Below are 72,089 nucleotides of genomic sequence, written 5' to 3'. Positions count from 1 at the left end.
GAGTAAACAGATGCTGATTGGGCAGGTTTAGCTACAGATAGGTGTTCGACATCTGGGTATTTTATGTTTGTTGGTGGCAATCTTGTTACGTGGAGGATCAAGAAACAAAAGGTGGTGTCTCGATCTAGTGCTGAGGCCGAGTATCAGGGAATGGTCCATGGTGTATCTGAGTTATTATGGTTGAGGAGATTGTTGAGAGACCTTGGTTTTGAGCCTAATAAACCCATGGATTTATATTGTGACAATACGGCTGCGATTGCAATTGCTCATAACCCTGTACAACATGACCGTACAAAGCATGTGGAGGTTGATCAAAATTTCATTAAAGAAAAGTTGGATGCAGAGATCGTGTCCTTCCCCTTCATCCGTTTTGAGTATCAGTTAGCTGATGTTCTTACGAAAGCTGTTTCTACAAGTATCTTTCTCAACTCGCTTGACAAGTTGGGCATGCGTGACGTCTTTGCTCCAACTTGAGGGGCAGTGTTAGCGAGATATCCCTATTCTATTAGGATATTGTTTTATTTATTTCCTTTTATATAGATATTATGTAATTAGGATACCACTTATTTTCCTAGTTTAACCCTATTAGAGTTTGCAACCTGTATTATAAATACCTCCTTTCGGAGAATGAAATACATCTGAAAATATTTTACCATATTATTTGACCTACTGGGGGATGGCTGGCTCTTACTTCAGTGTTATCAGCTTTTTTCCATTTTTCTTGAGTTAAGGTTTTTAGTCCTTTTTTATAATAATTTTCAACGAAGTCGAGGAAGAATATTTCTGATTTGGTTTGTAGCATGAAGGATTTCCAATCATTAAAGATTTGCTGTCTTTGCTCCTTACTTGGGTAAGTTGCCCTATATTGATTTTGTCTATTAATATTTTCTTCTGACTCTAAGTGTTTGTCAAGGATTTTCCAGTGTATTTTGAATTCTTTATCGAGTGTTCTTAATTGATTATCGACTGGGACTGCTTCGGCTTCGAAGTCCGTTTGAGTAGGCGAGTTTGAACCTTCATTTTCTACGATTGGCTTTTTACTATTATTGTAGCAGGGATGACTAATTTGCGAGCTTTTTCTAAGAGATTCTAATTTAAAGTCAATTAGTGTTTTTTCTATTTCTAAGTCTCTTTCTAAAGTAGAGGAAGACCCCGTGTGCCTAAGGGATTGACTAGGAGTTGGGAGTTGTTTTAACTGCACTGAGGATTTAGGAGGCTGATTTCCAAAATTAATTTTGACTCTGCCGTCAGGGTATTGTTGGATGTAATCTAAATTGTTTAAGTTATTCTGAATAGGAGTGGGTTGACTCTCGGTTGCTAAAGTCCAATCTGAGGATAGAGTTATTTTTTACCATTTAATTGCTTGAGGGACTCTTATATTAGCATTTGCGCTGCTTTGATTTAGCAAGGTCTGGTCTTTGGGGCTTTTATTAAGGGCTTGGAAGTTCATGTTGGTTCCTGTGACTTTGTAATAGATTCTATAGACTAAGGCCAGAGGCTAGGTGCCTGGTAAGACCTCATAACTTGAAGTGATGTTTAGTGTTAGGGTTTTTAATATGTGTGAATCACTAAGACTTACTGTAAAATCTGGGTAACAATCAAAGTGAATTGGGCCATTAAACAGGCTTGACTCTATTATGCCTAATGTGCTGTCACTGAAATTGGTAAATCTTCCATCACGTAAGCAAAGCAGAATGGAAGCATTGAGTCCTATTCTTGTTAAAGGTTTGACTGCGACTTGAACTAGACCAATATGTAAGAAATTGTTTCCATCTCTTCTGTGTTTTCTAATTGACTCGATATTAAGTAATTGGCAGGTTTCATGTTCTTTACTCAGGGCATAGACTTGTTCAACTGTCTTAATATGGGCTGTACTTTTGAAAGAGGAGAGTGACCATCTTTTCTTATATGTTTCAGTCGTAGGGACTCTGGGGATATTCCAATCCTTGAAATCTATGTCATTGTTTGTTTCGTATTCTATTTGTTCTTCATTTACTATATCTGGGACTTTACTAAGGCTGGCTCTAGAATTGTTACTGTTATAGGAGTTTGATCTAAAAAGGCGACTCATAGAATTGTGCATCTACTATATAGGAGCCAGGAAACAATTTGCTACAGGACTCATAGATAAACCTGTTATAGGAGTTTCGAATCTAGGACTTATATATTCATATAATTCTGTCATATGTGCACAAAACCAACTACCATTCAATCTTTAATCTTCACGGTACGTGCACACAATAAAAACATTCATATAATACGGCATGCATAAATAGAATTGCAAGTTTTACATCTTGGAAAAACTCTCTAAGCTTTTTATTCATAAAACAACTAAAAGTAAGAAATAAAGTCCCACTATTCAATTGCATCTAAGAAATCAAAATTATATGCGACCCTTAGTATAATTTTGATCCACATAAACTTTTAATTAAGGCAAACCTTATAAAGAATGAACCACTGGGTGCAGGGTCTTGCAAAGTGATTCTGTATTGTGGACTGGAATATATAGAAATAAATATCTCAAAACTGGAAATGTTTGGTTGCTAAAGAAAGTAAAATGAGTGTTGCTTCCCAATTTGAAACTTTGAAGGAAGGGTTGCAATTGAAAGTACATGATGGAACCAATGCATGCTCAAGTTTCCTGATGAGTTGGAGGACTACATTTGGGGCTTTTGCGGAACCTCAAAATTAGACCAAGGGTTGAAACTTTTCTCTGGATTGGTGTTCAAGATAAACACTCCTTACAAATGAGCGGCGGTGAGGAGGCATATGACTGATGATGCGTCTTGTGGGGTATGTAATGCTTGCAGTGGAGAGACTCATGCTCATGCTCAAGATTGGTCTCCTGCCCCTCCTGATGTGTGGAGCCAGGAAGTGCTCTTGGTGCTGGAGGGCTTATCAGCGTTTATGGCTTAAAGCTTGCTTGGGACCAAGGTATTTCCTGGCTAATGGTATAAGCTGATTTTGCTCTTCCGTCTCTCATTCAAGGGGAGTATTGTCCAACTCATCCCTCGCTAGGCCTTACCTCTGAATGCAAGAATCTGATTCTTGTTAGTTGGGATTGCTCAGTAGTTCATATACATGGAGAATGGAATGACGCCGCGGACAGGTTAGCCAAACATGACACGGGAAGTAATTTAGGATATTAGATTCTCCCTCTAATTGCCTAGCATAGCACCGGCTCTTCAGGATGACAAGTCTGACAGAACTAGACAGACTTGACCATGTAACTGAAGAAAAAAAAACAATAAAACAATAAAACAAAAAAACAAAGTTCAAGGTTTTTGTTAGTTTAAGGATTTTGTGGCATGCTTTAACTTGACCAAGAAAAAATAAATCCAAATAACATGACAGTTAATTAAACCACAAACACGAGTTGGGTTTGTGACAAGAATATTGAACAATGAAGGAGAAACAAACAGTAGAAACTTTACTTTCAAGAGTAGTGAACAATGAAGAAGAAATAAATGTTGGAAAACTTACTTTGAATAAAACATTAGTATTGCTAACGATGAACAGAATCCGTCAATAAGACTGTAAAGCAATCACTGGGCTCCAACTGACTGAGCATGTTTCTCAAATCTGTTGAGGGACTTACTACTTCTACATTTTTCAGGCTTGTGAGGCGACACAAATCATCAGAAGACATCGTTAAGTCAGTGCACCCTTTGATGAGCAAACACTGAAGACTGCACATTGCACCACTCCCAACTCTACAATATTTGGCATCCAATTTCACCATATGCAGGACTCGGAGCTTAGGGAAACCACCATTGAAACAAAGATGCTGTCCAGTGACAGAATGTTGTTGTAGTTTAAGTATCACAAGGTTTGGAAGCTTTTCCAGGGTTTGGATATCAACAGATTGGAGCTCAGTTTTTTGCAAAGTAACCTTGGTGAGGGTCAATGGGAATACAATTGAATCTGGAAGATCAACAGGTGACACTACCTTCAATGTCTGAAGGTGGTTCAGATGGTCAAGACTTCGCAAAAATTCTGATGTTACCTCTCTGGAAGGGCCACCGAATCCTATTTTCTTAACATTACCAAATTTGGCCTTCACCATAAAACGCCTGGCTGCTCTGTCGGCATATAAACCTGACAATGATTTGAGAGGGCAGAGAGTACTATTCCTACTACCTGGGCCAGGTTTAATTCTCAGTTCTTTGAAGTGAAGATGTCGAAGCCATTGCATCTTCCAAACCCCACCTGGTAGCTGGTGTATACAAGATTCTCTCATGTCTAACGTTTGCAAATTATAAAGCCCACATATGGAGAACGGAATGTGTTGGAGTTTTGGAGCGTTAATCCGCAAGTACCTCAGATTATGAAGCTCCCAAAGTGCACGAGGAAGTTGGAGCACTACAAGAGAACCTAGATTTAACACCATCAGCATCTTTAACTTCCGGATAATTAAGTGCTGCTGCGTCGTGGATAGAGAACTTCTAGTGCCATACAATTGAAAAGAGCGAATGGTAGAAGAAACATGATCTAGGTAGTCAGAAAAATTCTCGGGAACCGTTTCGCTGATGGCAAGTCTTCGTGTCTGCCTCCAAAACATATGTTCTCTGTTGAAGGTGGTCTTAAAAAAGTTATAAATCTCATCACCCTGCCAAATGCAGAATTCTCGCAAAAGACCCAGTACACAGCATGTTTTCACTCCATCATCTGTCCTCCTCGCAACCACCTGGACCAAGCCCAAATTGATGAGCTCCTCCAAGTAACTTTCCCCAACATTCTCTATGTCTACACTGTCCGTTTCATGAACAAATCCCTCGGCAATCCACAACTGAATTAATTGCTTGGCAGAGATCTCATAATGTTCTGGGAACATTCCGAAATAAAGAAAGCATAATCTCAACTCACGGGGCAAGGAATTGAAGGTCGAAGTCATAAATGTTCTCTCACTACCCTCAATTACACATTTAGGTGTATTATTATACACCCAGCTGTAACGTGCGCAAGTCTCTTCACCTGCCAATAAATTCCCTACGATCACAATTGCAAGGGGTACTCCATGGCAATTTCTTGCAATTTGTGATCCAATTTCCTCTAGTGTCGAAGGACATTCTGATCCTCTAAAGGCCAGATCAGATAGAAGTTTCCAGCTATCTGCATTACTGAGAGGATGCAGAAAATACAGAGGACCCTTGCTTACATAAGAAGCTACTTGTTGAAGACGTGTCGTGACCAATATTCTGCTCCCATTCATATTGTCTGGAATAACGCGTTTTACGTAATCCCATGCTTCCACTGAATATAAATCATCCATGACTATCAGATACCTCTGCTTTTGTAACTGTTCATACAGCGTCTTCGTGAGCTCATCCTCGGGCATTCTAAGCAATTCCTGGTTATTGCCTGGCATGATACATTTTGCTATGCATTCCAACAGATACTGATCAGAGCTGATTTCCCGCGATACATCAACCCAAGCACTCACATCGAAATTCTTTTTAATAGATTGATCATTGTAAATTTTCCAGGCAAGAGTAGTCTTGCCTATGCCTTCCATTCCAACAATTGAAATCAAATCCAGCTGTGAATTTCCGGATGTGAGCTGCTTTACTAGTTTACTAGCCTCATTGTCCAAGCCCACAATATTAATATCATCCATATGAGACTGATCAAGCAAAGGTCTACGGATTTCCGCAATTTCATCCTCCAATCTGCCCATATAATTCTTGTAGTTGTCTATTCTCCCATTAATCTCATTTATAATGCTATTTATTTTTCTGAAGGCCTGATTCAGCATTGCTGCACATTGACGTTGATGGATATACTTTAATTTCCCCAGTCCCGTCGATTGCTTCTTAATATTCTTGAACAAGGAGTTAACTTCAATCTTTTCCTTGAAAATTAAGTCCATAATTTGGATAAAAAATATAATCCTGACTTCACTTTTGTTCTCTGGCTCGTTAGAGATTTCAAGAAAAGCATAAATCCTTTCGAGCTCAGAGATATATGAGTCTAATATATCTGCCTTTTCGAGAACTTCTTTTTCTCCTAAAAGATTCTTCAAAATCAGCACGTGGCTTTTCAAGTCCTGCATCACAAGTTGGTAAAACCTCTCCCAATCAGGTCCCCCACTCTTGGATGAACCTTGGCCTTCAGTATAGTTTTTGAACCATATCCCTGAAAGCATTTCCTCGCTTTCATCAATGTCATACTGAATAATGGATGAATCTCCACCATAGTTCTCACTAATTTCAAAAGGAGTTACAAATTCACGAGCCTTCCTTTTACCCTTATAGAGCTTATCTGTCCCAATTAATTTGCTAATCTCAGTTTCAAATTTCTTCTTCCTTGGACTTAGGCGAAGAAAATACTTGACTTTCTGAACGTTAATTTCGACCTCATTCTTGATGTGCTTTAACTTGATAGAGGCTTCACGAAGCACCGCATCATGGTAAGTACGATGCAGAAGCTTGCTTACCCCACTGCTCATCTGTACCTTTATTTTACTAATGACAACCTTGTCAATTGTATCCTCTGCATCATTCATTAATTTTGTGATATTGAAAATGACAAACTTGGTCGATGTCTTGTCTTCCTTGCTAACTTCACGATCCCTGAACCAGGAATCTAACAGTCTGACATCAGCATGAAACAATCTCACTCTTTCCTCAACTCCAACAAGTAGATTTGTATTTTGTGCAAAAATCTGGTTCACGTGCTCACAAAACAAAGAAATAACATAAAAATCCATTCCACTGCTTCTCTTATATTTTGAAACCCTGCTGCAAATGCTTAAATTGGAAGAGGCACCGATCTGTAGCAACTTTATGACAAGGAGAAGCTGTTCCCTACCGCTCTGAGTTAAGTGAGGCATGGGATGAATGGTACTCAAGATTTTTATATTGAAATTTAGGTTTCTGCATAGCCACAAGTGAGTGAGTTAGCATGGTAAAAGGGTTAATTTTAGTTTGGTACCCTAAACTCTCACCCTTAAGGCGTGTTTGTCCCAGCACTCTCAATTTTAACAATAAAGTACCCTATGTTTGTAAATTTGTTGCAATGTGGTTCTGCAATGGTTGTTAAAGAATCTGTTAAGTGATGACGTGGCAAACGTGGGACCCCCTTCTTTAAACATGCCTCCCCAAGAACCCAGAACCCCAGCCCGCAACCACCCAGACCCCTCCCCCCTTCTGTTTTCTTTCCTTCAATTTCATAATATTTTTTGTTTTTTTTATATTTTTTAATAGGTTTTTCATAAATCGGGTCCCATGTTTGCCACATCATCACTTAACAGATTCTTTAACAGCCATCGTAATTTCTATGCTGAACCACATTGCAACAATTTTACAAAAATATAGGGTACTTTATTGTTAAAATTGAGAGTGCACGGACAAACACGCCTTAAGAGTGCGAGTTCAGGGTACCAAACTGAAATTTACTAGAAAAAGATCAGAGTTTCAACGTGCTAGAGAAACTTGGGAAATCCAGAAGGCAGTCCAACAAATTATGAGTTCTTTATACGTCATTGTAAGTCTAGCACATAAACTCTCTCTTGAGTACAATATTTCACAATGAAACATTTTTATCGTTTAGTACAGACACGTTAAAGAAATTCAGAAATGAAAGAAAAACAAACAAACAACCCATCACCACCCCCAACCCCCAAAACAACACAGAAATAAAAATGAAACCCAAATAATCAAAAGCCAATGGCCAGTAGTCCAGCAGCAATCAGTTTCTACTTTGTTGGAGGAGATCATGAATTTAAATTGCATGAACGACAATTGTTGAATATAAAGTAATCAAAGAAAGCTGTGTAATCAAAGGTCTAGTACAAGAATAGAAAATATATACGTTAAATTGTATTCTGGAAAAGGATGGGATTTGATGTTCGAAACACAAACAACCAAATAAGTTAACAAGGCAAACAAAAAGAAGAAATACATAAATTTCAAATAATTTATTTAATTTAGTTATTCAACGTCAACAATAATTACAGAGTTATTCAAATATATTATATCAAAGTGTTTTTCTATTTCTATCAGTTAATCTACTCATATTGCCAAAACCCGGATTCTCTGTAAATCTTTCTGTTCATCTGAAACCTACAAATCATGTTGCTGGACAGAAAAAAGTACACTTTAAAACAGTTTATCGCATGTCATATCTGTACATCTACCTTAACTAAAGAAATAGTAGAACAGACAATTGTGCATCAAAGAAAGCTTGTGAAAATTACCCGGATCTGGGAGAATTGCCGAAGTGATATCCTCATGCCTGCGCAAAGGTGGAAGAAGCGCCAATATTTCGAGCATTTATCACAGATCTAAATTAAGTGGAGCAGAGACTTTGATGATTAGAGTAGTGACGAAGGAGAAAGAGGCCCATTCAGAATGGTTGTGTGATGTGGGATTGAAGGACTTGCCTTTCCTAAATCGACCACAGCGCTCACCGTATTGGATGAGAAAGACTTTCATGTCAGCCAATATTGTATTATTTGTTGGATAATAAAACAGTGTTAATTTATCTTTATTTTTATTTATTTTATTAATTTAATAATTTATCTTTATTTTTATGTTCTACTCCGCTTTAATTTCTGTTGAAACTAATTGATAGGAAGAAGAGAGGGTGTTTGTTGAGCAGTGGGTGGGGCAGGCTGCCACGGGACTTGAGTGTGGGGTTGTTTTTGTTTTTAATTTCTTTTATTTTTTAAAGTGCATTGTAATTGACAAAATTGCCCTTACGTAACTTACTTTAACAGAGATTTTCTGTTAAATCTAACCGAGGTGAAAGATTTGCACTAAAGTTGAAGTCTAGGTGGTAATCAGTCAAATTTTATTCTTTGGGTGGTAAATACGCACACCTTTATTAGTTGAGGTGGTATTTATACAAATTTCCCTTACTTTAAATAAACAAGGATCCATGTTTTTGTTTATTGAGAGGTTTTTTAGTTAAACCTTAGAAGATCGTTATTGTTCTCGAGTAAAAACGCTAATATCCAATTTTAAACTCAAAGCTGACTTCGCCACTGATGGAAAGTCAAACAGTGGAAGAGAGCAAGACAATTGCATTAAATGTGATTTGAACCATGAAGATCGGGCGCTTCAACCTGTCTAGGCCAGCTAAAAGCGCAAAAACTGAGGGAGATCCAAGGAACCGCCAGACTTAGCTACAAAGAAGAGACCGGTAATTAAGATATTCCCTTTTACCACGAGGACAAAACCCAGAAACCAAAAGGGCTATAAATAAGATGAAAATGTTTTGATTCGAGGATGCCAACTTCTCTCAAGAAAAAAACCATCTTATTTGAACTTACTTTAGATACCCTCAACTCAAACAAATTGCCAAACACATCTCATAGCAGATCAATGGCTAAGATTTGAATCAAACCTCTCTCAGTCTTTTGAGTCCCCAATTGACAACTCCTGATTGGAACTCTCTTCTTTTCCCAAACACATACTCTGATTAATTCCCAGTAGACTACTCCTGATTGGAATTATTGGTTATTGTTTGTAATCTAAAATGTTCTGCCAACATCAGTGCTTGGTATGATTTTTGTAAGCTAGTTGTGTTTTCTAGTTTATCTAAGATCAAACTCGTATATGTAAGCTTTCCTAAGCATTGTGAATACTGGTGGCACCTCAATCGGACTCTCTGTACTGTCTCAAGTAGATTATAGTGGTGTCCGAGGAGTTCTGTTTCTATCCGATAATCACTTCCTTATCTTCTGTTAGGTTGCTTTTGCTTTTAATCAAATGTATTTGGTCTAAATAGATTCACATTTGCTTTCTTGCAACAATATAATACCAATCTAACACAACAACTTAAAACTCTTATTTTGTTCTCTGTCCGATATCAATTTAAAGTTGTTACTTCTTCCAAGTTTTATTCTGCAACAAGTGAAATATTGAAGTTCTATTAACTGAGGCATAGAAAAGAACTTATCCAAGCCAGATTCCCCACTTGGAGCACAATGGCTTTGGTTAGAGGTTAAGATCCACGAGTGCAACACCATTTTCCCATCATTCGATTAATCATTCTCTCTTTCTACTAGAAGAGTAAAACACTAGTAGTGGCACACCTAACACATCCAAGGAAAAGGAGCAACATCAAGCCTAAATTATGGGTCCAGACGAGCCTTTCTTAATCAACAAGTAACACATCGCAGCTGAACATGAGCTTGCAAAAGGACTAGGGCATCACAGTGTTCTCCAATAGCACTCAAGCGCTTTTGGCACGTACATTGGTATTGGATAGACTTCAGTCCAACTTAGTCATTCCTTAAGTCTCTATTTATCTAGCCAAACATAAAAAGTCTATATATCTTCTACATTTATTTATATTTTATTGAAAGTCCAATTGGGTAAGGCAGTGTACCATCCTCTCTTACACTATTGTTAAGAATATTATTTAGAGAAAAATAAAAAATTAGCCATCTCTTTGTTTTTTGTTTTTCTAATTCAAATGATAGTCTAAATTATTAGTGAAGAAACTATCAAATGTCACGAGTATCAACTCGACTAAATCAGTGAAAATTCTTTTTCTTTCTAAAAACAAGTGATAGTTTAGGACCTGTTTGGTATTCAACTTGAATACAACCTTTTTAACTCAAAAACAAAATTTGAGTCCAAAAAAAAAAAAAAACTTGTTTGGTAGCCCTATTTTTAAAAACTCAAATTCAAGAACAACTAAAAAACACCCCAATTATTAAAAACAAAAATTATCTGTTTTTTCAGTTTTTTCTAACAACCCACAAGTTCTCAAATTTTTAAGATTTGAAAACAGTTTTCAAGTTGCATACCGAACAAGTTTTTGAATCTTAAAAATAGATTTAAGAACTCTTTGTTTTTAAGAAAAATCAAAGTTTTTGAGTTCCCTATTTGAATAGGATACTAAACGCTCCCTTAACTATTAGTGAGGAATCTACCAAGCGTCACGGGGTATCAACTGGACTAGACTGAAAATATACTCTTAACCAAACAGGAGCGTAAAGTATTTGTGAAATTGCCATTTTTTAATTTTGGTTAGGTGAAATCACCATTTTCTCATTTTGGTAAAGGGAAATCGCCATTTTTTAAGAGATTTTCTATTTAAACCGTACACTTCTCTTTGTTCACCCCAACTTCTAATTTCAATTTTCACAATTTCTAAGAAAACCCCACTATCTTCCCAAACTATCCTTAAATACACCCCAAGCTGAAAAAATAAGAAATAAAAGAGATTTTCTATTTAAACCCCACAATTTTCTTTGTTCACCCCAATACTTAAATCATTAAACAATATTTGTAGTATACATGAGATTTTGTTGTTTTCACAAGCTGTTTTTATCATGTGATTAGTGTTAGAAATGTGCCCTAAGAGCCAATACATTTGATGTAATCTCCTTAGAATACATTTCGTATATGATATATAAAGGGCAAACTTATTTGTTATCTTTTACATCGTGTAAAGAAACAAATGTCCCGGGTATGCTAAATAAGAGATAAAGTAATCTAAAAAAGATTAGATTCGGGAGACCTTTAATCTCTAACTGTAGCATCCCAAAATGTTCCTAATCATAGGTTATCAAATGGGCATTGATAAACCGTCAAGATTAGCGCATATTATGTATGCTCAATTGGGAGGATGGTTAGTCTCAAACCATTTGTGTAGTTGACACTAATATAAGTATGTGGGTGCTCATTAGTGAATGAGTACACTGAACGCGATCAACCGTAGTTCTCATATGGAGTATTTATCTACATGTCAAATGAGAACTCATAGTTGCAATAATGCAAATTAGTCCTTAGACCTGAGGCATCATGGTTGTCTTGTGATGCGTTATTGATCTTTGATAGCTCTTAAAGGCAAGCCGTAAAAGATTTGTCTTAAGTGTTGTTGGGATCTCTTAATTCATCATAGGGGCATGTGAATGTACAATAAGGAATCTCTACTTTCGATAAAGAAGGAGAATGTTTCAAGATGTGATTCAGCAAATCTTTGGCCAAAGTATTTTGAGCTTGATTTAGAAAATTGTTCTTAATCATGTTCTTTTGAATCACATGAGGTTATAAATCATATTAGGGGTTTGACATAAACAATCCGTACCCTAATAATATGATTTGAAACATTGTATAAGAGAAGGACCGTATTGCATTGCAATTCCAACTGAATAGGTTCTTCATCTATTCTGGTTAGCTTGGGTAGCCTTGATATATTGCTAGATGTCACTCTTGGCTTGTGGAAGTCCTAGGATTGATTGTGATCGATCCAAATAAAGGAAGAATTAAAAAGGGGTTTTAATTCCAGTTGGTTAGAAAGAGTTCTAATATTTTCCCACTGCCTTGCTAATTAGAACCTAATGGATCGCACACCTTAAATGGTTAACTTTGAGTAATACAAATGAGAATGAGGAAATCAATTTGATTGATTTGATGTGGATGATTTACTACGTGTAAAGTCATATTTGGGCCTCGGTAATAGTTAACGGGAAGCCCAAATGGTTGGGTATTAAGCCCAAGGGCTTAAGACAACTAAATATTATGGTTTAAGTGTCATAAGGCCCAATTTTGGAAGCCCAATGGGTTTTGGCCGAAAATGCTTAAGTGAATGTGTATGGGAATTGTTTCTATAAGCTCATTAACACAAAAACACAATCCAACATCAACCAAATAGGTTTGGGAGATCGAAGAGAGAAAAAGGAGAGTTTTCAAGAGTGAAATACTTTCATTTTTCAAAGTGGTTTAGATTGAAACCAATCTTGAGAATCTTGCACTAGCATCCAAGTATTCTCAAGATACTTCTTCTCATCTCAAGGTTCCATTGGTGTGGAGACTTAGAGGCCATATACTTTTGTGGCTCACATGGAGGAGAAAGATTAAGGAGCAAAGATCAAAGAGGAGATCAACAAAGAGGAAATCATCAAGAGAAGACCAAACACAAATTGGTTCATATAATTGCTTCAAGGGTAATTAGATCTTATCCTTTCTCTTGAATTTTCATTTATGAAAAACATATCAATGTTCATGGCTTAAGATACTTGGAAGAAGTTTTGTTTTTGAATTTAAACAACCACCTTAGACTTCCGTTGCGATTAATTTGATTAAATGCATGTTTAATATTCAAATGAACTTTGGAAAAATGTTTTGAAAATCCTGTGATTAGATCATATGGGAAATTGTAGTTTGTTTGGTTTCGTTTTATGATGATAGTCAAGGTCTTAAATATCGATAGTTTCGGAAATATCGGTGGTTCAAAAACACGGAAATATCGATGGAAATATCGGGAAAATATCGATATCGATAAAAATTGAATAAAAACCATGGAAATTATGATAAATACATGGAAATTTTTAATGAAACTTTAGAAGAAGTTTATTTAGTCAATCATCTATTATTTTGACACAAAAAATTGGAAGGAAATGCATTGCATAGTGGGTTTGAGTGATTTAAGTTGATTATATTGCGAGCTGACAAACTTGGTGACTTAGAAAATCTGGAGTAATTAATGAAAGATAATTAAACAACCCCTAGTAATTTATTTATCATTATTTAGTACAATATTTTACACTTTATAAATTGCATGGTAAGATACATGAGTAAGCTTATTTCACTGGACATGGTACACATTCTTATATTTGATATTTATAAAAAATTGAAAAATAATTAAAGATGTAAACCAACTTGGGGTCATCTCCCATGGCTGCCAAGAGAAACCAAGGACCTCCAAGCCATTTCCTGGGCTGCCTCGCCATGCCTTGCAAGTCTCCGATCGAATTGCTCGCCTCGTAGCTAGCAATCTGGTAATTAGTTCTCATTTGATTTGTTTAATTGAATTCTTTAATTTTTGAAAGTTCATATCGCGATATTATTGATAATATCGATAATATTGCAATATATTAACCATTTGTAGCTGCCATTTGAACGAAAATATCATTACCGAAATATCGGCGAAATTATCGAGGACATTATCAATAAATTGACGAAACCTATATGGAAATGTACTAAATTATCACTGCCCCAAAATAACGATAATTTCGCCGAAGTATCGGTGAAATTATCAATATTTTATTCATTGATGATAGTGAAAACCAATGACCACAACATCTTATTTTATTTTTTTACCCAACGGAAAAAGGTCAATTATCAAACATTGTTAAACCAACCCTTGTATCAAATACTTACAATCTCAAATTATCTTCTTTGCATACTGTGGCTTATTTTAATTGCTTATTAAAAAGGTTAACTAATCAGACAAAGAGCTGTGTGGTAGGGTTCGAATCTCAGACCCCTGACATGCAATCTGGTAATGGGATGTAGAGAAGTTTGTATTTTTCTAAAACTTAATATGAAGAGTGGTGAGGTGTGTGCATAGATATACTAGGGTTAAGTATTAAGTTGGATGACCTTTTTGGTCTTTTTACACAATAATGAAACTTACAGCTTAATGATTTAAGTATTGTGGTGAACAAATAGAAGTGCGAGGTTTAAATAGAAAATCTCTTTTTTAATATATTTAAGAGCATCTCCACCCATATAGGCTAAGGCAAGGCTAAGGCAAGGCAAGGGCTGGTACTATTCATGTGAATAGTGCCAGCCTTGCCTTAGTTGGTTCCACCCTTGGAAGGCTTGCCCGGGCAAATACGATTCATTGTACTTTATTTTCTATTTTTTTATACTTACCATTAATTTTGATAAGCTTTTAAGATAATATTTTCGGTTGCCACGTGTCACTATTTATTATAAAATTATCACCTCAAATTTCATATAATATTTTCGGATAAAATTTTCGGATAAGATATTTGGTTGCCACATGTCCATGTCAGATAAGATTTTCATATTTTTTAAAAAAATTATAATCTCAGATTTCAGATAAGATTTTCACCCTCTAAAATTGCGCCACGTGTCCCATGTCAGATAAGATTTTCATATTTTTAAAAAAAATTATAATCTCAGATTTCAGATAAGATTTTCACCCTCTAAAATTGCACCACGTGTCATCTCTATCTTCTCAATCCCTCTATAAAACTACACCATCAACTCATACATCTCACACCACATCTTATCTATTCCTTCAATTCTCAGATTTTACAAAACATATTTTACTCTCAATGTCAAACTTGAGGAGGGTGTTGGAGATGCAAGAGAGAGAAGAGGAAGAAATCCGGAGGAGACGTGCTGAGGAAGATCGGGAGGCCGATGAAGAAGAGGAGGAAATGCTTGTAGGCTTTGCTATGCTTAATGAATCAAGGCAACACCACCGTCGTCGTGCCCAGAATGTGGATAGACGTAGGCAGTCTCGTGGTAAGAATCTCATGGAAGATTACTTTATCCCAAATTCCTTATATCTAGTTTCTAAGTTTCGAGAGAGATATAGAATGCAGCCACATTTGTTCCAAAAAATCATGCATGATATTTGTAATTACGACACATACTTCATTCAGAAGTATGATGCTTGTGGAGTTTTGGGTCTTCTCCCAGAGCAAAAACTTACAGCTGCTTTGCGGATGCTTGCTTATGGGGCATCTGCAGAGCAGGTGGATGAGATTGCAAGGATGGAAAAATCAACTATCCTAGAATGCTTGATGAGATTTTGTGATGCCGTAGAAAATCTCTACACGAGGGAGTACCTTCGCAGACCTTCTCCTGCGGACCTACAAATGCTTCTAAAAAAAGCTGATACTCGAGGTTTCCCAGGAATGATTGGAAGTATCGATTGCATGCACTGGCAGTGGAAGAATTGCCCAACTGCCAGGCAAGGAGACTATGGGAATCGAAAGGGCCAAAAAAGTATAATTCTGGAGGCCGTAGCTTCATTCGACACTTGGGTTTGGCATGCATTCTTCGGAGTTGCCAGATCTCAGAATGACCTCAATGTGCTTGGTCAATCCCCAGTATTCAACGATGTATTGCGAGGTCATTCCCCCCAGATCACGTACCAAATCAACAACACTGTATACTCTGGTGCGTACTACCTTGCCGATGAAATTTATCCTAGGTGGACGACATTCGTGAAAACAATTCCGAATCCTGAATCCCAGAAGGAAAAAAGCTTTGCTGCCTTTCAAGAAGGTTATAGGAAAGACGTGGAAAGGTGTTTCAGTATCTTGCAAGCTCGTTGGGCTATTATTAGGGGCGCTGCTCGGATGTTAGATGAGGAGGTGCTGCGGAGCATTATGATGACTTGCATCATCCTCCATAACATGATTGTGGAGGATGAGTATGATTATAAAGCTACAGAGGAGTTTGAACCGGATCCCATGAACACGTCATTGACAAGAATTTATGAAAGGCCGATGGGACCAAATGGACATCCATTGGAGCATGAACCATTAGTTCGAGATGGTCGATTCAACAACCCCACGATTGATCGTTACCAGGAAATGCAATCTTCGTATGTTCATGAGAGGCGTCAAATTGACTTGATCGAGCACTTGTGGGAGATGAAAGGCAATCACAATGGATGAAGACAAGATTAATGCTTTGTTTTTAAGATTGCTTTATTTTGTGTGTGGTGTGTTTGGAATTATGTTTTGTTTTTAATTATGTTTTGTTCTTAATTATGCTTTATTTGTGTGTTGTTTGCAATAAAATAAGGTTTGTTTTTAATTAAACTTTGTTTTCATTTGCAAACAGTTGAGCTAGAAAAAGGATGTAACCGGAATTTGCAGATTTGTCGTCTGAGCTCCGATTAGGATGCAAAATACCATTTCGGAAAGGGAACAACGCCACGAGTCAAACACACAGCTTTGCTGTGATGTATGATGGATTTTGGCATTCTGAGGTCGTTTGGCCTTCCAAAACTGCATTCAAAGTTTCGTAGTTAATTTTCGGAATAAATTCTGTTTTTCAGTTTTAATGTAATAACTTCCCTAGCAGCTCAAGGGTTGAGAGATGTGTATTTAGACAGATTTTGTGAACGTTTTTCATCATCTCAGATTTTAATAAAAAATTATCCCAAGAGAATTCCTCTTAATGCTTTCTTTATTGAATAAAAGGGAAATAATACAACAATTCTTAATACATGACAAATATTTTAATCCAACCTAATGGTTTCCATCATTTAACCAATCCGTATTGCTAGGTCCGTCATCATGAAAAAGTTTTCTTCTCATCACATCCCTTCGTTTCATTTTCCAGTATGACTTTGTGTCAGGAGACATATGGGTGGTATCCATGGCCATGATTTTCATCTCTCTATCCTCCATGTCTTGTTCTTCTGCCTTCGCCCTTTGAATTGAAAATGCTTCTTGTCGTGCCTTGTCCACTTCTTCTCTTTTCAACTCTCTCTCAAGTCTCAGTGCACTATTCTTAGCCATTTGCTCCAAAAATTGTGCACATTCATTTTTCGAAGTGCTCCCTTTCTTTGCCTTTGCCGCCTTTCTCCCAATAGGTCTTGGCGCACGTGGGAGTGGTGAGTCTTGATCCATTGGGGAGTCCAATGGCGAATCGGTTGTCGACGAATCGTGGAGCGGCGTCTCATTCAACACAACCTCCGGAACAGTGCAAATGATTTTGAATCTCGAACAATTCTTCACAATTTCCCAACATTGGTGACTTTGGAAACTTTTTTTGCCTCGTCCCGTGGCACCGAACCACATTTGTGCTTGTATGATCTATTCAAAATAAATAATTGGAAATGCAACCAAAAAATGAATATGGAAGAAAATATAAATAATTTGGAATTGCAAGAAAAAAATTGATTATGCAACAAAATATAAACAATTTAGAAATGCAAGAACTAAAATGATTATACAACAAAAAAAAAAATATGTAAGACAATATAAACAATTTACAAATGCATAAAAAAAAAAATTATTATGCAACAAAATATAAATAAATTAGAAATGCAAGAAAATATAAATATAAATATTTTACCTCATCGGTAAGATTTTGACCGCTTCTCATGTTGTCCTTCGCTTTTTTCAAGGCATCCCTCCATTTCCCTAACTCTTTATGCAAATTCTACATGAATTTTTCTCCACATATGAGAAAACTTCATCTCATTGCCTGTTATAGGACAATGACTAACTTTCACCCAAGACTCACACAACACAATATCTTCCACAGTAGTCCAAGAGCCTCCGACTTCGACAGAAGAGGCCATTTGTTTTTTGATACAAATGGAAACTAGTAGAAAAATGTGAGTGAAATGTAAAAAATATTTGAAGGAGAAGAGAGAAGAGTGTGTATGAATATTTGGTGTGGAAAGTGAGTGAAATGTAAAAAATATTTGAAGGAGAGTGAGTGGAAAGTGAGTGAAATTGATAGGTATTTATAGGGAAAAAATTCAGTATTTTATGGTTTTTTTAAAAAAAAATTTCGACTTTTTTTGGAATTTTTTTGGCCAAAAAAAAGAGGCCCGTCAGATTTCTGAGAAAAAAGCCATCGCAGCGCCCAGGAAGCGCCACGTGGCATTTTTCCGTTGGGCCCTGTCTGGCGCTGACGTCAGCGAACGAAAGTCAAATTTTTTTACCGTTGGCGCGTGAATTTCACACGCCAACAGTAAAAAAATTTGAACTTACCGCTCGCTGACGTCAGCGTGACGTCACGCCTGACGTCAACGCCTTCCGTGGGACCCATGCCTTGCCCGGGCCATTTTTCTTCCACTGGAGCATCTTTGGGCTGCCTTGGGGGGCCTTTTGCCCAGTCTTGTGCCAAGGCTGGAGATGCTCTAAGGCCATCCCCAATGGGGGCTCTATATGGGGCTCAACCACCACAAGGCTCCAATATATACAAACCCTCTTTAAAAAGGCATCCCCAATAGTGCAAATTTGGGGCTCTAAAACTTAAAGCCCAACTGGAGTAGTAGCTAAATGTATGACCTTGGTTGAAGCTAGGGCTCGTCAATGGGCCGGGCCGGGCTAGCCCGGCCCAAATTTAATGGGCTTGGGCCGGGCCGGGCTGGGCCAGGTTTTTTTAGAAAATTCAAAGCCCAAGCCCATCTTATAAGCCGGGCTTGAAAAAGTCCATTGGGCCGGGCCGGGCCGAAATGGGCCTAAAAAATAATAAGTTTAAAAAAAAAATTATTATTTTTTATAAAAATGGTATAAATAAATATGCAAATATTTGGTGATGTGTTAAAGAAAAGTATGATTATATTTGGTGGTATGATTATGTTTGGTGATATGATATGTTGTTCGTCTTATTATATATATATATATATATAATATATATATATATATATAATTGTTGTATTAATAAATGACACAAATTAATGTGCTAATTATCCAATTAAAAACTAGGAATGAGTAGAATTCAATAGAAACACAATTTTTCAAACAAGTAACACACACACACAAAAATGAAAGAGGGGGATTTGTCATTCAAGTGATGTAATCCTAATCCTAAACTCTTATTTATACATAATTATATATGTATGCGGGCCTAACGGGCCGGGCTTTTATGGGAGGGCCGGGCCGGGCTTTTATGGGCTTAATCGGGCCGGGCTTATGGGTCGGGCCGGGCTTCAAACACCTAAGCCCAAGCCCAGCCCAAGCCCAAGCGGGCCGGGCCCTCTCAAAGCCCATAACGGGCCGGGCCGGGCTTTTTTCCGATGGGCCGGGCGGGCCCCCATAAGCCCATGAGCCCGCGGGCCAAATGATGAGGCCTAGTTGAAGCCCCTGAAATCGAGTGGGACCCACCAATTGAAAAAGCTGCAGCCCACTTTTGTGTTATTTCTCACTTGCCTGCGACTATACAAGGCATACTTGCCTTCAATTTGATTGTTGATTTGCTGCTGGCCCACGTTCTTTGCATGTTGGCCCATATAAAACAAATTTACAAAGTTGATTGTTGATTTGCATGCTGGCCCACGTTCTTTGCAAGGGATCCATATCCAACTTTGGATGACCATTGTATCTATGAAATAAATGTTGATTTCCAAATTTTGTCCAAATTTTGATTTTTTTTGGTTGAAATGTTCACACAAAAAAAAACTAACATAACATGAATAAACATTAAAGTAAAATAGTTAACCAAAAAAAAAAAAACCATGTAAATCAAATTACATCATAAAAAAAATATAGAGCCCGCCATGAATATAGAGCCCGCCATTGTGGGAGAGATTCCTTTAGAGCCCCAAAGATTCCATTGGAGCTCTAAATGGGGCTCTATAAACCCTTTTTAGAGCCCCAACCATTGGGGATGGCCTAATGCCCAAGTTAACCGGTGAGTTGTAAAACCCTCTCCTTATCAAATCACTTTCTTGGTCAGAACATTTGGCCCTGCAAGAAAGTGGAAGAAAGAAAACTAATTACAAGGAAATAGAATCCATGGCTGCTGAGGTAGTTGTGTCGGTTGTGATGCAGAAACTCACCAACATGCTGATTCAAGAATCGACGATCTCCGACGAGATGATAGATCAGGCCGAGGGCCTCAGAATAAGATTCAGAGAAATGCAAAAATACTTGAGAGATGCGGAAAGCAAACAAGAAAGCTACGAAGATGTTAGGAAGTGGATGGCAGAGTTTCTGGGCATAGCGTATGATTTGGAGGACTTCGTCGACATTTTTGTCCTCGAAAGAACGCGACGGAGGAGATCGAGCTTCATCGGCTACATTGCGACATTGGAAGGCCTGAAGGCTACTCTGAAACTCTGCAGCGAGATGAAAGAAATAGAAGGCAAAATCTCGGATTATATGTCCAAGTTTAGCCAAATAAACCAGCGCCTTACTCTCCCAATGGACACTGGGCCAATTTTGCGAAAGCAAAATGATCTGCCTGAGGACCTGCCCTCCCACCTGAGGCCTTGCCTTCTGTATCTGGGAATGTTTCCAAAAGAAGTGGACATACCCGTGAGAAGATTGTTTCATCTATGGCTTGCAGAAGGATTTGTGAAACAGTCGCCTGGAATGTCTCCAGAGGATTTGGTGGAGGAATATCTAGCAGAGCTGGTGAGAAGAGAAATGATTCTTGTGTTTAGTTTCAGGTCAGATGGAAGTGCAAAGACATGCCGTATGCCGGAAAAGCTTCGGCATGTCCTTTCACTCAAAGCTGAGGAAATTGGTCTCTTTTATATCCATGGGAAATTAGCTTCTCGTGCATCAGTATCATCAGTCTCAGATCCCCAGTTTGCAGTTCGTCGTGTGGTTGAGCATGCTGACATTAAAGACTACCCAGGTGACTCTGAGTTTTATGTCAAAAATCTGCGCTCTTATATTTCCTTTAACACCCAAAAGAAGGATCTGCAAGCAATCCAAATTGGGAAGTTTGTGAGCAAGATTATTGGTAAAAGAGGATATGCATTACTTAGGGTGCTTGATCTTGAAGGGGTTTATAAACCTCAGTTGCCTGAAGAGCTGGGGTTTCTTTACCACTTGAGGTATCTGGGTTTGAGGTGGACCTTCTCGGATGCTCTTCCTACATCTGTGGGGCACCTAGCCTACCTAGAGACCCTGGATGTCAAGCACACTTATATAAGAACTCTCCCAAGTACCATTTGGAAAATGAAGCTTCTGCGGCATCTATACTTGAATGATATTCGGTTGGACATGTCTGTGCATAGATATAGAACTAATCCTCTGACCCAACTTCAGACATTGTGGGGGTTATTGGTGGACAAGAAGACCCCCGTGAAGGATGGTCTGAACAGGTTGGTTAATCTCAGAAAACTGGGTCTCACATGCCACTCAATCTCCACGGAAGAAATAGGCCAGTGGATCTTAAGACTAACAGGCCTCAGGTCCTTAAAGTTGAGATGTAAGAATGAAATAGGCGAACCTTCATCACTCCATCTACCGTCTTTGGCGAATCTCCAGCACCTCACACATGTTTATTTGCTGGGTAGATTACCAAAGTTAAATGAAAAGTTCGAATTCCCACCTCAACTCAGAGTCCTAACTTTATCAGTCTCAAAACTAGAGGATGATCCTATGCCAAAGCTAGCTCAGCTTAAAAACTTGTCCGTGCTGAGGCTTTTGGCTAATTCTTACACTGGAAAAAAAATGGATTGCCCTGAAGGAGGGTTTGGTTCACTTCGAGTTCTGAGACTATGGATGCTGGAAAATCTAGAGGAATGGGAGGTGGCAGAAGGAGCTATGAAGAACCTCCAAGAATTGGAAATCCGATGCTGCAGTAGCCTTAAAGCAGCTCCAGATAGAGTGCTGAAATCTAGTAACTTTGAAAAATTGAATCTAATAAATATGCCACTGGCATTTGTTGCAGATTGTGAAGCTAAAAAGCAGGAGAAAATAACCATGACCGAGGAAACATGGGAATTCTGAAGGCAATCCTTATTTTCAGAGTGGCACTGGAGAGTTGGGTTTTGAAAAGTAAATGGTTGGCTATAAGTTGTCAGGTTTACCTGATGTTAATCCGAAGTTCATTTGGATTCTGTTCCGTGCTTGTATTTTAGTTCTATGCTCGCAGGAGGAGGAAGATTTTTCATTGCAAATGTAATTAGTGTAGACTTATATGTGCATCGTACCATGTTCTGCACATGCCCATCCTCTGATATGGTACTTGATTGTGATGAGGTCTGTTATTCTAGTTGGTGCTGTTGCTGTTGTTTTTCTTACTAGAACTGTTGATTTAGTTGGTGATGATGCTAATGGTGCTTTTCGCTCTATTTGAAGCTTTTTCCTGATAGTCTGTGTATCATTTGCTATTCTTTTGCCTATTGTTGGATAATATTAGATGCGTTTATCAGAAAATTATAGGTCCGTGTATACCAGTCCATCATAAGTCTCACTGTCATCTATGTACTGTAATCAACCACTACCATAGTAGTATCATACCATGTGACAGATGCTTAGGTTCGGCTGAAGTGCATTTATCAGCATTAACCTGGTAGACATTGAAATAATATATGGATCCGAAATTTTGTTCCGTTTATCAGTGTGTGCTTTCATTTGCAGTCTACTCACTTATGACCTCACTAGATAAGTGATGATCATAAACCTTAGCAATGGTGTCTCTGCCAAAAATCTGCAGTTGACTTACATGTAGTGAATGTAATCTTACATGAAATACAAAAATACCACCAGAAGAAACAGAAACATAAGTTTTAACTGTATGATCTGAACTTCTCCTGGGACTTGAGAGATTAAAGCCTTAAATTGGAACAAGTGTGTACTTTTCTAGGAAAAGTTTATCAAAGTCCTAGTTTACCTGCAGGGGTAAAGGAAACTGAGCCATGTGTTGTCAACTCTGTAGCTGTGCTACCTTAAAATCAGCTTAACCTTAGCATGCCCTGCTATTTGAAATTGTTCTCTAAGTGCATGTACATATATGAATGTGGTAAAATTTATACAGGTAGCCCATTCTGCTGCTTGGCATCCTTGGTATGGCATGAAGAAGTGCTGCAACTGCACTAGCACTAATATTCTTGAACATCTCTTTCAAGTTGTCAGCGGCATGAACAAGTTAATGTGACTGAATATGAGGCTTGGCTTGCAAAGGCAATGGGAGTTCGAAAGCTCAAAATTCAGAGTGATTCATTACTGGTCGTGAACTAGGTAAACTCTTATTATGAAGCAAAAGAACCAAATATGATCTCACACCTACAAAACGTTGAGGTACCAAGTGAGAGGTGAAGGAAACCCATAGATCCCATGTCAAAGGCTTGAAGAAAACCGATGCACTTTTGCTCCTGGTGTCAATGATTGGCACAACCATTACTACACCAGCTTTTGTCTATGTCCACAGACAAGGACCTGTTAAGCAAAACTATGTTAAATTAAGAAACGGAATATGATGCAGTCCAAACTAAAATATATATGAGTGCAATGCCGATCATTTATAGGAATTTCTAGTAAAGGCAGGGCATTTTACCCCAGGATAGACTTGATAGACCAAACTAAAATAATACTTCCACTGACATGGCTAGTGCCAAAATATTGTGCAGCTTCTTGAGTCAAGCAGCTCATCAAGCTCCAGGAAGCAGCGTATGATCACCATTGCCACACTTCTGTATTTGATGGGCATACCTACTACTTTTCCAGGTATCTGTATCAAGTCTATCTTGGGGTAATTCCCAGCTAACCTCAGCCTCAGGGGCCTAACTTTGTCAGTCTCAATGCTTGATGATGATCCCCATGCATGCCAACAACTTAAGCAGCTCCCAAACTTGACCGTTTTGAGGCTTTTGGCTAATTCTTACACTGGAAATAAAATGGTTTGCGAACAAGGTGCATTTGGTTCACTTTCTGAAACTATAGGTGCTGGAACCCTCCAGAAATTGGAAATCAGATGCTGTCGTAAGCATAACCTGAAAAGCATTCCAGCAACACTTCTCAATTCGATGATGTTAGAGGAACCGACTCTAAAAAATATGCCAGAGGAATTTGTTGCACACACTAAAGTATATAAAAGGCAAAAAATGAAAATGAAAATTGTAGCGTTGCTCTGCTTGTGTTGTTTGTGGATCCTACATGATTGTGATAAGGTACTACTTATTCTAGATGTTGCTGCTTTATTTTTCCGGTGAAGGCTGTTGTTGGTTTCTTTTTTTTTTACTTGGAGTTGTTTGTTGCAGTTTCTGCTGTTGAAATCAAATAAGGTGAATCTGAAGTTTTCTTTATTTCTCATATTGTTTGGTATACATTCTAACCACTTATGACCCCAATGGTTGAAACTCGTGGTCACAAACCTGACCAAATTAAGTACATATCAAGCTTCTACATCTCCGCTCGAATTTCGCATTTCATGTAAAACTGAGAAGTGATGCAAAATCTTACATGAAACAAACCTTTCAGAAGGAACATAGACAAAAGTTTTAACTTCATGATATGCATTTCCTCTTTTCAAACAAGAGGGACACGAAATAGAAATACGAGTCTCTCTTGCTTTATTTTATTAATGAAAAAAAAAAAAAAAAAGTCAATCATATCAATCCTCTGCATCACAGATTAATTCTGCACCCTTCAAACAATGGTCAGTGTAAATTTAGCTGAAGAAACGAAAGAAAGTGAAGTTATTGTTGTGCAGCAGAAAGAGTCCTTAAAACAAGTAGTCTGCTGCAGGAAGCAAATGGAGCTAACCACCACAAGAGTTTTTTAGGTTCTTCTAAACACAACAACCCACCTGATGAGATGAAAAGCTTAAAATAGTCTAAATCCAGCTGTGCCTCAACCCATTGAATTTTAAAGTAGAATTCTTGCAAGCCAGGTTAGGTTTGCAATGTCTTATTCTAATCAGGATAACGGAACTGAGAATCAGAGAGGGATGGGTTTAGTACAATGTAATCAAATTCATGATAACAACATACACTCTCTCCATGATGAAATAACAAATACAATGGGGGAAATAATAAAAAATGACATGATTATAAAGAAAATTCCACAAGAAAAAACACAATTGCATTCTTTTTGGTGATAGAACTGATCATATGCTTCCCCAACAACTTCTATTCTATGCCTTCCTATTCCCCTTCTCCCAACATTTGGCCCACAGATCATTCCTAAGCACATCCACAACAGCATACTGGCCGGAGCTAAGCCAAGGCTTCACCGGAGCCCACCGTGCGTCGCACACATACTCCCGGACTTAATTGGCCAATGCCCGTTAGCCATGTACACCACGGTTCGCACCGTACCATGTGACCGACCACATGTGATCACCACTCATTCTTTTTCTTTGTGTGCATTCTCAAAAATATTTACACATCCAATTTAATAGACTCCCCAAGGCCCCATCTAAGAACAATTCCATTTGTTAACTCAATGCGCTAAACCCACCTCCCTTCATCATTTGCTTGAACTCCTTGTAGTTGACCCTTCCATCTCCATCCACATCCACCTTCATGATCATCCTCTTGCAGTCCTCTATAGTCCTCCCTTGCTTAAGCCCGAGCGAGGACAAAACCGACCTCAACTCATCAACGGTGATGAACCCATCTCCGTTTTGATCAAACACATTAAACGCCTCCTTCATGTCTTCGTCCTCATCACGCTCGTCCATGATAGACTGGTACAACTCTCCAAACTCATCAATGTCGACGCACCCGTCCCCGTTTACATCGATCTTTTGGATCATGTTGAAGAGCTCCTTATCCGGGATAAAGATGCCCAAGTTCTCCAAAGAGTCATTCAACTCCTGCTTGGTGATCCGGCCGTCCCCATTGCGATCAAACATTTGAAACACACGTTTTAGCTCATTGGGGTCCATTCGAATAACTTTATGAGCACCACAGGACGAAGATGAAGATGAAGATGGTGGAAAATGGGGTAATGGTGTACTGGTAGCAACAAGATTGGTTTGGCAAGGGAACCAAGAAGAAGGGAGGAGAGGCCTTAGATTCTTGGGGACCAAAGAGAGGAGGAAAGTATTAAGAAGGTTGTAAATAAGGAAAATCCTTGGGAAAATGGTTGGCATTGGGAGAGTTTGTTGTATGGTGGGTGTTGCTTTGCCTAATACAAATAGTGGGGTTGAGAAATTCTTGGAGACAAAATTGGCTTCTTAACGAAGGAGGTTATTGGATGCATGTTACCAAAGTTTGGAGTGCACATTGGCCTTTTTAGAGAGCTGTCCTTGTGACACTTTTTTTTTAACGCGTATTTTGGGAAATATTTATTTATTATTAATTAATTTACAGTTTTCAAAACGCGTTGTTATAATTGTTGTTTGGTGTGTGTGACTTGGAGTGTATTTGATGCTAGCTCTCTTTTGAATTTTTAAAAAGAAAAATGTGAACGTTGATAACGGATCTATGATTAAAATTGTGAAAAAGACGTTGGTGCAGACCAAAAAGAAGAAAAAAGAAAGACGTTGGGGACTGGGATTACTGAGGCCGGCAGATAAATGACCGTTGGATTTACTCAACGACTACTTCCGTGAGCTTGTCGGTATGGGGACAGGTGGAGCAATTTTAGGTGTTGCTTATTTTGCACTCTGGCCGTCGGTGAGATTTACATTTTTGTTATTTTTATTTTTTAATACAAGTAATAGTCTAAATACAATTAAGATGTCATGAGGATGTGAATCTGAGACTTTTAGTCTGCAAGTCAACGTCATTTTCCACTGGGCTAGAACCTATTTGCCATTTATGTTATTTTTAGAGTGCTACTATTTCCATCCACTTGTTTTATTTTCCCACCCACCTTATTTTCAAAATTTTAAAGACAAATTTACTCCTTTGTAAAATGACTTATAAGGACAACTCTTTCAATCTCTCTCACACGCACACACACCCACACCCATATTTTCATTTTCATTTTCATTTTGTTTGAAATCCACACCCATCTTCATACCCAACCCACCAAACAAAACGAAGTCAACATCTTTATCTCCCTGTGTTATTTAGAAATTAGGAACCAGAAGAAAACCTAAACTTACAAACTCATAACCCCAATTTTATTTTTAGTCACACATAATCCAATCGTTTTTCTTTCTTCTCTAACTCTAAAGCTCAAGTAGTCCCATAATTACATCGACTTTGAGCTTTTGGGCAACTCTAAAACTGACAGAAACCCATGGTCATTTCCTTTTCTTCCTTTGTCTCTTTCTTTCCTTTTAATTTCAAACTCAAACAACACCTCTCTTGCAGTCTTTGAAATTAAAAATAAAATAAAGCAAATGTGTTTTCATTTTTTGGAACAGATAAAGTAATCAATGTGAGTTTTTTTTTGTGGGTGATAGGAAGGGGAGTGTTTTTTTCGTTGGCAGTAGAAGGAGAGTTTTTTTTTTTGGTTGAAGGAGAGTTAAATGTTTGTAAGGTCATGGTGTTGGCTGTTAGGTTTTTGCCAGAGGAGCAGGTTGGGGTGGGGGGAGGGGGAGGAGAGGGCGATTGGGATGGGTATAGGCTAATTGAAGAATTTATTTATTTATTTTTATTTTATTGTAATAGCAAATATGGAAATACAATTAAAGGGTATTTTAGGAATAATGGTGGGTGGAAAGATAAGTTTATGTTTATTCAAATTTATATGGTGGGTGGGAAGATAAGGTGGGTGGGGAAATAGGACATGGGGGTGGAAATAGCAGCACTCTATTTTTATTTTTCGGTGGCATTGTTCGTTGGCGTTTAGGGGTGAGTTTAATTTTCTTTTTATTTTATTGTTATTAGTTTTAGGGCTCTCTTGTCACTTGGTATGAGTTGGTATGAGTGATGCTCATATCTGTGTACTTCATTATTTCTATATTACTAATTTTTCAATTCAATCATTGTCCTAGAATTGTCAGTCGAAAATTTCTTATTTTCTCTAAATCTAGTTCTATTTGGTGGTGGGTTTTTTTATGATGTTAACTTAGGTGGTGGTAGTAGCACTCTTTAGGCTTATTGTTTGTCTTGGGTTTTATGGGTTTGTATTGAGTTGAAATTTCTTGTTATTGCCCCTCATTAGAAATTTAGAGTTTCCTTAAAGCATCAACAATGAGCTTTCTAAACCACCTTCTTAGATAAATTTTAGGGAGGATTTGAAAAAATACAACTCCAACCATGCTCCCTATTCACCTCCTAAAATATGGAGACCTTTAGGAGTTCCTAAATCTAAGGAGAAATAAAGGACTCCTAATGACTCCTTATAATATATATATATATATATATATATATATATATATATATAATTTAATCAAACGCTCGCTTGATGGAGATGCTCTTAATTTGAGTAGTTACAATAGATGACATGCAAATAACATCAATTAGTATATTAGTTGGTAATACTCCAACTTTGATTACTCACCCTCAATACATAATAATATTTTAATAATACTTTTTAATATTCGTAAGAAATTTGTAATTTAAGTGGTTTAGAGCAATACACGAGAGTAGCTAGTTGGTTATAACTACTTCGCTTCACCAAAGAATTTCAAGATCTAAGTCAGGTATCTGCAAGTCGTTTTGTGAGCAGTGAATTTCAATTTGAGAGATCAAACGGCTACATTTTGACTTAACTCTGCATGGCTGTACTATATACAATATGTGCTGACATTTTGTGCAACTTGCGATTAGACAACCTATTCTTATATTACAACTTTAGCAGGTCCTAATATTCGAACATGAATAATCATAGGTTGACCAAGCCACTAAGATGCTGTCGTTTTATCTAAAATAACATGCATTATATATATATAATATACAATGAGTTTTTGTTGAGGGACACCCTTATAGGGCTCCCTATATATTGTATTTCATTAATCCAAACCGTCTATTTGGTTGATATTCATTTGAAGATCATCTCTGCAAAAAATACTTGAATCTAATATCATTTGACCATTCAATTAAATTATTGAAATTTTAGTACTTTGTACAATGTTCATTGATTTTGTAAGACACAATTAGATGTCTAAATGGTTTCCGATTTGTCTAATTTTTTTCAAGGATAATCTATGAATGAAAACTTAAAAAATAGATGATTTGAATCGTTGGAAAAAAATTCGTAGGGTACCCTAAAGGGCATTCCTCAAATTTATTTGAGAGATTCCTCAAAAGAATGAGACTTTATATATTTTCCTATATGGACTTTCAGACATTATTACTATGCAGACGCCGTGTATTTTTTACTACCCCTCTATATTTTCCTTTATATTTACAATGACATCAACACGGTAATATGAGAACATGAGTTCCACAAGCAGAGACACTTAAAGTTTTTGTTGATCCCATTTTTGTCACAACTGGCAAAACAATTTAAACATGCATCTGTGTCTATCTGTCCATGAGCTGTTTTCTTCTCTCAATTGGATTTCAAATTTACAACTGCACTAATTAATTAGCCTTAAATCACGCCCGTGCAAGCGCCGCGCACACCAAAAGCACACTCTCCTAATAGCAGATGTCAACTGAGCCAGCTAGCCTACATCCCTCTCAATTATATCTTCGCGGCTTTTCTTTCTTTTTGTTGTTTACAAATAATAAGCAGTTATCTAATTTTCTGTGACAGTTTGCACATAATAATAATAATAATAATGTGTGATTGACTTGAGATAGCATTACTTTGGCGTTTTAAGTAAGTTTTCTTATGTATCAGAATTTTTTCTGTACTTTTGAAAGGTCATATGTGTGTTGTTTTTTGTCACCACATATTCTAGTCACTTACTAATCAATTCTAAGCATCATTACCATCAATGTGGCTGAATGCTTGGCGTTAAGGGATGGTCTTGCTCTTGCCCTTAATCGCGGGTGGCGTAAAATCATTGTCGAAGGGGATTCCAAGCTTATCATTGATAGTGTGCTTAAGAAGGTTTCGATTCCATGGAGTATTCAACAAATTGTACAGGATATTTGGTAGCTGAGTTCCTTGGGTGATTCTATTTACTTTTATCATGTTTTTAGGGAGGCTAATTTCACTACAGATGTTGTAGCTAATATGGATCATGGCCTCTCAACTTCTATTGTTTGGGAGAATGGGTTTCCACTCTATGTTGTACCTCCCTTCTATTTTGACCTATTTAGGCTTCCTTACCCTAGAGGTTTTGTTTTGTAATTTTTCGTTTCTTTATAAATAAATAAAAAAGGTATAGTTGTGTGCGTCCCAACACAGGGTTCCAATACGTCTATTCTTTATCATCAAGTGGCATATTTTAACACAACCATTGCTTTTCAAGTAGGCAACATTGCCTACTTGGAGAAATATACAAAATTTACCTAATTGAATTGAATGCCGACGACCTTGAAGTTTTGCCTACTACTTTGTCTTTTCCTTTGGAAATGTTTTAATTTAACCCGACTCATTAAGTATGTGTCGAATAAGTTAACCATAACACAACTTGTTTGTTATCCTCGTTGGGCACCCATAAAAATTAAATAATAAATTACTTTTATTTTAACATAAAAGTTAAAACTATGCATTGGCACTCAAGAAAGTTACCATGCATGTACTCATTGAAATGCAATCAAATCCTTACATTTTTATGAAAGAGTAGTTTGTGATTATTTTTTTGGAGTGGGAATAACATTTATCTAAAATTTTAAAAACCCGCTTCATCTCGATAGTAACAAAATCATTAAAGAAAATCATTGAAAATAAATTATACAAGGGCTCATAAAGTACATAATAACATTAAATGAAAAATTAGACATTTATTTTTCATATAATAGAACTAGGTTTTTTTTTCGGGGGGGTTAAAGTAATAGAACTAGTTATATGCGTTTCTGGAAATGAAAATGCTACACGTCATATATTTTCATAGGGCAAAATCATTCTACATACCGAAAAAATAAAATAAAACCAAACCGTATTACAGGATGCTGGTTGATAAACATCTTCAATGACATGCTTCTACTGGGACCATAAATACTAAAACTGAGTACACAATTCATTGCCATCATGTTCAACAAAAACATTTCAGATCGATGGCAATCAAGTTAAGTCTGGTGTTCAGCCAAAAGCTGCAATGAGGAAAGCCTTATAGATGCTCATGAACTTGGCCACGAACGCTGTAAAAAGAATCATTGCAAGAAACTCCATTAGAGAGCAGTGACCATCTTAAAAGGCAACTTCGAGCACAAGCCCCAAAAGCATAGAAAAATGATCTTTCTAAACTACCTTGACTTTGACGATTTTAATCAAAAAGGGAGTCTGATATTAAATTTGCGTGTTACTAATGCCATTATTATACGGTAGTTTCTCTTGTGGATTGCCTATACCTAAATGGCTAAGCAAGCAAATGGCTAGCAAAATTTTGGGTACATGTACAGATAACGAAAAGCCTGTTTGGTAGTATTTGTGTTGTTTTGTTTTCTGTTTAACTAAGGAGAGAGAAAAAAGGATGTGATGAGAAACATGAAAGGCACGAGAGATATGAAGAAGAAAAACAGGAGGAACAATAGATAAACTTGTTTAAATAAAAAGTAAAAAGAAATAATAATTACTCGGTTCTTGTTTATCTATTATTCGTTCTCTCCTCTCACATATCTTCTTCATTCTTTCTTCTAATATTCTCTTCCCTTTTTATTCTAATTTATAATTTTTTTTTTAAACCAAACAAAAACAAAATCAAACAAGCTATAAAAGTACCCAACATTACTAAGTGCTGCCTGATCTACAATATCTACCATACATGTACATAAGATAGCCGAAACCTTATGGAATGAGTTGTTGCTTTCGCCATGTGAAGGTTTATAATACTAGTCAAGGTTTCCTAATACTACTACTCATCATTATCTCACACAGCATCTGGATAGATAAAAGTACCTTCGAGGTGAAATATGGCTTTCTGCCCAAGACGCATCCTGTGTTCCTGTGAACAAAAAGGAAACTGCAATGTAAAGATACTTGAATAGTAGATTAGATACATCAAATCCCAATTTTGCTACGCTATTCCAAAGCTGAACTGCAAGCAACACTACTCTGCCAACAATAAACCTGCGAGTCTGCCATTCAAGTTAATGCCTTCATTGTATTTAGAGGACAAAAGAGGATGTTGCAATATCCCTGGTGTACTGTGTAACTCACCAACCTCAATCTCTTTATGCAATTTGTTCAATAAACTGTGGTTTCTGGGAGAAAGATATATAACACGACCACAACTTAGCTCCAAGTACAATCTAATGACATCAGAATTTATGACCAGATTACTTCCACCAATTCTACTGCCTTATAATAGAATCAACCATAAATACCTCGACTGCATTTTTGTATCATCATTTACCAACATATGTAAAGCAGGTGGGTGATATCTAAAACTTGAAGGGAAATCACTATTAAGACATAGTCATATGAAATGATAGGCATAGGGAATATGATTGACATGTATGCTAATGATAATTTTTTAGCCATGGCATGCTAATGATTCTTATTTGCAGCACAAGAGACTGCAAGCTCACAAGAATCAGAGATCGTAAGAGAGAAAAAATATGCAACCTGATCTAACCGCATTGTGCAAAAGGAACTACTGTAGGAATCAAGACTGCTAACATGGAAAATGATTATACACTTACGTAGTATGCAGCCCAATGGCAGACCTCATGCTTCAACTCGGCATCCAATTTCTTCAATAATTCAAAAAGCAGCCTCTGAGACAACAGAAAATATAAGGTTCAAATGGGAAAAAATTGAAGAAAACAAAAATAAAGGGGAACTCTTGAGAATTAGTCTGCAGGAATACAATTAAGAAGTAGTTCATACAACTTTTTCCACACTTGATAAAGCCTAAAACAAATAAGGTTGGGCAAAAAATTGTAGAACACAATAATAAGGGAAAATATTTGTACCTTCAAGATGATCTCCGGAGAAATACAATTAAGAAGTAGCTCATACAACTTTTGCCGCACCTGGTAAAGCCTTAAGCAAAATGAACAATGTTTGATTAGAAAGTAAAAAGAAATACTAGAAGATTGAAAATAAGAAGCCAGGAATCATCCATCTTGCGGCATTATCGTAAATATGGTTACAAAAATATAAGAAAAAACGTCAGACTTTAGACATCACATAAATTGAATAGCGAATCTTCTACCACAATAACAATATGGAATTTGTCAAATCCTTTCATGTAATATAATCGCATTACAGTCAACAAGGGCCTGCTGGTCCCTATTTTCATGCAACTACTGAGCTAGCTGGGAGGATTATGATAAACTGTGTACTCTAATCCAATTATTTCAAAAGTTACAAAAATGTGGCACTTAATAAAAGAAGGGTATGTTCTTACAAACACATTCTATTTTATGCTAGATAGTAGCAAACATACTGCCATGAATTTCACAGGGCTTGATCATCTTTTCTCTTATAAGTTATTCCTTTTTTATACTTCTATATTTTTAATTTTGTACGCTGTTTTTGTGAGCATGACCTTACTTTCTTAATATACAACATTTTCACATCTTGTAGATGACCCAAAAGAAATTGAAATACAGTGGGAGATTAGACACAAAACTGGACAGGTGAATGAGTATGTTTTCCAAGATTAATCCAACTTCTGGATGCATTATAATTATGCCACATCAGGCTATGTGGTTTTATTCTGCTTCAATTCCAGAAAGAGAAACCACAACTTACATGATCAAGATACCACAAAGGCAAGGGATATGTGACAAAATAAAATATTTTATGGATAAAAGGAGGAGTACTACAAGCATAATGCACCAAAAGTGGGTACAGTAACATGGAAAGAAGAATGTTAATCACAAAGTATAACATCAGCAAGCAGTAAAGAATAATAAAGTAATACTTTGTGAATTTGGCAAAGGGGCAAATAAAAACTCCAAACAGGCAGATAAAAAATCCAAGAAATGCAGCCAACCACAATAGTTTTTCTTCTTTTGGTTGACGAACGAACCAAAATATTGAAAATGTGAGTGAATTTGGCTATCAGCATACTAATTAAGGAAATATCCACCTATGGTGGAAAAGGGAGAATTCTTGTTGTTAAAGACCCAACCAATAGAAAGAAGTTTATTTAGATATATTGTCAAATAAAAATGACAAATGAAAATTGAAAAAGAAAAATGATTGTAGACCAGCTTCCACAAGAAAAATAGGTCTGCCTATGGCCTTCAACAATTTAGGGTGTTTTCTTGAGTTCCATTAATAATTGAACCAGAAAACTTTCAAACTACAGAAACAAATGCTGGAATAGAGTCCAAAACTTAAGGATGAAGAAAGTCCAACCTTTTTGGGCTCTGCTCCTTCATTATATCAGATGCAATTTCAGAAACATATTCCTCCCAGTCCATTGGGGGTATTGCTTGATTACTTGTAAAGGGATACCTACAACCACATCAGTGGTTCACAGAAAGACCATAGCTATCAGGACCTCTTCTGTCTGCATGATGCACAGAAGAAAATGAAGGAAGAACTGTTTCATGCATCTGATGACCAATAAGAACTATGGCACTTAACTGTTGAACACGACAAGTTTCGAATGACAATATAGCTCTCCTTAAGCTCCTATTTGATTTTTCAGCTATACGAGCAGGAAATCCAGAAGGAAGTTGCAGCCCTTCCTTCTTTCCAATGAACTCCAATACCTTAACAATCTGCCACAAGAAAATTTCAGATGAAATCATTGCACGAGGCATAATTTACAATGGAAGTGAACATATTTTATAATTTTTATTTCCCACAACCAATTCTAAAAATTGCAAGCCAGAAAATTCAACCTGTTCTTCTGTTGGCGCATTTATTCGCACATTTAGACACCGGGACCGGATTGCTTCAGTAACCTTTGAAGAACTGTTACAGCATAGTATTAGCCGGCAATAAGCACTATACTTCTCCATAGTTCTTCGAAGAGAATGCTGAGCTTCTCTAGAAAGTTTGTCGACTTCATTCAGCACTAAGACTGACATTGTTAAAAGGATGTGGTATCAGCAAATAAATCTTAAAGACTGAAACACCTAACTACTTGATCATCCAACTGCATTTTTTTCCATTTAATTATTGTTTTAGCATGGGGCGCGAGAGAGAAAAAAAAATCCTATCTTGCAGAACTGTGAAAAGGATGATAAACAACATAAATAACCATAAGATAAACAAGCAATTCATTCAACTGAAGAAAACCAGCTGCCTACGTTAAAGTGAAGGTACCAAAGAAATACTTGTAAGCATATTCATTGGATAAGTGTATATTCATTAAAGATAAGCAAGTAAACTTATTTAAACTTACTTTTATATCCCTTTCTCCCTTTTGTGTCAATGGGTCTATTTTTAGCCATTTCTTTAATTATCTCTTGAACAATATATCTGTCCTGAAAGCCTGCATCACTGGGGTTCAGTTCAATATGGTTTGTGCTTGATAACGTAGTCAGCTCTATATCAATGGTTCTACTTCCAGCCTGAAAATAAACCATAGGAAAATTCTAGTTCAAATGGAACACAAGAAAATAAAATCAAAGGAAATTCATGGAACCAATGGTTTTAAGTTGAACAAGGAGATATTAGAAGAAAAAAGAATCTTTCATAAACATAAATAATTGTTCTATAAGTTAAAAAGGCCAAAATGTCTTGAAATAAAGTGAGCATTAAAATAAAAACCAATTCGGGGGTTTTTGAAAAAGTTAAGAAAATGAATCAGACAGAGGGTAAAGTTGAATTTGCATTAAAAAACAATTAATCAGATGTGTAATGATTTAGAAACGTAATGCTTTAGCATGTTCTATAAATTGGCTAAACATCAACAGTAATTACCAATACGTCGGAAATCAACACAGCATCACCTAAATGACATATAAACAACAATTTCTATAGCTGCATCCATGATTAATCGCATCAATACAAAAGTGGATGAAACTTACATCAACTTTCCATGTCCTATTTTCCACCTTCACCTGCCAACCACAATCACAAGAATTTCTCATAAGTCATCACAATGTACAAAATTTCAAATGCCAGGCTGAGGGGATTCTTGTGAAAAAAAATACAGAAAATATCACAATTCCTACATTAAATGCTAGTTTAATTAGTTCGAGACATTTGCATATGCTCTGGCTTTTTTAGATGCAAGGAGCCATTCCAATCCTTACAAGCTAACCACAATTTGCATGTTTTGACTTATATAAAATAAAATAAAATGCACACTAGTCAAATTGTTCTAGACTTGTCAGGAGATGCCACCGTACAGGTAAAGAGCTAAGCATTTTTCCTTTTAGTTTTTTTTAAGGTTCTATTAGTTCATTTTTTTATACCAAAACAAACTGCATAAAGGTGAAAAAGAAGACACAAAAGAAAAGATTTTGTTCTCTTCTCGCTTCCTTCAAACATCTTTTCAGTAGCGGAACAAAGGACCAGAGTCAAAATACACACAGATAAATAATTTGAACCCCAAAAAATATTAAAATAAAAAGAAAAAGTGTGAGAAAAGTGAGACCTTATCGGCGCTGGGACCGAAAATCTGTCGAAGAAGAGCGATGATTAGGGTTTTCTTGCCAGAGCCAGAAGGGCCGTAAAAGAGCAAATGGGGGCAATCCTGCTCTGCAACCTGCACAAGAAGATATTAGGGATTTGAAATCCGAGAAATTGGCAAATGAAATCCACGAGAGAGGGTAGAGTTGTACGAGTTTCTTGAGGTTTTGAGCGATGTCTTGGTGGACCATCGCCTGGTCTAGGGTTTTGGGTCTGTACTTGTCCACCCACAGCATCTTCTTCAATCTTCACTGTCTGGGTCGCGCAGAGAAGTCAGGCCAAAGCAAAAATCTATGAAACAAGCAGTGGGCAATAGTGGCGCGAAATTGCAGTCTCTGCAGGTTAATCGCTCAACTCCTACAAGAGCCGTTGGATTAATCCAATGGCGCATACAATTATTAGCTTAAAATCTCACCATATTTGGAAAGCGTGCAGCTACTTTCTACCTCTCTCTTATTTCCCTACTTACCTTATCTTTAAAATACTTCTAAGGACTTGGGAAAAAAACATAAACTCAAATTTATTTCATGTTCAATAGTTCAATTATTTTCGTTTTTTTCTTGGGTCTGCAAGGTGTTGTTTCTAGGGAAATAGCCTTCTATGCCACCCTTTTCATAATTTTAACTAAAAATACCACCCCTTCCCAATTTTTTTACAACTATTACCTATAAATATAAAATTATTGTCCACTTATTGCTGATTTTTCACAAGTTCAGAAATTTTGTTGTCTCTTAGGTCACTCAGCTCTCTCTCTCTCTCTAGCACAGCTCTCTTTCTCTTTGGTTTCTGTCTAACGCAGCTCTCTGTGTCTCTCTTGGCTCTCTTTCTCTCGAGCGCAACTCTCTGTCTCTCTCTTTGCTCTCTTTCTCATAGAGCAACTCTTTCTCTCTCTAGCTTCGTTATGTCTCTTTCTCCCCCTATTTGGTCTCTTGCTCTCTGTTTGGAATCGCGAACCCCTCCCTTTAGGTATGTCTCTGAATAGCTGCTTGCAACCTTGAAGCTCTAGTGGATTGCCGACCTCGAAAAGGTAGTGTTGATGGTTATTTTTTTTAATATCAGTGGGATTATGTGAAATGGATTATATTTTGATTGTTTGGGTTTGTGTTAAATTCGTTTTGGCTTTAATTGCTTTGGGTTAGGTTTTGTTGAATATTCATGCTCATTCATCTGGGTTTGTACCAATTGCACTTAGATTGGTCTGGATATGTGAATCTTGAAACTTGGGATTTTCCATTTGATGTAGTAGATCTGTATAGTGTGATTGTTGATGTGTTACTGGTGTACTGCTGTTGTGTTCCTCTTATTTTACTGTCGTATTACTGTTATGTTGATGTTATATTGCCATTATATTGCTTTTATATTGCAGTTATATTGCCATTGTATTGTATGGTTATTGTGGTTATATTGTGTTATGAAATGTTGTTTTGTCATGGTCAGAAATGGAGACAATTGTTATTCTCGTGTGCTACAATGGGAAATGGGTCACCTCGAAGAAGATGTGCAAATACGAAGGGGGTGAGTCAAAAGGCTTAATAGTTCCACGGACCATCAAATTTGCTGAACTGTTGGACCGTGTGCATCAGATTGGTAATACAAACAGCAGGGAAGACAAGGTTTGCTTAAAATTCTCAGTTTTGATGGCCTCGAATGAGTGGAAGCACATAAAGATTGAGGACGATGATGATGTCAATTTTTTTATTAAGTACAATTCTGAGGTAACACTTTCAAAACTAGCTCCCTTACTCGTGAGTATAGAAGATAAAGGACTGACAAATGATGTAGTTGATAGTATGCATATCACGACAGATAGTAGTCGGATGGGTCGTTCTTCAGTTGCCATTGTTGAAAGCAATGAAGTAACTTGGAATAATACAAATGGCACAGATGTGGGAGGTGAAGTAGGGACAGATTTTATGGATATGATTGATTTTAGCGAGGTGGATGAGATGCATGGTGGTGATAATGGTACTAAAAGAAATGAAGTGTCAGTGTACTCTGCCCCTCCTATTTTGGGTTGCTTGAACACATCTGCCCAACTGCCAATAATGCTTTTAGGAGGAGAATCTGAACCCATTCGTGAACATTATTGGAATCAAATAGGTGAACAGAACCGGTACAATGAAGCCGATGTAAATGATGGAGAAGCATATTTGGATAGGGGGTTTTCGCGAAGTGATTGGAATCCGAAAATTATAGTTGGGCAAATTTTCTCTATTAAGAAAGCATTGTTGACGGAGTTACAGTTGACGGCATTAAGAGGCCACTTTGAATTTAAGGTGCAATTGTCTTACACTAAGAGGTTGCTTGTGGTTTGTTGTCAAAGTCCATGCCCATGGCGAGTCCGAGCATCGAGATTTGGAGAATACAGCTTCATGATTGTGAGGTGTACAACTGTCCATGAATGTGATTTGAGGTTTGTAAGTGACAACCATCGTCAAGCAACTGCAGCACTTGTAGCCACTTCATTTAAAAGGAAGTTTAAGGATTCTCGAACAATATACACACCAAGTGACATTATGAGAGATGTGAAACACAACTTTGGTTTTAGCATCCATTATTCGAAAGCTTGGAAAGAAAGGGAGTTAGCTCTATTGTCCATTAGAGGATCAGCGGAGGAGGCATATTATATCATTCCAACTTATTGCTATGAATTGGAGCGTATAAATCCCGGCACAAAAACACACATCCAAACTGATGAGAACAATCACTTTGTGTATTTATTTATGGCGGTTGGCGCATGTATTAGAGGGTTTCGTTCTTCCATACGCCCAGTGATAGCCGTGGATGCCACTCATTTAAAATCCAAGTACAAGGGTGTTATGTTTGTAGCAAATGCATTCGATGGTAATCGAAATATATATCCTCTTGCTTTTGGGATCGGGGATTTGGAGACGGATGCATCATGGCACTGGTTTTTCACTAAACTTCATAAAGCCATTGGTGAGTGTCCCAATCTTGTTATTATTTCTGATCGCAATGTTAGCATAGAGAATGTGTGGAACAAAGTTTTTCCAACTGCGCAACATGGCATATGCTTTTATCATATGAAGGGAACATGAAACGCACTTGCAAGTTGAAAATGCGTGATCAAATACTTATGTACTTTGAGAAGGCTGCGAAATCCTATTCCATTGCTGAATTTGATTGTCATTTTCGCAAGATCAAGCGAAAGGAACATGTTGCTCAATATCTTGAAGAGGTAGGGTTACATAACTGGTCTAGAGCTCACATGGATGGACGCCGCTACAATGTAATGACAACAAATATTGCGGAGTCAATCAACTCAGTCCTTAGGTTTGCAAGGATGATGCCAGTGGTTCATTTGATAGGGGAAATTATTAATCTCCTTGTGAAATGGTTCACCGAACGTCATGAGTTGGCTTTGAATTGCACAACAACATTGTGCCCCAATTTTGGAGAGAAGAAGTTGAGGAACAGGTTGGAGGATGCTGCAAGGATGAATGTGGTTAAAGTAAATAATGCACAATTTAATGTTTTGGACGGTTATATGGACGGGCTCGTAGATTTGACGAACAACAGTTATAGTTGTAGAAAGTTTCAGCTTGAGCAGCTACCTTGCAAGCATGTAGTTGCAGTTTGCCGCTTCTTGAAAGTAAATGTATACTCAAAGGCTTCTCGGTATTACACTCGGAAAACTTGGATGGATGCTTATTCGGATAGCATCTACCCGATACAGCCTCATGGAATGTGGGATATTCCTGAAGATGTTTGAAGTTAAGTTGTGCTGCCTCCCATGGCAAGGGTCATGCCAGGCAGACGAAAGAAGATAAGAATTCCCTCGCACGGAGAGGGCACCATTAGAAGAAAGTGCTCAAGGTGTGGTTCCGCATGCCACAATAAAAGCACCTATAAAAACAATATTCCATGGCGCAATGTATCTTAGACAATATGATTTGTGTTGCTTTGGTAGGTCATGTAAACTTTACTTTTATTTGTGGTGGGTTTCGTGTTATGTTGAATGGGAATTCTTTTAAATTTGCATAATTTGGGTTGCATTGCTACAGTATGCTGTATTGCTTCCAGATTGCTATTATAATTTGAGTGCGAAATTAAAGGGCCTGGAATGTAATTCCAAATGGATCCAAAACATTAAAGTTCTTAGAATTCCTTTATTACACAGTTACCGTGATACTCCGACTAAACCTTCTTTTTTTATTACAAATTCGGCCGATTCATAGGCCAGATGTGGGGCAAATACAAGGTGAAATGTCCTATGTGTTTGACTACATATAGTTGTTGAAGGAGCATTACGAATGTTAACCCCAATAGATTGCTCATGTCTTGCCAAGAACACTCTTGAATTTATGCAATGTGCCCAAGCGAGTCCCAAAGCTGGACTCACCCGTCTGCCTGATGTGTCCAGGGACTCCAAGTTTCCCAACCTCACCCCATTCACTCCATCATGTGGCCCAATAAAATCCACCACTTTATTGGTGACAACCACCGCCAACCCAAACTTATTTGCTAAACCCTTCAATGTCCCAGATATGTTGAAGAACATTTTAGACTGCCGTTTCAAATTTGCCGGTGTTGTCTGATACTGTGATTGGAACAATGCAACAATGGAATCAATGACAATGAGTTTCACAAGTAGGCGGGTGTGATCAATGGCAATAAATGCTTCTATGTCTCCAAGGACATGGATGAGTTGTTGAGCTTCATGAACACCACGACCATATATGTCTTCCAATGGCTCCAACCTTATTAAGTTGGGGTATGATGCATGATAAAGGTTGCCTAGTTGTTGCAATCGACGAAATGAGAAGCTAAATTCTGTGAATATGTAGACGGAGGAGCCCCCTAGTCCGCCATGTGAGGGTGGGAGCTGAGCTCGTACCGTAAGTTGGAGACAAAGCTGCGTCTTCCTGGAACCACTCTCCCCCACCAATTCTGTTATGGAGTTGCAGGGCATCCCACCCCCCAAGCAGTGATCTAGTATTGGGCATCCAATGGATAATTTAGGGGTTGAAAGAGGAAGGAGCATGAGGTTTTGGGGTGTCATGTTTCTGTAATTTAGGGGGGGATGTGATGGTGCTACAAGGCATGCATTATATATATCCTCTTTCATTTTGAAGGTCTGTAATGTAGGCCATATGTCTTTTAAGGGATGTATACTTCATCCTTTTTCCAGGTTGTAATTACTTGTTTTTTTTTTTTTTTTTTTTTTTTTTTTTGGACCAAATAATTTGAAAACATTCTGATGCAGTACGTACTGTAATAGGATCATATTGTAATTCTATCATCTCTCTATTATACTCTTATTGATATAATATTGCCATTATACGCATGTTTATTGTATAGTTACTGCTGCTATATCGCCACTCAACTGGACACCGATAAACTGTATACGCACAAATACAAAAAGAGGCATGATCATTCCATAAAATCCTATTTCCAAACTTACATAATACAACAACAGGCCACCCCATGGTTACATAATACAAAAAGAGGCCACCTCATAGTTCCATTTCCCTGCTGTTGACAAATTCGAAGTTGCATACTCTTCAAGTGCGGCGACCACGACCCATGAAATTCATGACCCCGGCCACAGTAATGGTGGCCCAGTTTCCTGCCGGATCCACTATTTTTGCAAACTTACGAAATAGTTCGAATCCCCTTTCCACTTGTTGTTGCTTCAACTTGGCCATTTCTTCTGATTCCTTGAATACCATAATTGCAGTGGCAGGAGCAATTTCAATTTTTCCTTTGATTGCCATTATATGTAGGAGATGCATGCGGGCATGATAACGAGAGCGAATTGTGCGCTTTTTTATGACATCTCATCTAGCTTGGCCCTCCACAATTTTTGAAACTATGTCTGCATGGAGATTTTTCCAAAACATGGTATTGCCTCGACATTGCTGCATGCCATGGACCAAGTCTGCAGTGAGTGAATTGGGTGACTTGGCTTCTGTTTCAGTCTCCCCTCCTTCAGTTTTTGAAAGCATTGGGTTTGGTGTGAGGTTATGGTCCATGGTCTTCGATATTTATTGTAGGCTGGTGTATGACTTAATTGGAAAAAAGGGGGACTAAATGCGATGTGAGTGAAATCAGTGGGGAAGGTAATGGCTACAAGCAGGAGTTAATGTGATGGAAGCTTTCATTTCAAACAGCTGGGTTGATTCATATAGGCAGGTTTTAATGACCTCGAGTAACAGAGAGAGTTAGTGGCGGGAGGGATTAGGGGGAGTAATTGGCGGGAGTCTTAGGCTGGATAGTATTGGGCGGAAGTTATTACCCAGTTGACTGTATGCCTTTTTGTAATATATTTCTATTTTGGATGTTTCGAACTTGGTAATTTTCCCATTATGTAATTCAAATAAGGGATTTGCCTATTTGCCTAATTGATCAACTCATTGAAATTGACCAATATGGTTATTGTCTTATTTCTCATTTCAGCAATCTCAATTCGTTTCCATTTTTCCATTATTCATATTTTTCCTATTTTCCATGTGTCATCCAATTATCCAATTTTTCATTATTTCTGCCTATTTTCCAATCTTCTAACAAAAACAAGAGTCTTTTGCAGATTTCGTTACACCCGGCCACATCTTCCGGGGTAGGCAGCTTCTCGAATTGTGCATGCTCAGCTGCTTCATGCACTTGTAAGTGAGGAACGGAAGCGACCATTTCTGCCTCTTCGACTACCATGGCTGCGGATGGTTCGGCTCCATCACCGGGGCCTTTTGTTTCCATTGCTGCCGGTTCTATATGTGGACTAACATAGTCATGTAATGGTCCTTCATTCATATGAGGACTACCGAGGTCCTCATGTCCTTCCCCACCCTCATTCAACCCACTATTTTTTTTTTTTTTTCAGCTGCTCTATCTTCAGCTTGAAATAGTGTTCCATGGAAGCTAGGGTGTTGCCAAAATCCTCCACATACTTTTTATTTTTTGCAAACTCTCTTTCACGTTTCAATGACTCCGTCCGTACAATTTCTTCCAACTCATGCACTCTCTTGCGAAGCGCTCGATTCGAACCGGCTACTTTGGCCAATTCATCCTTTGTCCTTTGAAAGTCAAGCTTCAAAGTGCGTAACTCAGTGGACGCGAGTTTACCCTGCATTAAGTTATAATGCAAATGTTACAATATTTCCAAAATATTTCCCAAATACAGCAGTTATTTTCCTATGGTATTATGACGTATATATTGGAAAAAAGGTAATGCTTGCCTTAGAAGACGACGGAAGGCTAGCAGTTTCTTCAATGTCCTCATCTTTTTCTTCTACAGAGGCAGAAGTGCTGGTTTATGGTTCATCGTCATCGCCAAACAACTCAACAAGTTCTTCAGTGTCATCAACACTGTCACCCCAACTCCAATAGGGCTGTTGCTTGTCAATTACAGATGGCCGCAGAAGTTGCACATCAACCTGCAATTTATACAGACAAAATACATATTAGGAACCCTATTATTTGAATGACAAGCATAACATTAGTATTATAAACAGAACTAACCTCTGCATTTTCAAATACTTGGCTCATTATTTCGTGAAAACGAGCCGAACTATTGATCCTCCATTGTAGTATACGAGGGACGTGGCCATTATGTTCGGGCACAACGATATGCAGTGCATCCAATGCTGGAAACACCTTAAAAGCCCATATCTATTTTCAACAATAAAATATCAATCACTGTAAACAAAGTAAATGGAACTTATACATAAATGGATATTTGCTTACCTGAAGTGCAAAGCCAAAACCTTTTATGTTGTACTCCCTTGGTCTACCACTTGCCATTGTCTTTGATTGCTTTGTTGATTTTTTTGTTTTTAAGGCTTTCTAGGGCACTTTGACTCGCTGGTACTCTGCGCACAGTGCTCTCAACAGTGAGGAATTTGTCTTCGCATATGAAACAGCACCCCATAGATACTTCAGGAACTCTTCAATGTCTTCCGCCAATTTCAAATAGCGCATGTCAATGTTGACATGTTTTTCACTACCCAACAGCACAAAAACAACGAAATATAAAAGCCCAAGCTTGAAGACGTCCTCCTCATCACCGCAGTCGATGAAGGGTTGTTCGAGTTCGGAAAGGCTGACAGTTTTATTGTTGCAGAAGTACTTCTTCTTCAATGAGCAGTTGTCATTAGTTGCAGTCGGAATGAAGGGAAGGTTTCCAAACTGCAGCCCTGTGATAACACAAAACTGCTGCACTGTGAATTGTATGACCTTGTTGCCAACGATGAATTTGATCCTGTTAACTTGGGAAACTGTCCTCGGGTCAACCTTTCTCAACAACAAGCCATGGATAATTTGTGTTGTCCACTTCAGGTCCTCAATTAGTAACAGATGGCCAAAACAACTGTCTTTGAACCTTTGTAACTGTTGCCCACTCAATTTGTCCTTAATTGTACAGATCGCCGTTTTTGTATGGAAAAGGGTCAATGCCTTTCCCTGGATTTTTTCATCCCCAGCAATCAACTTTGCTTTCGAGATCATATTTCCCTACACACCACCATTATACAAATAATTTCAAGCCTTTGAAATATACACAATTACAAGCAATAAACACACAATACATATGCATGTCATGGCAATATGCACGAGATATATCAGTGATAAACCTACAATACAGCTCCAATAGAACTTTATATGCATTTCATGTATGTTCACCAATGTCCCATGACAGAAAAAATACAAATTCATTGTACCTTCAACCCTTATATTTTCTCTCCACAAGTCTTGCTCTTATATTTTCCCATTTCCTTCTCTTATATTTCCAATTTCCTTCTCTTATATTTCCAATTTCCTTATGTTATATTTTCTATCCACAAGCCATGCTCTTATATTTTCTCACGTCTGTTGCGTAGATTTAGCTCCACCAAAATGGATTAAGCTGCATCCTCAACTTGTGATACTCGCAAGTGCACGAACCGTTGGTAGTATAGCATATGTAAGTGCGAGGTCGATTCCACAGGGATTGGTGATTGAATGATCCAATTTAGTTTCCCTACACAAAATAGAAACAAAAAAAAAAGAACATAAAACAAGGAAGAAAGAAATAAGTAACTCAAGCAAATAAGTTCCCAAGTTCAATTTAGATTAATGGATTGATTCTAGCTAAAGTATGATTAAGCCATGGTGTGTGGTCATAACCTTGTGTTCCTAATTCCCTAATTTGATCATTTGTTGTCTAACCTAAAATTAAGCATTAGGAACCCATTAAGCATAGAAGAACATTTTAAACAACCAAGTATGTATCTAATCCCTGTTGTCGAATGTCCATACATACTCTTCCTATTCATAGTTCAATTCGAATTAAAGCATGGTGTATACTCTTAATTCAAACCAAGATAGCTAACATGCAAGCCTAAATGGTGATCAATCATTCAAACTAGCATATTAACTTATAAGCATAATGAATAAGAACATGAACCATAATTGAAACTTGGAAACTAATCAAACTTGAAAAACTAAAGAAAAGAATTTACATAATGAAAAGTAAAGTGGAACTAAGAAAAACTTAAGGAAAATTTTAGCACAAAAGATTTCATTACAACAATTGAAAACTAGAAAATGAAACTAAGAGAATTTGAGGGAGAGAAGGGAAGGGAGCTCTAGAGAAGTGTTTGAGAGCTCCCCCCCTTGGGGTGTGTTTACAAGCTTGGGAAACCTCACTATATATAGGCCTAAGGAAGCTGAAAATCTGAATTAAGTATGGCTAATGCATACAACACTTGTTTTATAAAATCTGAAATGGTTGATGCACTTCACTAATGCATACAACACTTCCATTATAAAATCTGAAATGGTTGATGCACTTCACTAATAAATCCCACCAGCAGCCCTAGCTCATCTTCATGTCACCATGACCAAGCTTCCAACCAGAAATAATAGCTCATCCTGAGGTCAGCATGACCAGCAACTTCAAGGGCTTATGAATTGGGCTTCCCTTAAGCAAATTAAGACTTTAAGCACTCAAACTTGAAGTTTAGAATGTCTTCTTTCCAGCCATATATCATTTGGGCCAATCCAAGGTCGGAGGAGGAAGTTAAGGCCAAAACAAATTGCTAACTCATTTTGCGCGCTGATAAAATCCATCCTGAGCATGGCTCTGTGTTTGCTAGGTAACAGACTCCATATTTATCCAATGGGGCTGAATTTTGGATATGTTATATTACACACCCATTGGAACAACTTTCATGAAGAATGTGGCCTCATCCGAGCTATGTAGGTTGCTGAAACAAAGCTTGCAATATGACCTACGAAATTGGGCTGGCAGGGGACTGTAGCCAAAATTGAGTTTGTCTTTAAGCTCTTCATCCATTCATCCAAATTAGGCCCTAACATGCATGGATTGCATCATTTACTATCCAAAGCCCTCATTATTACCTAAAGCTCAATGAACTGAAAGATAAACACAAAAAGAATTAAAAGCACAAGTTTAACTCAAAAACATAACCAAATCATAAGCTAGAAGGGTACAAAATGATATGTAAATATGCACCGATCAAATACCCCCAAACCTAGATTTTGCTAGTCCTCGAGCAAAACAAAAGGAAAACAAAGATAAAAACAAACAAGAAGTTAACTAGACCACTTTCGTAGGTAACTCGATTGCATTGAGCATATGCAACAAGCCTTTAAACCTCTAGGCATCCCTAGTAGGAGGAGTTGTGTCTCCTGAGGGTTTAACAGATACGATACCCACAAACGTTTTTCTAACTCTACAAAACAAAATGGTTAGTGATGAGCACAAAATTAATACAAGTTTTATCCTTAAATTTATATTTGTTAGTATTTTCTTTTGTATTATGTAAATCTATTAGAGTATTTGTATTGGTGATTTCCAATCTTTGTTTTTGTATTTAATGAGTGGTTGTTTGTAGATATTAATTGTCTTCCACCAATGGCATGAGAAGGAGGAGAATTTCAAGAGTGATACACGGCAGAAGGAAGGAAAGAAAGGAAGAGAGAAAGAGAGAAAAAGTGAGGAAGAAAGAGAACAATGATGGAAAGGAAAGAACCAAGAGCTAATAACTCTTTTAAACTTGTTCTTCCTTTCCTAGTTCTCATGTAAATTATGTATTTTAGTTTCTTTGTTTTGTTTTAAATATTAATTATGTCTATTTAAATTACTTAACTAAGGTTGGATGAAACACCATTATTAAATAGAATTCTAGTTTTTATTTTCAATTCTCAAATATTGTGGTGTTCAATGATTATAATTTTCACTTCACATGATTAATAGATTAATCTTCTTTTCACCACTTCTATCATGTATTGTGACATATAACATGTATTTGTGGTAGTTAAGAGTTTGGATTAATCTATTAAGTCATCCTTGGTTTATATTTTTAGTTTACAAATTTCTTTGATATTTTGTTATTCAAATAAACTTTTTCACATAGGATGCTTAGGAAACTTTGATCCTTTGTAGTTAAATAATTTTGTTTACATTTTATGCTTAGAATTTGTACTTATGAAGGGAAGGAGAATTTACTTATGATATAAATTACAAGCTTAATTGATAAATCTTGAGAAAGCAGTAGATTGATTTCTAGATTGCTACTCCATGGGAATTGAAAGATAAATAATTAGGATCTTATGGAATGATGGTGTGGATTCCAATACCTTAGTTATTTTTCTTATAAGTTTAAATCTTAATTTCAGTTTATTGTCATTTCCATATTTGTTTTATGCTTTATTTAATTTTCTTTATCAACAAACAAATCACCATTTGAATCAACTAGGTTGGCAATGAAATTAACTTGGGTATAATTGGTTTTCTATCTTTACACGCAATCCCTTGGGTACGATCTCGCTCTTACACGCTTATGCTATATTCGATTCGTGCGCTTGCGAGTTTATAACTTTTAAAAGAAACCTCTTTTGAGGCACAACAAGTTTTTGGCGCCGTTGCCGGGGATTGCAACGGAAAACTAATCATATTTTGGTTAATTAAATTCTTCCACTAGTTATAATTTAGTTTTGTAATATATATAAAACTTTTAAAAAAGAAAAAAAAAAATTTAGATTTTGTCAATTATCTTGTTTCTATTGTAATATGTATTAACCTTTTATAAAAAAAATATTACAAAAAAAAAAAAATTGAAAAAAAAATAATTTTGATTTTGTTAATTCTCTTGTTCATATTGTAATATCATTGTGTATTAATTTTTCATTTCTTTGTTTCAGTTATATCGTTAAAGCTTCTTTTGGTGCAACTTTGGACTTGGAAGAAGTTTTATATTATATTTTATTTTATTTTAAGAAAGTTCATTTCTTTTTCTTTATGTCAATTTGTGTGCTTATTGCTTGAACTTTATGTGCTTGTTTGTACAGGTATCAATAAAAAAGGAAAAGAAGACAACTCTAATAATAAGGAGGAGAAGTGTGGAGTAGTAGGAGAAGTCGCGACCTCCAAATGCATCCATGCTCGACCTAATCGCTTCAAGGGGGATCATTCCAATCTTTTCTCTTTTCTTGTTTTGTTATTGTTATTATTATTTATTATTATTATTATTATTTTTTTTTATTATTAATTTTTTTTTTAAACAAATTTTTTAAAATAAAAAAAATAAAAAAAAATTTCATATGAGCTGACTTTTGGTAACTTCAGTGAGTGTCTTCGTCAATACAGTGTCTAGGAGTTCTATAGGCGACACCTTCGGTGTCTAAGAAGTTTGGGTTTTAAGCGGGACCGTTGTGACCCCTCCAACCTTCCCGGATCCCCTGGCTGTGTTTTCTGAGGCCCTTAACTGGTCATCCGTGAGTTGCTTGTATATTTGTGTTTTTAAAATAAGTTATTGTTATTATTATTATTATTATTATTATTATTTTTTACAAAGTGTAAAATAAAAAAAATAAAAAAATAAAAACAATATAATTTTTGCTTATTTCTTTGTGTGGTTATTTTTGTATTTTTTATGACTGTTTATTTTGTATTTGTATAGATTTTAGTTTTCTTTTTGTGTGTTTTATTTCATTTTGGTCTTTATTTCTTTTTTTTGCTTGGATTTTTTATTTTTTATTTATTTTTTATTTTTTATTTTTGTCTTTTATTCTGCAATGGATAAATACCAAGGGATTGGCACGCATATTTTCCAGGTATTGTCTTTCTATATCATTTACCCTCTTATTCCATGCATTTGCTATGCTTTTATTTTGAAACATTAAGGGCAATGTTTGATTTAGGTTTGGGGGTAAGGTTTAGAAGTTTTGTTTTGTTTTGTTTTTATTTATTTATTTATTTTTTTTAAGGTAATTCCGAATTTCTTGTTTCTCTTTGCTTTTATTACTGTAATTCTTGCTTTCTTTTACTTGTTTATGTATTTAATTTGTTGTTAAGTTTGGGAAGTAGATTGCTTCATGATTGCACACACAGAAATTTGGCTCAAAAACTTATTCATTTCATAAACATGTGATTACATACACAAAAGTGAAAATGCATACATAAATTTCTCAATCACATGTTTGTTTCCAGATTATGAGCCACCTGAGGCATCATGCTAATTGCCTCTACTTGCTCTTACTTGTAGAACCTGCAAAAGTTCGACATGATCATTATTTCTCTTCTGCAATGCTTCTACATTCTGGTTGGCCAAGTAGAGCCGTTTCTGCAAATCCGCCACCAGAGCTTTCAAAGAAGCCACCTCATCGCTCAAAGCTCCACACTCTCGCGTCCTCGCCAGTAGGCGCAAGCCCAGATTTGTGGCCGAGACCGCTTGGAGCGCGGTAAAAGTGTGGGACTCATCCACTGCCACATTGTCAGACCTGTGTGCTATATGCCAATGATCTGCCGGTGTGAGCTTGCTGCCAATCATGCCTCCCAGCAGCACTGCTCTGTTCGGCCTTGCCTTAGCAAAGTTCGGTATTGCCTCAGCAAAGTTTGAGGCCGTGCCGTGATGATATGTAGAGTTTGGGAAGACAGGGTTTGGAGGAGCCCTTATCTGGGCATTCGGAGGTGCAAGGGACAATTCAAGGTTGAGATCATCAAGGTGAGCGCATGAGGATGCCATTGTTTTGTTTCTGAATTATTTGATGGTTTTTCTTGAATTTGCAGGAAGAAATGAAGGGTACTCCAACACTTAACCAATGCACGGTTTAAATAGACATCTACTGATGAGGGAGCCGACATCCACTTCGGATCTCCAAATTGCTATCCAGCCGTTGCCCTTTTTTCTCGGATCCCTACGCTTCACGAGGATTTTGCGGTCACATGCATTTAGAAGGGAGCATTTCTACTTTCACTTTACTTTTCTTTTTACCTCCGTGTTTTCTGGTGTTTTATGTTTTTGCCCGTTACTTTCATTTTTTTTGGTGCTTTGTGTTTTGCTTTGTTTTATTTTAAGTTTGGGAAGTGTGTTTTCCCTTTCGGCTGTCATCTTTGTTTTGTTTGGGAAGTGTGCTACTCTTTCTTTTGCAACTTAATTTCTTTTATTTCTGGAAAAAAAAAAAAGAGTGAAACAAAATGAAAATGAAAAATACAGGGGAAGGGCGAAACAAACAGGCACACCAATAATACATTAGAAATTATTTTTTCACAGTGCTCGGTGTCTCGACCATAGGAGCTTTGAGTTTGGCCCTCTGGATGTCCTCTCCAGGGTCTTCACGCACAGCCTCTTGGGGCTCATCACTTGAGCTCCCAAAGATCGCAATCTTCGCTTCAGCAAAACTTCTCTCACGATCTGATTGCTTGCGTTTCCCTGGTCGGTCTAGGTCCTCCAGCTGCTTTCGCATGTCTCGAGAGTACAACTCTACCATCTTTGATAGGTTTTTATTCTCGTCCCGCAATACTTCTAGCTGGTGTCGATTCACCTCCACTATCCTTGACCTCTCCCTTTTCAAGCTTTTTATAACACTCTGACAATCTTCAACTATACTTCGCTCCGCCGCCAACTGACCTTTCAGCACCTCTACCTCATGGGACTTCGCAAGTAGGCGATGACCCAAACTTGCGACACATGTTGTACTCTGCACGCTTAGTGCCAGGGCGTCGCTCACGACCCGATTGTCGTCCCTTGTGCCCAGCACACGTATATCTTTAGGAGTCACTAGATTTCTCGCAACTCCAATGGCAACATCGTTGTCCAGGAGTATTGAGTCATTTACTGTTACAGGCCCTCGTGCGGAGGCAAAATAGGGCACCCATACTGGTGCCACTGCTTGGCCCCATGTTTGAGTCGGTGGAGCTAAGTTAAGATCCAACGAAAATGGATAGGAAGAGGCCATTTTGATTTTTCACTCTCTTTTCTTTTTTCTTTTCTCTTTTGTTTGTTTAGGAGTTTGTGTTTTTCATTTTTTCTCTGCCTTTTATAGACTTTTTTTTTTTAAACCCTAGCTGCTGCGCTTCTGAGTTTCGCGCACCCCTACGGCTTATCTCCATCTGCCGCACCCGTCCCCCAACCCTCTTAACTGCATTTATGCCTTTCAGCGCTTTCAAGAAATAAAAAGTCGCCGCGCCTTCCTACAAAGCCAATAATTCTGGCTTGGGGGATGTAAAAGCGGCCTCTGCACGCTGACATGTCCCTCACCTCTTTTGGCCCGTGACCTATCAGTAAACGAGACATCCGGCCCCTCTTCTCTCTTTTCAGAAATCTCGTTCCTTGCGCTTCTGACAACGCTTCTTTGTTTTCTTTAATTTTTAATAATAATAATAATAATAAAAGAAGTGTTTGGGCTTTCGTTTGGGTTGGGTTTTCAATTGATTTGAACGTCCTCATGGGCTGGATTTCTGCGTGCGTAGAACTGTTGTTAGGGCTTACTGTTGTATTTAGTTTAGTTTTGTTCCGTTTGATTTTGTTTTGTTTTTGCAACTGAGTTGTAGTTTTAATTCTTGTTTGTTCTTTTATTTAATTACTTTAAATCCCTTTCATTTCTTGTTATAACTTTGCTGATGCCTAAATTTTTCAACATTGAGGACAATGTTTATTTCTAAGTTTGGGAAGGGATAGCAAGTCTTATTTTCGTTTCACTTAATTTCTTGCTTTCTTTTAGTTTGTTTTCTTTTCAGTTTTGAGTCATTTTGTTTTCAAGTCACTTTCCGGACACATAAGATGAGATTGTGATGAATGTTTACATGACTTGATTGAAAATGTCTATATATATAAAATATATATATATAAAAAATTAAAAAAAATAATAATAATAATTTATTATTCACTGAATGGCATCGTTCTAGCATGATATGTTTGAACCACTCTATGCACTTGCCATTTGTTTCATAATTCTCCAGTTAAGGGACTTGCATGATCCAAAGAATTGTATCAAGCATGAATTAGACTTGTATAACCATATAATGTGAGCTTTGAGCCTTGTGCTTCATTTCATGAGTGTTATACACATATTCTTATTTTCTTGTCATCCAAGTTGTTGTTTGATCTCATTATTCATTGACTTGGTTGAGCACTTAAAAAAAAAACATTCATTCTTGTACAATTTGATTACGTGACATTTGAGAAATGATATTAAGGCCCTCTTTGAACCGTTTGTGCCTTTCAAACTAACCGTATGCATGCTTAAGCATGATTTTCCATTGTAACCACTTTGAGCCTACATGTAAGCCTTTTCTTTCATTTAACCAATTATTAGTCTTAGCCTTAGCCTGAAAAACAAGAATTTACCTTTCTAAGGAACTCATGAGCTTTAGTTTGGATGTGTTTTTTATGCTAAGTTTGGGAAGAGATATTACATTTAAAAAAAAGAAAAAAGAAAAAAAAGAGAAGAACTTCACTCAAAGAGTGAAAGAAAAGAGAAAAGTTGTGGTTAAGTGACATTGGATTCAGATTTCGAGTTCAAGTTTCTTTATTGGCCTCAAAAATAAATTGATGGTTGTTCAAATAGAATAAAGGAGTGTGAATCAAAATAAGTGAAGGGATAAGGCTTTGTGGTCTAAATGATCACGTAAAAAAATAAAATCTAAAGCGTAAGGATTCAAAGTCTTGTAATCAACTGTTATATGCTCTTACATTGTGAGTTCCTTGAACTTTGTTGTATCCATATCCTTCATTTCTTACTCACCTTACACCCTTAGCCCCATTACAACCCATGGTAAAGACCTAAATTGATCCTAAATGTCATGTGGTTCAATTGCACACATTTTTAACTTTTAAGTGTTTGGCATCCTTCTTGAGATCATAGTCATGCATATTTTCCATCCTTCTATTATGAGTTAAGTCCCTTATGGTTTAACTCTATTCTCATATTTATTATTGAGTGATGCATTTTGTAACCCTCTTCCGAGTGATTCATTTGTGAGAGGACAACTTTGGTGAGATTTGAAGTTACATTTGTGCTTGATATGATTTTTGAAGTTTTGTAAAAACTGAAATTAGAGAATGAGTTGAATTTGGCCATCACACTACTACACTTTAAGCATATTGTGTTTTGAACATTGCCACCTTGTAAATAATGTCTAAAACTGAGCTTTCTTTGTTAAAACGTTTAAGTCATGTGCATGAGTCATTTCTCTTCAGAAAATGTGCGGAAAAATTGTTTTGAGTTTTTATTTTTGTTTTTATTTTGAATTTGTTTTTGTTTTTGTTTTTATTTTTATTTTTGTTGTTTTGCTTAAAGGACTAAACACAATCTTTTAAGTTTTCTAATTATTTTGTTTTACAGAGTCAGTAAAACGTTTGTGGGTATCGTATCTGTTAAACCCTCAGGAGACACAACTCCTCCTACTAGGGATACCTAGAGGTTTAAAGGCTTGTTGCATATGCTAAATGCAATCGAGATCCCTGCGAAAGTGGCTTAGTTTTCTTTTCTACTTAGTTTTTATTTTCTTTTGCTCGAGGACTAGCAAAATATAAGTTTGGGGGTATTTGATGAGCACAAAATTAATACAAGTTTTATCCTTAAATTTATATTTGTTAGTATTTTCTTTTGTATTATGTAAATCTATTAGAGTATTTGTATTGGTGATTTCCAATCTTTGTTTTTGTATTTAATGAGTGGTTGTTTGTAGATATTAATTGTCTTCCACCAATGGCATGAGAAGGAGGAGAATTTCAAGAGTGATACACGGCAGAAGGAAGGAAAGAAAGGAAGAGAGAAAGAGAGAAAAAGTGAGGAAGAAAGAGAACAATGATGGAAAGGAAAGAACCAAGAGCTAATAACTCTTTTAAACTTGTTCTTCCTTTCCTAGTTCTCATGTAAATTATGTATTTTAGTTTCTTTGTTTTGTTTTAAATATTAATTATGTCTATTTAAATTACTTAACTAAGGTTGGATGAAACACCATTATTAAATAGAATTCTAGTTTTTATTTTCAATTCTCAAATATTGTGGTGTTCAATGATTATAATTTTCACTTCACATGATTAATAGATTAATCTTCTTTTCACCACTTCTATCATGTATTGTGACATATAACATGTATTTGTGGTAGTTAAGAGTTTGGATTAATCTATTAAGTCATCCTTGGTTTATATTTTTAGTTTACAAATTTCTTTGATATTTTGTTATTCAAATAAACTTTTTCACATAGGATGCTTAGGAAACTTTGATCCTTTGTAGTTAAATAATTTTGTTTACATTTTATGCTTAGAATTTGTACTTATGAAGGGAAGGAGAATTTACTTATGATATAAATTACAAGCTTAATTGATAAATCTTGAGAAAGCAGTAGATTGATTTCTAGATTGCTACTCCATGGGAATTGAAAGATAAATAATTAGGATCTTATGGAATGATGGTGTGGATTCCAATACCTTAGTTATTTTTCTTATAAGTTTAAATCTTAATTTCAGTTTATTGTCATTTCCATATTTGTTTTATGCTTTATTTAATTTTCTTTATCAACAAACAAATCACCATTTGAATCAACTAGGTTGGCAATGAAATTAACTTGGGTATAATTGGTTTTCTATCTTTACACGCAATCCCTTGGGTACGATCTCGCTCTTACACGCTTATGCTATATTCGATTCGTGCGCTTGCGAGTTTATAACTTTTAAAAGAAACCTCTTTTGAGGCACAACAGTTAGAAAACTTAATAGATTTGTTAGTCCTTAAGCAAAAACAAAAACAAAAACCAAAACAAAAATAATTACAAAAACAAAAACAAAAATAAAAGAAATAAAAATACAACTCAAAACAATCTTTCCGAACATTTTCTGAAGAGAAATGACTCATGCACATGACTCAAAAATTTTAACAATAAAAACTCAATTTTAGAAACTATTTACAAGGCGGCAAAGTTCAAAACACAACATGCTCAAAGTGTGGTAGTGTGATAGCCAAATGTAACAAATTCCCCAATCTTAGTTTTCACACAATTTCAAAAATCATACAAAGCACAAATTCAACTTCAAATCTCACCAAAGTTGTCCTCTCACAAATGAATCACTCAGAAGAGGGCTATAATGCAACACTCAGTTATAAACATGAGATTAGAGTTAAACCATAAAGACTTAACTCGAAATAGAAAGATGAAGAACTTGCATTAATATGATCTCAAGAAGGATGCCAAACACTTAAAAGTAAGAAAATGCATGCAATTCAACCATATGACATTTAAGATCAATTTAGGTCTTTAGCATAGGTTGTAATGGGGCCAAGGGTGTAAGGTGAGTAAGAAATGAAGGGTATGGATAAAACAAAGTCCAAGAAACTCAAAATATAAGAGCATAAAACAATTGTTTACAAGACTTCGAATCATCACGATTAGATTTTTTCTTTTACACGATCAAAACTCCTTATACCTTCATTTACAATTATTCATACTCCTTTCCTTGAATTGAACAAACACCAATTTATTTAGAAGGCCCAAAAATGAAATTTCATTCAACCACGAGTTTATCACAATTTTTTCTCTTTTCTTTTCTTTTCTTTCACCAATTGAGTGAATTTTTTTTTTTCTTTATGTAATATCCCTTCCCAAACTTAGCATGAAAAACACATCCGAATTAGAGCTCATGAGTTCCTTATAAAGGTAAATTCTTGTTTTTCGGGCTAAGGTGAGGAAATATAATTGGTAAAATGAAAGAAAAGGTTTACATGTAGGCTCAAAATGGTTAACAATGGAAAATCATGCTTAAGCATGCATAAGGTTAGCTTGAAAGGTACAAACGATCCAAAGAGGGCCTAATATCATTTCTTAAATGTCATGAAATCGAATTGCAAAAGAATGAATGACTTTTAAGTATTCAACCAAATCAATGAATAATGAGATCAAACAACAACTTTGATGACAAGAAAATAAGAGTATGTGTATAACACTCATGAAATGAAGCACAAGGCTCAAAAGCTCACATTTATGGTTATATAAGTCTAATTTATGCTTGATACAATTCTTTGGGTCATGCAAATCCTTTAATTGGAGAATTATGAAACAAATGGCAAGTGCAAAGAAGGTTTCGAACATTTTATGCTAGAACGATGCCAAATTAATCAATTAATTAATTTTTTTTTTTTACAATAAAAATTTACAAGGAAAAAAAATAAATAATAAATAAAATTCAATTTTCATTTAAGTCATGCAAACATTTATCACAATCTCATCAAATGTGTTCGGAAAGTGAATAAAATCAAAATCAAAATCAAAATCAAAATAAAAGCAAGACTTAACAAAATAAAATAAAAATAAAAACAAGCAAATAAAAAAAAAATTAAATAAAATTAAGGAAAAACCAATTTTACATGCTAAACTCCAATACCCCCAAACCTAGAAATGAACATTGTCCTCAATGTTTAAAAATTAGGAACAAGCAATGTCATAATAAGAAATGAAAGGTACTAAAGTAAGTATAAACCACACAAAAAAAAAAAAACACAAATAAAATAATTACAAAAATAAAAATTACAAAACAAACAAACAAATAAACAAAAAAGAAAAAAAATGAAACAGTAAAACACTCGAAACAGAAAGCCCTAAACAGACAAAACAGTAAGCCCTAAACAGACAGTCTTACGCAAACCAAAACCCAAACAATTGAAAGCCCAACCCAAAAGAAAGTTAACCCACCTTGAAACCTAAACAACGGTGAAAACCCGACCCACAATGAAATCCGAAGCCCACACGTTTTTTTATTATTATTTTTTATTTTTAAGAGAACATGGGTCATGATGTCTCGGTTCAGTGTAAGGGACCAACTGACAGGGCGAGACACGTGTTGACGCGTAGAGGCGCCGCAGACTCCACAAGCAAAAATTACGGGCTCATGGAAAGGCGCGAAGACTTTACTGAACGCGTTCGTTCAGAAAAGACACGTCGTGATAAATGAGTTGGGTATGGTTGGAAGGCGAGAAGGTTGTGGGACTCAAGGAATGCTGGAGATTCAGAAAATGCTCAGATGCTGTAATGGCTAGGGTTTGTCAAAGACTAAGTCTATAAGAAAGGGTGAAAAAAAACGCAAACTCAGAAACACACAAAAGAGAAAAGAAAGAAAGAAGAAAAGAGAGTGAGAAATCAAATGGCCTCTAACTACCCATTTTCGTTGGATCTCAACCTAGCTCCACCGACTCAGACACGAGGCCAAGCAGCGGCACCAGTATGGATGCCCTACTTTGCTTCCGCACGGGGGCCTGTGACAGTAACTGACTCAATACTCCTGGACAACGATGTTGCCATTGGAGTGGCTAGAAATTTAGTGACCCCTAAAGATATACGTGTTCTGGGGACAAGGGATGACAACCGGGTCGTGAGCGATGCCCTGGCACTGAGCGTGCAGAGTACAGCAACAGTCGCAAGTTTGGGTCATCGCCTACTTGCGAAGTCCCATGAGGTAGAGGTGCTGAAAGGTCAGTTGGCGGCGGAGCGAAGTATGGTTGAGGAGTGTCAGACTGCTATAAAAAGCTTGAAAAGGGAGAGGTCAAGGATAGTGGAGGTGAATCGACACCAGCTAGAAGTATTGCGGGACGAGAATAAAAACCTATCAAAAATGGTAGAGTTGTACTCTCGCGACATGCGAAAACAGCTGGAAGACCTAGACCGACCGGGTAAACGCAAACAAGCAGATCGCGAGAGTAGTTACGCTCAAGCTAAGATTGCGATCTTTGGGAGCTCAAGTGATGAGCCCCAAGAAGCTGTGCGTGAAGCCCCGGAAGAGGACAGCCAGAGGGCCAAACTCAAAGCTCCAATGGTCGAGACACCAAGCATCGAGAAGAAATGATTTCCTACTGCATTATTGTTGTTTTTATTTTATTTTGTTGTTTTTGTATTTTCGTTATTTTGTTTCGGAAATAAAAGAGTAAGGTTGCAGAAAGAAAAAGAAAAAGAAAAAGAAAAAGAAAAAAAAAACGACAAACGGAAAAGAAAACACATTTCCCTAATTAAAATAAGATAAAGATGATAGCCGAAAGGGAAAAGCAAAAACACAAAGCTCTAGAAAATGAAAGTAACGGGCAAAAACATTAAACACCAGAAAACACGGAAAAAAGAAAAGTAAAGTAAAAGTAAAGGTGCTCCCCCTTGAAGCGATTAGGTCGAGCATGCCCGGGAAATCCGAAATGGTGTTGGCTCTCTCTCATCAGCATATGTCTATTTAAACCACACCTCTGCAAGCGGATGATACCCAGCATTTCTTCCTGCAAACTCAAGGAAAAACATCAAAAAATTTAGAAGCAAAACAAATGGCATCCTCATGCACTCACCTTGATGATCTCAACCTTGAGCTCTCACTTGCACCACCAAATGCCCAGACAAGGGCTCCTCCAACTCCTGTCTTCCCAAACTCCACATATCATCACGGTACGGCCTCAAACTTTGCTGAGATAATACCGAACTTTTCTGAGGCAATGCCGAACAGAGCAGCGCTGCTGGGAGGCATGATTGGTAACAAGCTCACACCGACAGATCATCTGCATGTGGCACAGAGGTCTGACAAGGCAGCGGTGGAGGAGTCCCACAATTTAACTGTACTCCACGCGGTCTCGGCTACCAATTTGGGCATGCGATTGCTGGCGAGAACACGGGAGTGTGCCGCGATGAGCGAGGAAATAACTTCCTTGAAGGCTATGGTGGCGGACTTGCAGAAGCGGCTCTATTGTGCCAATCAGCACGTGGAAGCACTGCAGAGAAAAAATGAGGACCATGTGGAGCTGCTGCAGATTCTGCAAGTAAGAGAAAACAGAGGCATGCCATGAAGATGAAGATGAAGATGAAGAAGTTGTTTTTTTTTTTTTTTTTTTGTTTTTTGTTTTTTTTAACTTTTTATCTTTTTGAATGCAATGTTTGAATAAAAATGTGTTTTTAACACTCAGAAATAAACTAATTAACCACACCACGTAAATAAATAAACTAACCTAATAAAACAACAAAAAAAACATAAAAGAAAACAAAGAAGTTCCAAATTGCAATTTACAAGGAAAAATAAAAACCCAAATTTCAATTTTCAATTTTTTTTTTTTAATATTTATTATTATTGTTTTTAAAACACACAAATATACAAGCAACTCACGGATGACCAGTTAAGGGCCTCAGAAAACACAGCCAGGGGATCCGGGAAGGTTGGAGGGGTCACAATGGTCCCGCTTAAAACCCAAACTTCTTAGACACCGAAGGTGTCGCCTATAGAACTCCTAGACACTGTATTGACGGAAGTGCTCACTGGAGTTACCATAAGTCAGCTCATATGAAAAATCTTTTTAAAATTTTTAAGATAAGAAACAAAAACAAATTAAGATAAAATGGAACAACAAACCATAAACGAAAATGAACTAAGTACTCTAAACAAATTCAAACAAACAACATAAATTGTTGTACTAAAAGAAACAAACCAAGAAACCAAAGAAAAAAAAAACAAACAGCACTTTCTATCACCCGTTTATCACCATTTGGACAGATTCGTTTCTATGTTTTTCAGCTTCGACCTCTGTTCAGTTTTTAGGCTATAACTTTCCAACCGTAAGTCCAAATTTCATGTTCTTTATATGGTTGGATTCAGCACAGAAAAACAAAGAACTCAGCGTGTACCAAAAGGTAAAAACAATGACGGAAATAAACATAATTCAAAGAAGAGAAAGGATTGAAATGCTCCCCCTTGAAGCGATTAGGTCGAATGTGATGCATTTGGAGGTCGCGACTTCTCCCACTACTCCACACTTCCTATCTTTGAAGTTGCCATCTCTCTCCATTTTTATTGAGCTATTTACATTGCTAAAACAAACACATACAAAAACTTGAAACGGAATTAAAGGATTACGAAATATATATAAAAAAAAACTAAAAATGAAAGGGAAAAATCAACACAAGTCCAATTCCATGCTTCAAAGCAACAAGCACCAATGGGTTGTGTAAGCTGGGACTTAAACCCAGTTCTCTTGCTTGTTGGGCAATTGTCCTTTTCTGTTGGACTACAAACACAACTTGTCCATTAACGTCATTAACTTTAAAACTTGAAATTGTCTAGTTAAGAAAAAAAAAATAAAGTAGGAAAGCCAAATAGAATCAAACAATGTTACCGATCCCCGGCAACGGCGCCAAAAACTTGTTGCGTAGATTTAGCTCCACCAAAATGGATTAAGCTGCATCCTCAACTTGTGATACTCGCAAGTGCACGAACCGTTGGTAGTATAGCATATGTAAGTGCGAGGTCGATTCCACAGGGATTGGTGATTGAATGATCCAATTTAGTTTCCCTACACAAAATAGAAACAAAAAAAAAAGAACATAAAACAAGGAAGAAAGAAATAAGTAACTCAAGCAAATAAGTTCCCAAGTTCAATTTAGATTAATGGATTGATTCTAGCTAAAGTATGATTAAGCCATGGTGTGTGGTCATAACCTTGTGTTCCTAATTCCCTAATTTGATCATTTGTTGTCTAACCTAAAATTAAGCATTAGGAACCCATTAAGCATAGAAGAACATTTTAAACAACCAAGTATGTATCTAATCCCTGTTGTCGAATGTCCATACATACTCTTCCTATTCATAGTTCAATTCGAATTAAAGCATGGTGTATACTCTTAATTCAAACCAAGATAGCTAACATGCAAGCCTAAATGGTGATCAATCATTCAAACTAGCATATTAACTTATAAGCATAATGAATAAGAACATGAACCATAATTGAAACTTGGAAACTAATCAAACTTGAAAAACTAAAGAAAAGAATTTACATAATGAAAAGTAAAGTGGAACTAAGAAAAACTTAAGGAAAATTTTAGCACAAAAGATTTCATTACAACAATTGAAAACTAGAAAATGAAACTAAGAGAATTTGAGGGAGAGAAGGGAAGGGAGCTCTAGAGAAGTGTTTGAGAGCTCCCCCCCTTGGGGTGTGTTTACAAGCTTGGGAAACCTCACTATATATAGGCCTAAGGAAGCTGAAAATCTGAATTAAGTATGGCTAATGCATACAACACTTGTTTTATAAAATCTGAAATGGTTGATGCACTTCACTAATGCATACAACACTTCCATTATAAAATCTGAAATGGTTGATGCACTTCACTAATAAATCCCACCAGCAGCCCTAGCTCATCTTCATGTCACCATGACCAAGCTTCCAACCAGAAATAATAGCTCATCCTGAGGTCAGCATGACCAGCAACTTCAAGGGCTTACGAATTGGACTTCCCTTAAGCAAATTAAGACTTTAAGCACTCAAACTTGAAGTTTAGAATGTCTTCTTTCCAGCCATATATCATTTGGGCCAATCCAAGGTCGGAGGAGGAAGTTAAGGCCAAAACAAATTGCTAACTCATTTTGCGCGCTGATAAAATCCATCCTGAGCATGGCTCTGTGTTTGCTAGGTAACAGACTCCATATTTATCCAATGGGGCTGAATTTTGGATATGTTATATTACACACCCATTGGAACAACTTTCATGAAGAATGTGGCCTCATCCGAGCTATGTAGGTTGCTGAAACAAAGCTTGCAATATGACCTACGAAATTGGGCTGGCAGGGGACTGTAGCCAAAATTGAGTTTGTCTTTAAGCTCTTCATCCATTCATCCAAATTAGGCCCTAACATGCATGGATTGCATCATTTACTATCCAAAGCCCTCATTATTACCTAAAGCTCAATGAACTGAAAGATAAACACAAAAAGAATTAAAAGCACAAGTTTAACTCAAAAACATAACCAAATCATAAGCTAGAAGGGTACAAAATGATATGTAAATATGCACCGATCAAATACCCCCAAACCTAGATTTTGCTAGTCCTCGAGCAAAACAAAAGGAAAACAAAGATAAAAACAAACAAGAAGTTAAAGGCCCTAAACCCTTCACTGTTTCAAACAATGAATCATCCGAATCAGAACATTTCAAACCTAAACCAATTTTTGAGAAACCCCTAAACCCTATACCCATTTCAGAGAACCCACTAAACCAATTTCAGAGAAACCCCTAAACCCTAAACCAATTTCAAACAAACCCATAAACGATTTTCATACAAACCCATAAACCCTAAGCCGTAAGAGTGAGAGACGGAGCCAAGAGAGAGCTAATTTGCGGGAGGTGAATTTCAGAAAAAGTGTTAGGTGAGCAATAACTGGACACTAAATATATATTTATAGGTAATAGTTGTAAAAAATTTGGGGAGGGGTGGTATTTTTAGGTAAAATTATGAAATGGGTGGCATAGAAGGCTATTTCCCTTGTTTCTATTCCTTTTACTTTTCTCTTTTCTATTTTTTGGTGAAGAAACGGGGCTAACGCCCAACAATGAAATTAAACAATGGCTCGAGGCCTACAGACTCCAAGTAAATCTTCACTAAGAAAAGACCTAATACTATCAGGAGGATCATGGAAGGTTGACAGACCCAACTCAAGACATGAACCCAATTCAGCTAATCTATCCACAACCATATTGCACTCATGATATACATGATGGATAGAACAAACCCAATTTTTGTTTATATAGTCTTGGCATCCCCACAACATAGCAGCAAGAGAGTACAAATGGAACACAATATAAAATTGCCATTCAAATGTACGCCTTTCTCTTTCAAACATTTATCCATAATATTCTCAGAAGCTACAAGGCAGAGCATAAAAAACTAAAAGATTCAAAAAATCAAAATATTAGACTAAAACATTTATCCAATCCGTCAAACACAACTTAATCTGTTAGTATGAAAATTGGATTGTCATTTCCTAGACTCTAGCATAGGTTGAAAATTAGTGTGTGAAGAATTGTTACTGGACGTTTGGCACAACTCATTCAACCCCATACATCCAAGGCATGACTTGACCCATATGAGAAACTTGACTTCAGGTAAATCATGACATAATCATGCATTCATTATAGGATTCCTAGTTTGAGTTTTTTTTCAATCAAGTATTTTTAATAGGATTAAATTTTATCTCTTAAGATTACTTTTCTAGTTGGTCTCTACTTTGATTTAAGTTAAAATATTATCTTTTCCTATTATGACTTGCACGTTGAAATCATCTCCTACTTGATTGGTCTAATTCATTTGTTTTAATAGATATTATTTTTCTATTAAAAATTGGCTGGTTGGCGTTTTCTCTAAGAATCCATATTGAACTAATATTCATGTTTGAATACTATTTGTGGTCTCCTATTTGGGGTCTTCACAAGAGTCCAGATTGAGTTAAAATTTGATAGTAATAATTGAAGTGGATTTGGTACTCGGGTGCTGCCACCTAACGAGGTATAGGAAGCTTTGAATAAAAGTAGCATGCCTCTCCTTGGTTTTGAGGGAGCTTTCATATATTCGTGTTGAGCTGATAGAATTCTGAAGCAAAAGCTAATGTGCATTTATTTGGCATAAATCATCAAGTGTTCCATGTTTACTTGGTGATTTATCAAATCCTTTCTTCATTCATATTGCATTCATATGCATTGTTCGGTGACTCATACGGTTGAGGGCACCAAGACCGTGGCGGCGGTTTTCCTCCGACGAGCTTGAAGCAATCGTGACCAGTATTGCATTCAACATAAGGAGTGTCAAAGATCATCCTGTGACAGAAGTTGAGTTACGAAGAAGTTGGTAAACATTATCTAGAATGTGTCTAGGATACGTGTGTGAGTACTTCTTGTAATCATCGTTCTATAGTGGATTTCTGTTGGACTGAGGAGTCCCGTGGATTTTCCCTAGAGGTGGGGTTTTACCACGTAAAATAATTCTCTGCGTGTTCCATTGTTTTATGTTCAGCATGTTTTAGGATTGATAAGCCATATCAATCCTGCTGTTTGTGCCTGATAAATCACGGCCATGAGCTGGCCGAAGGAGCCCCTTCTCTCGGCCCTGGCACTTGTTCGTAAAAACTGAAACGCAGCATTTCGCCAGGGTACTTCGCCTTCCTAAAGATAAAAGAAGAAATGCTAAGGCATGATCATCTCGGCCTCAAGCGCAGGCCGAGGCCGAGGCCGAACAAAATCACGGTCAAGGCATTAAAGGCAAATCATCACGTGACAGCAGGGTCCCAGGCTTCATTTAATGAAGTAGTGCCTGTTTAATGCAGCAAACCCATTGGCCACAAAGAAGCATTTAATGCATGAGGGAAGGTGGGAAGTGACTGAAGTCAGGTTTTGGTGATGAGGATCAGAGTGATTAGACGTGGACATTCTCACAAAAATTCTGACAGCCTGATATATTGGTTCAACAGCTATCCAGGCCATAAATGCGTCTCCACGGCCAGAAGCTCAGAACCCACGATCAAGAGCGGCGGCCGAGATTCACCGGGATTTCTGGGGTCACACCACCATACTTCACGGTCCCAAATGTCGATTGGACACCCACTTGAGCTAATCAGACTCCACTATGCGCAAATTCAGCCTCGATTACTCATCCAGGGACTCTTCTATAAATACAAGACTCGAGCTACATTCAAAGGGTTCAACACCAAAACAAAACCTGCCACGGAGCAACTTATTTTTTCCTGTAATGCACTTTCAATATCTTTACTTGCTTTCCTAGGAGTAGTGTTAGAGTGTAAGAAAAATCCATTCATCAATATATCATACGACCCTTGATTTTCAAGGCGCCGGAGCACCATCCTTGTTGTCCGTTCACTCACCCCATATATCACACGACCGTCGCTCCTTGAGCAGCGCGCCGGAGCACCGCCCAAAACCCACCATCAACACCATCACTCAACGGCCTTGTAGTTCAGGCCGTGAACCTAACAGCCGAGACCAGTTCCTCTCTCGGCTACAATCGTTTGATTAGGAAGACGAGTTCAAACAGGCGCACCACTTATTCATCCAACACTCATCAACACAATCGACGCACGGTAGACCGTGCTGGCACGCCCGCTCACAACCGCACCGCACCCAAAAGCAGGAAACCGCGTGTCAACGCACATCCCCTCGGCCCAGAACTCCAGGCCGTGAGATTTGTGCGGCAGACACTTTTGGCACGCCCGGTGGGATAACTGTCAAAAACTTGTGGTGGAAACTAGGGCATAGGCAAAGCTCAAAAACAAGGCGGTCGAAATGACTTCTGAGACTCCTGAGTCCACTTCACCAATTACCGTGACTGAACATACGGTCGGGATCTCGGCCAGCGTTCCAGTAATGACGGATCGTACGGCCGAGTCCATACATGAACAAGCAGGAATGGGGGATTTGATGTCCAGGCAGGCTTGCAGGATGGAAACATCCTTCATGGCCACGATGGACAGATTCTCTTCAGAACTGCGAACGCTTTTCCAGGAGAGAATGCCGGTGACTTCGCCCGCAACACCCCCTGGAGTCGGACATAGAAGCCAGGAACGTGAAAGGATTGAGCCTTACGGCGAAAGCAGCAACCTTGGCGTCTTTTCCCGTACCCAAGCGTTAGGCTACGACCAGCATTCTTTGCCGCCGACCAACAGCTGGGGGCCGTCCCAGCCCTCATGGGAGAATCCCGGACCAAACCGACCGGCAAAGAAAGCATGTGGCCCACTCCATGCTCTGGCCAAAGCATTCAGGAGGAGTCCTACGGTGTCTACGGCCGAGCAATTCAGCCCAACCCATATTTTGGCCGATCAAGCACAGTCCGGCCAAAGCAGTATGACCGAAGCGTTGCCACAATAGTGCGAGCAAAAAGGCATGACTGTTGCACTATCATTGCAAATACACGATTCGGCCATTCAGACGACAATGCAAACGCGCCTAGGTTCCCTTTATGATACAGATCAGCAGGACCAGGTGACCATACCTCGATGGCTAGCCGACCGAGATTATCTCGGTCAAACCCACGACGTTCTACTGAAACTACCCGGCTCGGTCATAACGGCCGAGCCCGTTGCTCAGACGGCCCGGCAGGATTGGCCGCGAAACAATGTGCAACGAAGCAGGCCGTGTCAAGGGTTTCGGTTTGAGGACACCCGGCCTATCGTGAAAGATGATTTAATAAAGGGAGAGCTGGGGGCACCAGATTACACAAGGCCGCGCCTGTCAAAGGAACCTAGCAATGCGCACGATTTATTTTCTAAGGTTTTTTGGGCACGCCGTATCTCAGAAATTTCGGCCGTGGGTATAGCCCTTTATGTCTTGACCAACGCCCATGACCCTGGTAAAATATCAAAGCAGAGGGTTCGATTTCTTCAAAGTATCGGGCAGCATGGCCAAGAGAAGAAGGGCCACTCGCAGATGAGGCCCAGGAGTTCAGAGAATTCCGAACAGTCGGAACTCGACGCCTACAACTCGGCGCAAGTTCAAAAGAAGATGGCACCAAAGACCTACGACAAAAAAGTCAAGAAGAAGAAAAGAGGAAGGTAGGCGAACGAATTTAACAAACGGTGCAATCAACACAAGGCAAGAGGCATACGTTTGGTTATTTTTGGGAAAAAGACTAGCCTTATTAATTAGTTTAAAGGAGTTTCTTTACAAAAAGGTTGAACGACCAAGTCGTGGACGATCGAAAAATACAGAAACTATACAAAAAATATATGTGTAAATAAAATAATGTATGTGAATTTTTATTACATCCCAGAAAAGAGAAAAAGAAAAATAGTTGAGATGGCCGCTCTTCGCCCGCTTAGACCCCTTCGCTGAACATCCCCCAGATCAGGCAGGTGATCCTTCTCCAAGCGATGTCCCCACCGTTGATGTCCGCCTGCCATCTCGCTCGAATCAGCTTCCGCTCGGCCAGGGCCTTCTTCGTCTCAGTCGCTGCTTTGAGGATTCGCTTGGCCGAGGATTTCAGCTCGCTCCCGCCGGCGACCGCGCCATCTCGGCGTTGGAGGATGAGATCTCGGCGAGCCTGGAGCTCGGTAATCTGGGCCTCAACCTGCGCAAGCTCTTCATTCTCTCGTTGGACGATGATGTCATTTTCTCTCAGTCGGGCCATTGCAGGTTGAACTTGTTCTTTAATCACCTCCAGATCCTGCTCGAGCGAGCTCCCCTCGGCCAGCCGCGTGGCAGCCTCAGCATACCGGCCGATCATCTCCTCGCCCTTGGCCAGACGGGCTTGCAGTTCATCTAGTTGAGCCGAGTCGAGCAGACCGAGTGCCATGGCCGTATCCAGGCAGGACCTAAACTCCGTAATCGCCCCAGCGGCGGTCATTAGCCGAACATCAAGGAGAAGGAACTCCCGGAGCCGTTCAATAACGGTCTTGGAGTCCTCGTCCAAGGGAGCCGAGGCCGAGCTCCCCCCTTCCTCATGGAGGCTGGCGTATAGCTCCTCAAGATCATCGGAGGAGGTGGCTTCCTGAGCTTAAGAGGGAGAAGGGGTAAGAGATAATTAACTAGGGCATAAAGGGATAAACAAAAAAGGAGGTCGAATACTCACAGGGAGCGAAAGGTCGGTCATCACCGCCGAAGTAGTATGCAGGAGACTCGGCACACTCACGACCGTGGCTCTAGTCATCGCTGGCTCGGCCAAGACCATTGAGTCCTGGGACGACGGCATAGGAGGCATGGTCGCGGCAACCATGGCCAGCGGTGGCGACGATTGGGGAGGCTAGAGACAAAAGTTCGGTCAGAAGTGTGGAACAGATCAAAAGAGAACAATAAAACCAAGTATTTTGAAGGTGGATTCTTACCGAGCGAAAGGAGATGCCGCTTGGGCGACGAGGGGTGGACGGCAAAGGCCCACTTGGCATGTCCACAGCAGGCTCTTCGGCGGCCTCGTTGGTTGCTCCCTCAGAGAACTCTTCATCGACCTCCTCGCCGCCCTCATCCCCGACCTCTTCGGTAGCTCCCTCGGTGGCCTCTTCGGCGACTTCCTCAGCAATCCTTTCGGTCGCCCCTTCCGCAGTTTCCTCGGTAGGCGGCACGTCTTCGGGCGCAATCTCAGCATCTGGCGCCTCAGCCACTTCTTCGGCAGCGGTCGCCTCCTCAACCGTCACCTCTGCGGCTCCCACCTCCTCGACCACCATGTGGGCAGCGGCCGCTTCCTTTACGAACGGCACCTCGACCGTAGCCTCCTCCTCGACTCTTGCCACGTCCTGAGGAAAGAACCAGATTACCAGAATGCACAAAGAGGGAAAAAGGATGCCAAGGAGTGGTACTTACGATCGCAAGGGGGGCCTCACTCACGATCACAGGAGGAGCTTCCTCCTCACCTCTGCCCTCCGAGGGGGTAAAAAGGGTCCTCTTTCTCGGCCGCTGCGGGGCCGCCATTTCGGCCGCGGCACTCTGGGCCGGTGCGGCCTCAGTACCCGACGCCTCTCGACTCCTCTTGCGACCCGAGGCTGCGCACACAAGGAAAAGAGACAAGAGTGAGAGGACCAGAGATAGAACTGGTTCAAAAAGGCCGGTGAAGAATAAATGATAAATGAAAAAACTAGGCGAGGCTTACCCGCAGCAGTGGTCGGTCGAGTTGGCAGAGAGGACGGCACGGTCCTGTGCGCCAGTGTCTTTCGGGCCCCCACCACAGGCGTCGCCCTGGGAACTGGGGCCGCGGTCGAAGATGGGGCCGCAGTGGAGGCCACGGCCGCTGATCTGGCCAGGAGAGGGGCCGTCACCCTGGGAGCAGCCACGGCCGGGGCACTTTGTCGAGGCGGCCCAGCTGATACCTTCTTCACTTTGCTGCCCTTGGGGGTGAGAGGGTCCCAATCTGCATTCGTCAGGGCCGCCCTCACGGCCTCTTCAACAGGCCGAATAAATCTGGCCGAGATACACTCCTCATACCAGACCCTTCCATCTTCGTCATACGCATTCCGGCGCGACCAAGGCGTCAGAGTCAGGAAGGTAATTCCCTTTTGGAGTTGGAAGGTGATCTCAGCCACACCGTGCTGCTGGGAGACGTCGGCCCTCCAGGACGATAGCCGGTTTGTTAACAGGGGGGAGTGGGGCCGTTTGGATTAGGCCGAACTTCCGTGCCACAAAGTTCGGCAGATACACCTCGGCCCCGGCTTTGGACAGGCTGTAATGGAGGTCGTGCGAAACCAGGAAGGAGCCCCAGATCTCCTTCAGATCGTTCTCTGTCTCAACATCAGGAACGACGGAGAGGTCGTGAGTCAGGAACAGAGGGAACGGCCGAGCAAGGCAGACTCGGAATTGCGTACCAGTTCTCTCGACCAAGCCGTAGAAGAATTTGTAGCAAAAGGCCGTGGCGTTATGCTTCTTGGGGGCTCGAGCAAATGCGTTGGCCAGCGGCTCGTTGTCTTGGGGGGCGGCCACCCCCCTCAGCTCTAGGAAGAAGGCCTGCAGCCAGAACTGGAAGGCCCACAGTGGACCACCATGCTTCGGCTTCATCCCATCAGTGACGATGTCATGAAGCGTGCGGTAGATGTGGCCGAGTAGGAATGGGCCGAGCGCTAACCTACCGCCCTGCGCTAGGTAATCGGCCAGGTGGGCGAACTCCAGGGTAACCTTATTCGCCTGGGTGCAAAACATGAACTTGCACAACCAGTACAGCAAGAACGCGGCGTGTTCAACCTCGCCGAGAGGGGCAATGGCGTCGTCTTCATCATTGTCTTCTACGCCGAAGTTGCTGTAGAAACTGGAGTAGTTGAGCATGTTCTTCGCCTTGCTCCTAGCAACTCTCGCAAGAGTGGGCCACGTAGCCTTAAAGCTCCCTTCCACCTCGGGAGCAACCAGGGCGGCGTTTACTTCCACGCCGAGGGGGGACAGGCCGAACAGGGCGGCCATGTCTAGAACGGTCGGCGTCATCATGCCGAACTGAAAGTTCATGGTGTTGGTGGCCGATGACCAGAAGCACAGGGCTGCGACCAAGAGCGACCGATCCATGACGAGCGGCCGATCGAATAACTTGATCAAGTGGTAGATGCCTTGATCTTTCCATTGCTGACTGAAGAAATGCTCCATCCTCGGCAGCCATTTTTCCCAGTCTGGGGTCACGGTTGGCCACTGTTGCTGCGGCCTGAGGACATTCCAGTCCTGGAAGTCTCCCTCGTCTAAAGCCGAAAGATCCACTAGATTGTTCTTTAGATGGGCCACAAGCCTCTCTGGCATTCCGCCATTAATGGAGGGGCCGAGAACGCAGGAATCAGTGGAGGCACCATCGTCATCAGCCCAGGGCGTGATGATGTCAGGGAGGATCGAGCCCTGAATATCTCGGCAAATAGCCTCGAATTCAGTTTGGAAGGTTTGGGACCGAACTTCAACAGATGTGGGGGTATTGGAGGCCATTAAAGCAGGCTTGAGATGAGTGTTTAAAAGGGGGAATAAGGTCTGTAGGTTCTGGAAAATCGCAGGCTCACGAGGGATTCTCTGGTAACCTTGGAGGTGCGAAGGTTTGATGAGTTTTGAAGTTTGGAGAAATGGGTTTTTTAACAAAGCTTGGGCGTCTGAGGATTCTAAAAGCGTAAGGAGAAAGCAAGGAAGTCTGGGTTTTTATATTGGTGCTAGAATTCCAAACGAAAGGGCGTGTCTCTCTCGAGAGATGTAACGTTCTGTCAGCACGCTCAACAGGCCCAACGACGTGACGAAAGCCCAGAGGCCGTCGCTTCCTCTGACAAAGCGAAGCGACGCCCTGGGCAATGATGGCCTACACGACGTGCTTGAGGCATTAAATGCGCCGACTGGCCTGCGCATTTAATGCCCCAGTTGTCAATCACTTCAGGAAGGAATGCAAAGGGTCCATCCCTTGGAATCCATTCGGCCCCTACCCATGCCGAGGCCGAAGAATCCAAGGATGTGGGGGCAATGTTTGTGCCTGATAAATCACGGCCATGAGCTGGCCGAAGGAGCCCCTTCTCTCGGCCCTGGCACTTGTTCGTAAAAACTGAAACGTAGCGTTTGGCCAGGGTACTTCGCCTTCCTAAAGATAAAAGAAGAAATGCTAAGGCATGATCATCTCGGCCTCAAGCGCAGACCGAGGCCGAGGCCGAACAAAATCACGGTCAAGGCATTAAAGGCAAATCATCACGTGATAGCAAGGCCCCATGCTTCATTTAATGAAGTAGTGCCTGTTTAATGCAGCAAACCCATTGGCCACAAAGAAGCATTTAATGCATGAGGGAAGGTGGGAAGTGACTGAAGTCAGGTTTTGGTGATGAGGATCAGAGTGATTAGACGTGGATATTCTCACAAAAATTCTGACAGCCTGAGATATTGGTTCAACAGCTATCCAGGCCATAAATGCATCTCCACGGCCAGAAGCTCAGAACCCACGATCAAGAGCGGCGGCAGAGATTCACCGGGATTTCTGGGGTCA

General features: G+C 38.6%; 4 protein-coding genes, 1 long non-coding RNA gene and 2 pseudogenes across 6 annotated transcripts; 3 read left to right on the top strand and 4 right to left on the bottom strand.

Annotated features, from left to right (window-relative positions):
• Positions 1–2,471: 2,471 nt before the first annotated feature.
• Positions 2,472–8,447, bottom strand: LOC110752132 (putative disease resistance RPP13-like protein 3). 2 transcript variants are annotated; one of them, XM_021952734.2, is made up of 3 exons: positions 8,198–8,447; positions 3,484–6,875; positions 2,472–3,230 (listed from the first exon to the last, which is right to left on the bottom strand). In XM_021952734.2, exon 2 carries the CDS (start codon positions 6,830–6,832, stop codon positions 3,506–3,508), a length of 3,327 nt encoding a protein of 1,108 aa, XP_021808426.1. In that variant the 5' UTR covers positions 6,833–6,875; positions 8,198–8,447; the 3' UTR covers positions 2,472–3,230; positions 3,484–3,505. The 2 variants fall into 2 exon arrangements, with proteins under 2 accessions (XP_021808426.1, XP_021808427.1); XM_021952735.2 differs by having other exon boundaries at positions 2,472–3,027.
• Positions 8,448–20,097: 11,650 nt separating this feature from the next.
• On the top strand, positions 20,098–22,503 carry LOC110752130 (putative disease resistance protein At1g59780). The gene has a single exon (XM_021952731.2). The coding sequence runs from the start codon at positions 20,210–20,212 to the stop codon at positions 22,157–22,159; it is 1,950 nt and encodes a 649-aa protein (XP_021808423.1). The 5' UTR covers positions 20,098–20,209; the 3' UTR covers positions 22,160–22,503.
• A 2,602-nt stretch (positions 22,504–25,105) lies between these two features.
• On the bottom strand, positions 25,106–26,381 carry LOC110752133 (calmodulin-like protein 3). Its single transcript, XM_021952736.2, has one exon. The coding sequence runs from the start codon at positions 26,247–26,249 to the stop codon at positions 25,590–25,592; it is 660 nt and encodes a 219-aa protein (XP_021808428.1). The 5' UTR covers positions 26,250–26,381; the 3' UTR covers positions 25,106–25,589.
• A 4,582-nt stretch (positions 26,382–30,963) lies between these two features.
• Positions 30,964–36,996, bottom strand: LOC110752139 (replication factor C subunit 3). Its single transcript, XM_021952744.2, has 11 exons — positions 36,808–36,996; positions 36,621–36,731; positions 36,049–36,081; positions 35,421–35,589; positions 34,915–35,096; positions 34,655–34,791; positions 34,424–34,522; positions 33,028–33,097; positions 32,755–32,829; positions 32,009–32,054; positions 30,964–31,251 (listed from the first exon to the last, which is right to left on the bottom strand). Exons 1-11 carry the CDS (start codon positions 36,889–36,891, stop codon positions 31,193–31,195), a joined length of 1,065 nt encoding a protein of 354 aa, XP_021808436.1. The 5' UTR covers positions 36,892–36,996; the 3' UTR covers positions 30,964–31,192.
• Positions 36,997–38,094: 1,098 nt separating this feature from the next.
• On the top strand, positions 38,095–40,559 carry LOC148297493 (uncharacterized; annotated as a pseudogene).
• Positions 40,560–40,796: 237 nt separating this feature from the next.
• Positions 40,797–41,678, bottom strand: LOC148297492 (DNA repair protein XRCC3 homolog pseudogene; annotated as a pseudogene).
• Positions 41,679–49,343: 7,665 nt separating this feature from the next.
• LOC148297491 (uncharacterized) lies at positions 49,344–51,117 on the top strand. Its single transcript, XR_015836567.1, has 2 exons — positions 49,344–49,729; positions 50,161–51,117. It is a non-coding gene; the product is annotated as an uncharacterized LOC148297491 (long non-coding RNA).
• The last annotated feature ends 20,972 nt before the right edge of the window (positions 51,118–72,089 follow it).

The sequence above is a fragment of the Prunus avium genome, chromosome 1, assembly GCF_965620075.1.
Source record: "Prunus avium chromosome 1, drPruAviu1.hap1.1, whole genome shotgun sequence".
Classification (NCBI taxonomy): Eukaryota; Viridiplantae; Streptophyta; class Magnoliopsida; order Rosales; family Rosaceae; genus Prunus; species Prunus avium.
The sequence above is the reverse complement of the archived record's forward strand: the minus strand, read 5'-3'. Positions and strand labels throughout refer to the sequence as shown.

Bases quoted from the DNA above. Each gene is read 5' to 3' on its own strand.
- LOC110752139 (XM_021952744.2), bottom strand. From the start codon at position 36,891: ATGCTGTGGGTGGACAAGTACAGACCCAAAACCCTAGACCAGGCGATG. The intron at 36,082-36,620 runs GTCTCACTTTTC...TGTGGTTGGCAG, and splicing joins TCGGTCCCAGCGCCGATAAG to GTGAAGGTGGAAAATAGGAC. The intron at 35,590-36,048 runs GTAAGTTTCATC...GTTTATTTTCAG, and splicing joins ATAGGACATGGAAAGTTGAT to GCTGGAAGTAGAACCATTGA.
- LOC110752132 (XM_021952734.2), bottom strand. From the start codon at position 6,832: ATGCCTCACTTAACTCAGAGCGGTAGGGAACAGCTTCTCCTTGTCATA.
- LOC110752130 (XM_021952731.2), top strand. From the start codon at position 20,210: ATGGCTGCTGAGGTAGTTGTGTCGGTTGTGATGCAGAAACTCACCAAC.
- LOC110752133 (XM_021952736.2), bottom strand. From the start codon at position 26,249: ATGCCAACCATTTTCCCAAGGATTTTCCTTATTTACAACCTTCTTAAT.